Genomic DNA, 72,089 nt, shown 5'->3' with positions numbered 1-72,089 from the left:
AGGTCATTAACCTCTTTTGTTAGAGTGATTAAAAAAATTTTTTTTGAGGCTATTGTGAATGGGATAGATTTCTTAATTTCTTTTTCAGTTGGTTCATCACTGATGTAGAGGAACACAATTGATTTATGGTTTTTATTCTTATATCCTGCTACTCTCCTGAATTCATTTATGAGTTCTAGAAGTTTCAGATGAAGTTTTTTGGGTCTTCTAAATATAGAATCATGTCGTTGCCAATAAGGATAGTTTGAGTTCTTCTTTTCCTATTCATATACCTTAAATTTCTTTCTTCTGTCTAATTGCTCTGGCTAGAGTTTCTAGGACTATATTGACTAAAAGTGGTGAAAGAGGGCATCCCTTTCTTGTTCCAGTTTTTAGAGGGAAAGTGGCATATTTTTAGAGGGTTACTGATTTTGCAATTTGTAATTGCTATGGACTGAATCTTTATTTTCTTCTTAAATTCATATGTTGAAACACTAATTCCCAGTGTTTTGGTATTTGGAGATCGGGCCTTGGGAGATGATTAGGGTTATATGAGGTCATGAGGGTGGGGCCTCTGTCATGAAATTAGTGCCCTTCTAAAAGAAGGAAGACAGTGAAATTGTCCACCAGGTGATACTATTAGGTGATGTGGTCTACAAGTCAGAAAATGGTCCCTTGTCAGACACCAAATCTGCCAGCCCCTTAGTTTTGGACTTTCTAGCCTCCAGCACCGGAAGAAAATCATTTTTGTTGTTTACAAGCTCCCCAACTCCCAGTCATTGGTATTTTGTTATAGCAGCCTGAACTAGGGCAATAGTGCAGCATCACAGGTGTTGTGACCTACTCAAATTGTAGGGTTAATTGTAGGACTAGACTGTAGGAGGCAGGGGTGTATATTCTGAAGAACTTTGTTCTCTCTCAGCTCTCCCAGGACTCAATGTGTCCTTGTGCCAGCCACTTTTCAGCCTTGAGCCTTTGAGTCATCATCTGAAATGCGGAGGAAGTAGATGAAACATACTTTGAGTTCCTTAGTCAATGCTAACATTTTATTATGAATTCAGTGTGCAAGATGATATTGATTTGCCTAGTTCTTTTTCAACTAACATTATCTTTTTGTTTATTTACCAAATGTCCTAGCTCTTGGTGTAGAATAAATTCTACCATCTGGAGCCAGTGCTGAAGATTGCTATCTTAGTGGAAAATAATTTGTTTCCATCTTTAGTCCTCCTATTTTCCTTTTTAACTCCTAACCTTTCCTATAATATAAGAGTTGTATGAAAATAAATATTAGATCAATATTTGACTTGGCTATTTGGACATCATGGTCCAGCCTATTTGACACATAAAATTGACCATCACATAGTAACTAATATTTATGCTTTACTTTTCTACCATTGGTAGAACTGAAATATGTGGCTGGAAATAGTTGCCCAGAAAAGGAAAGAACAAAGTGAGGCTGGGAAATGGTTGGGAGAAGGATTCTGATTCCTGATGGTAACATTAGGGGCTCGTCTGGGATCCCCAACCCCCATAGAGGTAAGTTATTTGCCCCTAACACTCTTTGCCTTCACTATCTTTTTGAGGAAAACTGGGCACCCACCAGCCACTTCAAAGCGATTAGTGTGGCTGCCTGTCTCAAGTCTCAGGTGACAGGTTCCTCAGTTTCTGTAGTTCCCAATCACTTGCCCTGTGGGTCAGGCACACTGGACTCTATGGAGCTGTTTCTTACTTTTCTTTGTTGACTCAGGGTGTGCCTGGAGCAAGTAGACAGTGGTCCCCACTCCTGGCCTGCCTTTGGATGCAAGGATTTGGGTGAAGTTGGGAGGTAACTGTGAGATCCTGACCGAGGCTGCTCTTTGGTGACTCTCAAAGGCTCCTCTTCTGGCCCCATTTCCCGATAGCTCCTTGGGGTATCCCGTGGTAGTTGGTTGATCATGGTGCTGAGCCAATGTTCTGCTAGGCTGGCACCTGCATATGAGCCACCCATCCCTCCTCCCTCAAACTAGATCCTCCTGAGTGCTTTCCTCCTCACAGAAGAGGCGTATACTATGCAGAGTGGTTTTTAGGAATGGATTTGGGCTGCCTCCTCCACATATTGAAAGGCCGCAGACTTGCCAAGGACACCCTGTTGTTGTTTCTGTGCCCCCAGAGGACTCCCCAATTTCTTTACCTGAAGGGAAGGGGAGGCTCCTAAGGGAACTAGGGAGACACATTCTCACCCCCAACCCCTTGGAGGAAGCTGCACTTTGTCCCGCTGGGTATCTCCAAGCCCACTGGGCTCATAGCCTGTTAACTTCTTCCTCAAATTTCTCCATGAGGAAGGCAGCAAATCCTTTGAGACAACCTGTCCTTTTTGTTCTACTGGGACTCTTGGGATTCAGATTATAGATGAAAAACCCCTTTAGAATGATCCTTTGTCCTTGATGACTCTGACCTTATACAGTCTCCTCAGACCTAGCTTGAAAGAAGGCGAGTTTATACTCACTAGGCTCACCAATTTTGTTGCTGTAGGATATAGGAATACATCCCACTGTGAGCAGACATTTAATTATCAGCCATTATATCTGGAAAGTCAATCAATAGTAGCCAGGGGAGACCAGTAAGTTCCACTAAGTCTGGTCCCCTAGGGTCTTTGTCATGTGAAACCAAAGACCTGTGCAACTTAGTTGGTAAGGAGGCAATAAATCCAGCAAATCATGTAGAGTTAGAGTTGCCAACCATGGAGAAGCTTGTTCAAGGAGTCAGCCCTATGACAGGGGGCAGTTCTTCTGGCATAGGCACCTGAGTTGTTTCTCTCATCCAGGTGGGAGCTTCAGCCTCAAAGGAAGTGCCACACTCACCACTAGGCTTCCTGCTGAAAAACTGAGACAAGTTTGATCCACAGACACATGGGAAAAGTACCTGATTTTCTCCTGCTGTCAGGCATGGCTGCAATACAAACTGTCCAATGGAGAATCATGGCCGCCAGAGGGAAGTATAAACTTTAATACTCTCTTGCAGCTTAGTTTGTTTATAAGAAGGAGGAAAATGGTCTGAGGTCCCCTATGTTCAGGCCTTTTTTGCTCTTGGAGAGAACCCCAAATTATGACAGCAGCATAAACCAGACCCAGCTATGATTGCTGCCATGATGGAAAAGAAATCTAAAGAGACACCTTCCAGGGTAGAAAACCCAGAGAAATCCCAAGAATTCCCAACCCCTACTTATAACCTCCCTCATGTCCTCCCTACCCAGGACCCCCATCATCCACCCCAAGAGGAGGACAAAACATACTACCCCTTCAGGAAATATCAGGAGGGGAATTTGGGCCAACCAAGGTCCATGTTACTTTTTTCCCTTCAAGACCTGAAGCAAATAAAGGTGGACTTAGGGAAGTTCTCAGAGTATCTAGATAAATACATTGAGGTGTTTCAAAACTTATGTCAGGTGTTCAGTCTTACCTGAAAACATACTATGTTACTGCTTAACCAAACTTTGACCTCTAATGAAAAAGAGTGTCTTAAAGGCAGCTGAGCATTTTGGAGATGATGTGCATCTCAGTCATGCCCCTGCAGCACAGACTAGGAGTAAATCTAATTATCTGTGTAAAGCACTGGCGGTTCCTAGGAATGATCCCAGGGTTGAACAGGATGAGTGGAAATCAGGCTCTGGTCCTTGTAGGTCTCAGAAGGTCAAGGTAGAAGCCTATCAATTACTCTAAGATATCTAAAGGTCAAGGTAGAAGCCTATCAATTACTCTAAGATATCTGAAATACATCAGGAGAATCCTGCAACCTTTCTGGAGAAACTCAAGGAGGCATTGATAAAGCACACCACAATGAATCCTGAATCCACAGAGGGTCACATTGTTTTAAAGGATAAATTTTATTAAGTTGACCCCAGACATTTGGAAGAAGTTACAAAAATTGGCATATGACCCTGATCAGTCCTTAGGTGATATCCTTGGGCTTGCAACATCTGCCTTTAAAGGATCAGGAGGGGAGGAAGGAAAGGGAATGTAGATCGAGAAGGAAGGCTGAAGTACTAGTCATGGCCCTAAAGGGAGCAAGCTTTCAGGGTGTTAAGGAGGTAATTGGGATGGGATGAATCATAAAAGGAAACTGTTTCTGCTGTGGAAAGGAGGGACATTACCAAAGGGAATATGTAAGAATGGCCTTAACCTAAGAAGGACCTTAGCCTAAGTAACTCCATTTTAAAATAAACCTGCAGTCTCACCAGGCAAGCCACAGAGCCCTTCAATATGTCAATCAGGAGTAGTCTGATAAAAGCAAGTCACTTTCCACAACCTGGGTAAGAGTCAGGATGAAGTCCCATGTCTGATAAGAGTTAGAAGTGTGATATCAGGGAGGAAATCATCAAACCACATTTCCTGATTCTAAGAATGAAAGATGTCACTAAGAAACCTGGTAATAGCTGATAGGGACCCAAAGGGTGGGCAGAAACTCCAAAAATTTAATGTAAATATTGGAGCAAATGAATAGACATTCAACCAGCCGACACTGATGCACACAAGCCTGAGAGCCTGGTGAGGACCTGGACTGACATCCCAACTCTTCTCATTTGCCTGGTTCTCTGTGTCGTCCTCACTTCTCTCAAACTCTACAGCAGCCTCTTGACTCTGGTGAGAAAAGGATTTCTCCTTATGACCGTCTCCTCAGCCAGCCGTCAACTTCACCCTGGGAGAAGCCTCTATTGGTTCCAGACTTGGTCACTGTGGTCTGAGTGAATGAGCATCTGCTGGACTTAAGATCTAAGACTTAAGACTTTAAAATCTAGCACTTAAGCTTAGCATGCAGAGGGAATGTCTGTAATAGGTCTGACATGTTAAGTGTGTTTGCAGTGCTTAGAACTAACTTAGAATTGTTTGCTTTGAATTGATTCTGATTATTGCAATGCCCAGCATTAAGGATTGTCATCCCTTGATTAAGAACCTATAGTGTGAAATTGTCTTAAGTGATTTGAGTAAATAAAACATTGAAAAGGGAAGAAGCGCATGGACATTCTTTATCTCTACCTTGACTGCGGATGTCCATTTTTTGTCCACTGCGATAGAATGTCAACAGGTTGAGTGACCCCCATCAAGGCCCTGTCCTATCTGTCAAGGCAATGGGGGAATGAATGTCCTTGAGGGTGAAGGCTCATAGGGCCAGATTCCCCCAAGTCCTGAAGGGGTCCAGGGTCAACCTTAATGCCTCCCATCACTACCATTATTATGCATGAACCCTGGGTATGCTTCTCAGTAGGGAACCAAAAGGTCAGTTTCCTTCTGGACACTGGAGCCACCTTCTCCATGTTTCTCTCTTACCCTGGACTCCTTTCCTCTGATACTATGGCTGTGCGAGGGTCTGGATGGCCTACCGCTAGACATTTTGCTCCCCTGTTGTGAATGGTATGGGGTGATGTTTTCTCATGCATTCCTGATAGTCCCAGAGTGCACTACTCCTTTTTTGGGAACAGATATACTCTCAAAACTTCAGGCCTCCATCACCATGAATTTGGGACCCAAGGGTCCACTATGTCTACCTTTATTAGAATGTGATATAAACCCTGAAGTGTGGGCCACTGAGGGAAAAATCGGGTGAGCATAGAGTGCAGTTCCAGTTAAAGTAACTTTGAAGGACCCCAATGTCTTCCCACACCAGGGACAGAACCCCTGCACCCAAAGGCAGAGAGGTTACTGGAGATCATTCAAAACCTTAAACAATGGGGACTCTTGGTAGTTTGGAATAGCCCCTGCAATGCACCCATTTTTGGAGTCCAGAAACCAAGTGGGGGATGGTGCCTAGTCAAGATCTCAGGATAATTAATGAAACAGTCATCCCTCTTCATCTTGTGATGCCCAATCCTTATACTTTTTTATCTGAGATCCCAGCTGCCACTGCTTGCTTTATTGTATTAGATTTAAAGGATGCCTTTTTCTGTGTACCCCTGGACAATCAGTCACAATATCTGTTTTTTTAAAAAATATTTATATTTTAGTTGTAGTTGGACGAATACCTTTATTTCACCTATTTATTTTTATGTGGTGCTGAGGATTGAACCCAGGGTCTCACACATGGGAGGCAAGCAATCTACCTCTGAGCCACAATCCCAGCCCCTGTTTGCTTTTGAGGAGCCAGGCAGTGGATCTCAACTGACATGGACAGTGTTACACCAAGGGTAGACATAGTCCCCATTTATATGAGCAGGTCTTCACCAGGCACCTAGCAGAACTCAAGGACAGGTCATCTGTAACCTTCCTGCAATATGTAGATGACATCCTCCTATGCGCTATCACCCAGAAGGAATGCCAAATGGTTACTACAAAGCTCCTGAATTACTTAGCTGACAGAGGATATAAGGCCTCAAAAAAGAAAGCCCAAGTATGCCAACCACAGGTTCAATGTCTAGGATTACAATTGTCTCAGGGAATCTGCAGAATAGGAGAAGAAAGGATTGTACCTATAGGACGATACCCTCTACCCAGAACATAGGGCAACTTGGAGGATTTCTGGGGATAACTGGATAGTGCAGGCATTGGATCCCTGGGTATGGAGAGATATCCAGGCCCCTTTATCGACTCCTCAAAGAAACCCAGTGTTGATGGACAGCTGCCCAGAGTATGTTAAAGATTTCAAAGCCCTAAAAGAGGCCTTACTTCAAGCTCCTGCTCTCAGCTTGTTACAGAACAAAAATTTAATCTGTGACTAAAAGGGGAGGAATGGACTTAGGGGTGATAACACAAAGGAGTGGGCGAGCTCAACAGCCAGGAGCATATTTTGGCAAAGAGCTTGATATGGTATCTCAAGGATGGCGCTGCTGCCCGAAGTGGTGACTGAAGCAGTCTTGCTGGTCGCTGAGGCAATTAAGATAACCCTAGGAAGGCATCTTATTGTGTGCACTTCTCACTTTTCAGGAATTCTGAATGCTAAAGGGGGATCATAGCTCTCAGAGAGTTGCCTTCTCAAATACCGGGCCTTGCTCCTAGGAGGGCCAGTGGCTCAAGTAAAAACTTGCTCAAATTAAAACCCAGCCACCTTTCTTCCAGAATCACCAGAAGGAAACCTTGAACATGATTGTCAACAAACCTTAGCCATAGATTACTCAGCTGGGGGAGGCCTCTCAAGTTTTCCCATATCCAATCCAGATCTCATTATGTACTTGGATGGAAGTTCTTTTATGGAAGAACCCAAAGCTGGATATGCCATGGTGATTTTTTTTTTTTTTTGTAGTTGTAGACGGACAGAATGCCTTTGTTTGTTTATTTTTCTGTGGTGCTTAGGATTGAACCCAGTGCCTCCCACATGCTAGGCAAGAGCTCTGCCACTGAGCTACAGCCTCAGCCCCACCATGGTGACTTTTTAATCATAGCGCATGGGGTATTAACCATGGTAGGGTGCTGCATTCAGAGATTAATCAAAACTGCACTCACTAAACAAACGCCTGTCTCTTATCAACAACAAAATCTCTTCCTCTTAGACCAAAGGAACCTCACATCTATTAGGGACCCCTGGCCACAGAAAACCCTTGTTGCTGCTTCTCAATGCTCCTTAAAGCAGGAAGCAGTTACTGAATGGTTGTTCCAAGATGGCTTCTACAATGAACCCGATCAACCTGATCATCCCTGAAAGGGAAACCTGGATATTTTACTCCTCCATACCTCCTCTCAGCTTGAAGCAGCTAGGGCAGTCATTGCCCAATTCCCCTTATCAGGGGGGAATGAGACAGAAAATGATAGGCAATGGAGGGTAGAAAGGGACAGCAAACACCAATAAGAGGGCAGGTATGGGGACAGCCATTCTTTTTTTAGGGGGGTACTAGAGTTTGAACTTGGTGGCACTCAACCATTGAGCCACATCCCCAGCCCTATTTTGTATTTTATTTATTATAATTGAGACAGGGTTTCAATTAGTTGCTTAGCACCTCACGGTTGCTGAGGCTGGCTTTGAACTCATGATCCTCCTGTTTCAGCCTCCTGTACCACTGGTATTACAGACGTCCCCCACTGTGCCTGGCTGGGACAGCCATTTTAACATGTCTGGCATGTCCTAAAACAGTTTTTGTTTCTCAAAGTGCACAAATCTCCATCTCACAGTGAGCAATGGCATAATCTGGCCCGTGCCCACCAGGGGACAATTGAAACCAATCAAGAGGAACTATCAACTTTCCCTTATGTCCCTTTTAAAGTTGTAAGACTTAGATGGCACACTTGCCCCTTCCAGGCCTATTGTGCTGGGAGTTCTGTCTTTTTCTCACCTTAAATAAAATTCCTGTTCTTGCTTACCTTGGTGGAGTTCATGGCGTTCATTCTTTGACTCTGTGGAATATGAACCTGATCCCAACTCTGCTGGTAACAAAAGCATTCACTCTAACAGCCTGGAGCCTCAGCAACTCTGAGGTCTGTTCCTTGATGTCCTGCAAATGAAGATCTCTCCATCCCATCATTTCCCATTGATTTGAAATGAGAGGACCAGCTGGAGCTGATGGGCCCAAGATGAGCATGAAGTATTAAGCTCCCTGTCTCTGCATAGGCTGCTGCTGTGTTATACTTTTATTGGCAGCCTCACTTTCTCTGTTCCCTTCCTGGTCCATCTCAGAAAAGTCTGAGATGTTCTGAGTTAAGTTACAGGTCAGAGACTGTGGAGAGGAAAGAGATAAGAGAAGTTCATTTTCATTCAACAAAGAAAATGCAAACAAAACAAAACAAAAACCCCAACATCAAAACAAAAAACTCTGAACATTGCCCTTCTTGCATGCTGACGATCACACTTCAGTACCACACTGCATTCTGTTTTTGGAACCAACAGCCAAGAAGTAGCAAAAACCTCTCTTTATGGACAAGTTTCCTATCCCAGGTCTGTTCCCGCTTCCCACTGTCCCATTTCTCTTATGCATAGCTAATGTAAACCGTTTCTTCAGTGTAAACAATTTGTTTCTTTTCCCCCAAATTCCATTACTAAAATCCTGACCCTTTAGGTTCAGTGGACACTTTTCCAGTTTCTATCTGGCCATGCTGGTGGCTTAGAGAATTTGTCCCAGGACTGCGTCCATCCATCATCTTTCTTTTTTTTTTTTTTTAATATTTATGTTTTACTTGGGCTGGCACTGTGGCTCAGTGGTAGCGCGCTTGCCTAGCGGGCATGAGGCCCTGGGTTTGATCCTCAGCACCACATACAAACAAATAAAGGTATTGTGTCCAACTTCAACTAAAAAATAAATATTTAAAAAATATATTTTTTAGTTGCAGTTGGACACAATATCTTTATTTTATTTATTTTTATGTGGTGCTGAGGATCAAACCCAGGGCCTTGAACGTGCTAGGCAAGTGCTCTACCACTGAGCCACAATCCCAGCTCCCCATCCAACATCTTTCAGCCAGCATCTGTAACAGCTCAATCAACTCTTTATTTCAGAGATTTCTTGGTCTCAAAATTTTGACTTAGTATTTGTCGACCTGACCATGTCCCCAGATGCACCTGGGAGAGAACTGTTGTGTCAACACCCTGATCTCAGATGACTTGCTCATCTTTGTCACATCATTTTCCCTTCCTCATGAGACCCTCAGCTGCCCATTTCTTGGATTCTGACTTTGGTGAGCCATCCATTTGGAAGGGCTTTTAAACATTAGCAGTTGTTTTAAGAAATAATGTATGTGTGCTGGGATTGTTCTTAATCCTGATCTGGTAACACCTGCCCTTGGATTAGTGGGGGTGGTTTGGCTTGCTGTTCAGAATTTAAGGAGAGCATTGGGGTTGCTGAGTGGGCCTAGGGGAGGTCATGTGGGACCCACCTCCCCATTTTGCCTATCCCTTTTTTCCCACTCCACCAGGTGCTTCCTGCTTCTACTTTCCCCTCTATCACCTTATACCCAGGATACAAGATCCCTGCCCCTAAATAATTGGTTCCCACCCCAGGCCCCTCTGTGATTTTGGAGCTTTTTCCCTCTAAGTTTCTAATGTTCAAGTCCCTCCCTGTGTCTGGGACTGGGGTAGGGGTGCAGCACAGTCCGGTCAAGGTGCCCTGAGACTTCTGGCATTGTTCTGCATGCCATGGCCAGGTTCTGGTTCCAAGAAGTTCCTGCCTGGAGTAGAGACTGTGTGGTTTTTCTGAGCGGACATGCTGATTTGGGCTGACTCAAATTGTTTACAGAGAGAGGCCCTTTCCCCAAAAGCCTAGGGGTGGCTCTGACTACTCCCAGTCCTACGTCCCAAATTTTCCCCAGAGGCAACGTCAAATGCATCTGGAAACTTTGGTCACCCTCAGGGATGAACTTGATTTCATGATTCTACCCTTGTTTTCAGATGGATTTAACTGGAAGGTTGCTCTGGGGATTAAAAAACTTAGCATGCTAAAGTGCTGCCCCCTGCAGGCAGGCTGGGTCTGGCCTCCTGAGAAACCTCTGCCTTGCGGAGTTTGCCAAATTGGTCCAAGGTAAGAAATTTACGAAATTATGCATATAATTTGATTCAGCAAAATAGTAATTTTCATGCCTTTAGGGAAGAACTATTAATTCTCAAATCTTATTTTTGCTCTAAAGTCAGGCCCATTTTGTTAACCAATACAACAAATAGTTAACAATTAGTAAGCCATAACTTTGCATGAGACTCTGTGTTATTTCTTTTATATGCATAATTTTATTTAATATCTTAAAAACCCAGGGAGGTAGGTCCTGGCCAATTTAATGCCAAATTGTAGTTGATGAAATTGTGGCTAAGGGACATCAGGTTACTTGTCACTGTTTCACACTGAGTGTGAATAGAACACAGAGCCTTGGCTCTTAATCACTATACTACTTTATAATATGATGATATAAAGTTAGTAGCAAATATTAATAAGTGTTTGCTATATGATAGGCAATGTGCTTTGAGTTTTGTGTGTATTAACTAATTTCTTTTCTTTTTGAACACAGGGATGCTTTATCACTGAGCTACATTCCCAGTCCTTTTTTAAATTTATTTTTAGACAGGAGCTTGCTAAGTTGCTCAAGTTGCTCAGGTTGGCCTTGAACTAGAAATCCTCCTAACTCAACCTCCTGAGTTGCTGGGATTACAGGTGTGTGCCACCATACCTGGTTCTCTATATGAACTCATTTAATACCCACAATAACAGATATGACTCCATTCCCATTTTATCTGTAAGGAAACCAAGTCATAGAGAGGTTAAATTACTTGTACTAAGGAAAGGGTGCTCCAGGATGTGACCCATTCAATCTGAGTCCAAAGCTCACATTGTTTTTAGTTGTCAATGGATGTTATTATTTATTTATATGTTGTGCTGAGAATCAAACCCAGTGCCTCACACATTCTAGGCAAGCGCTCTACCACTGGGCAATGATCCCAGCTCCCCAAAGCTCACATTTCTTATCATGTGTGTTCAAAGCCTTTTCCTCCTGACAAAGATGGACTAGGCTGCCTTTGAAGTCTGGTTTTAAGCATGGAAAGTAAAATGAAATCAAGAGCTTTCTGCTTTCTCTGCTCCTGGTATATTCGGAATGGCAGGAAACTGTTATGGTTGTTGATCATCTTCAACCTTTGGGTACCAGCCACAGCATGTCAGGGTGGCAGAGATGCCCATGCAACCCCTTGTGAGCTCTGTGGTTTGTAGGAGGCCCTGAGGGATGGAATCATGTGCACGAGCAGTTTTAAGTTCTAGGTGTCCCCAACTCTAGAGAGCTCTGAATCCTAGGAGCCATGTTTGTATTTGAATTTTACTATGTGTTTAATTGGGGTCACACTGAATAGGATATGCAGATGCTGTGTTCAGGGGTGGCATCAACCCTGAGCCTTGGGTAGTGGAGGCTGGCAGCTGCAGAGAATTGCCCAGAAGGCTGGGGCCAGGCCATTTGGATGTTGCTGAGAGAGTTGAAGGAGAGGGTCATTTCCAGATTGCTGGGCTTTCTGCTCTTGCTCTCAAACACCTCAGGGTGCATCCCAGAGGTCCCTGAGTATCCCCAGGAGTATATTCTGAGGAAAGTGACTCTGGCCTTTGTGTTGGCCACTTCCTGTCAGGGAGAGAGCTCAGGAACAGTCCTGCCTCTTATACTCGGGGGTTCTCGACAGTCTTATCAACTTCTGACCCCTCACAACTTTTAGAAGCTTTGTTTCCCAGCAGTGAGTGGGTTTGATCTCTTTTCAGCCATCTCTTCTTCACACCAACAGAGTTCACTAACTCTGGTTTGCTGCTTCTATTTCCTTCACCTATGGGCTTGCCCTTTTCCTCAGGAGAGTAAAGCTGGTTTTAGAAATTCCACGACGTTTCATCTCCCGACTGTGCAGTTGCCCCTATCGTTCAGCGCTCTGTGCCAGTTACCTAAGGGTTGACCTCAGAGTGACTGATGGGTCCTGAGGCTGATGGATGGAAATAGCAGGATGGCTTCCGGCTGCCCCTCCCCATGGCAAGTGTCAACCAGCCTGCTGGGTACCATGAACAGCAGCTGTGGGCATGCTAACCTGAGCAAAGAGGCTCAGGTTTCTCCAGTGAAAATAACACAGCAATGACATGCAATTCCTGGGTCATGTGGGATGTGCCAAGGGCTGGTCAAGCAAGGCTGGTGAGTGCTGGGAGTCCCTGGGTCTTGGATGATTCTCACTGTTATGGAGCCAGAGAGAATACTAAGACTGTACATTCCACCAGAGGCAGGTCAGAAAGAAAAAGGCATACAGATTTAATGTCTGAGAGATAGGAAGGGGCTGCTGAGAGTTTATAGTAATAGTTTAATAAGTAAAAAGGTGATCTGAGACTTTAATTCTCTACATTTACATTTCCTTTTCCCACATTTATGGATCTCACTGTGGAGCCAGTGATGCTTCAGTAAAAGAATTGCAAACTCAAGATACCTAGTAGGGCCAGGGCAGTGGTTCATGCCTGTATTCCCAGGAGCTCAGGAGGCTGGGGCAGGAGGATTGTGAATTCAAAGCCGGCCTCACCAACTCAGTGAGACCCTGTTTCTAAGTAAAATATTAAAAAGGACTGGGGATATAGCTCAGTGGTTAAGTGCCCCTGAGCTCAATCCATGGTACCAAAAACAAAACAAAACAAAACAAAAACACTAAACCTACTAGGGCTACCCAGGCAACAAGTGAATGCAGCAGGCCTAGTATGAGGCAATAGGGAGTGGGAGAGATGGTGGTAAATTGGAGAGTCCTGGTCCAAAAGAGCTATCTGAAAATCAGATTTACACCAGATACCAGTTTTCCACAAAGTTGAACATCTATCTCAGATTTCTAAGTAAAAAAAACCCAAACTTATTAGTAAACATTATTTTGTTGAAAGCAAGAAAAGAAAGAAAGAAAGAAAGAAAGAAAAAGAAAGAAAGAAAGAAAACCACATTCAGTACAATTGCATTAAGTACTTCCACTGTCACACTTCTCTTCATGGAAACTCATCCTTTGGGATCCCCCAGTATAAACCCTTGGCTGATGGATGTTGACCTTATGCAGGCATCAATCCCTAAAGTTAGCTCATATGAGAACCCTCATAGATTGCAAATGACCATTAAAACTTTCTTAGGAAGGTACCCTGCTGATGGCTAATAAAGTGCCTTTTTCTGATGTCCACATGCTTGGATGATAAAGAATGGTAGATGTTTTTCAGTTGAGCGGCAGATGAAATGATTGGCTTGGGTTTAGGAGTTGAGTTGTTTGGAACATTCTAGTGTGCCTTTAAAATCAGAATCATTCTTAGCACGCTGGAATTGGGGCTGACTGAGTCAGATTTATACCTATGGTCTCCTACTCACTCTGAGGCACATGTTCCCTAGGGAGAAGGGTGGACATGAGATGGTCTCTTCTTTAGGCATGTGAACAAGGGTTTCTCTTTCCTTTGTCAAGCTCACACAGTCGAATTCACATAGGTACCACACATTTAATGTGGTTTCTGTATTCTGAGAGTAGTCCACAGAACTAAAAACTTCACATGTGCACAGAAGAAGGAACAGTGATCTTGCACTGGATCCAAAGGCTTGCTTCAAGCAGCCAAAGAAGCTTTGATTAGTGACAAGGTACAGTTGTATGTTATACACAGAAGTTTAGGTTGTTGCCAGTGAAGGAAGGGGTCACAAGGAGAACAGGTGTAACTGTGTGGAATACTTCTATAAGGAGAGATATACTTGGGGCTGGTGTTGTGGCTCAGTGGTAGAGTACTTGCCTATCATGTGTGAGGTATTGGGTTGGATTCTCAGCACAGCATATAAATAAATAAAGTAAAGGTTCATTGAAAACTAAAAAAAATATTTGAAAAAAGAGATCTATACTCTAGGGTTGGGCTATCCTTCAAGGAAATGATATATATGCCTGATAGTTTATGTGAAGACCTGAATTTTTGAATTTCAGCTCTGCTAATTATCAGTTCTGTGACATAGGTACACTATTTCACTTTACTAAACGCCAGTTTCTTTATCTGTATGGTTCTAATTTTAGTAGTAGGTGTGCTGTCAAAGCAAAAGTTAACCATTCATTTTAGAAATATGGAGTCCAGAGTCCAGTTTTGATTGAGACCACACAGTGAAGTCTGTGGTCACATTAGGTTGAGATCTTCAGGTCTCTTGACTTTGGATCTGGGGCTAACTTGGTTTTATTTATTTATTTAGTTATTTTAATCGTAGATGGACACAATATCTTTATTTTATTTGGTGCTGAGGATCAAATCCAGTGCCCTCCACATGTGCCACGAGCACTCTACCACTGACTACAATCCCAGCCTAGGTTTTATTTATTTATCCTTTCTTTCCTTCAAGCATTCATTCATATAATTTTTTTTTTTTTGGTTGGAAGAGCTAGAGAATGGAGCTCACATTCCAGTGGAAGGGATATGGCTGCCTCCTGAGATAGGAGAGCATTCCACTCTACCCTCGATAATGGCATTATCCCACCTGGCCTCTCGCCAGCTAAACTTCCTTCCCTGCAGAGTACCAGGAGGCACATAGTCTCTGAATTGAGACCAGGAGGAGCAAAACTACATTGAATAGGTGAATGAGTGCACCACTGAGAAATCTGCCACTTTGTTAAGTTTCAAAAGTAATTGAAACCCATTTTTTTTTTTTTTTGTACCAGGGATTGAACTCAGGGGCAATCCACCACTGAGACACACCCCCAGCCCTATTTTGTATTTTATTTAGAGACAGGGTCTCACTGAGATGACTATTTCCTCGCCTTTGCTGAGGCTGGTTTTAAACTTGTGAACCTCCTGTCTCAGCCACCCAAGCAACTGGGATTACAGGAATGCACCCAATTGGGAAAAAAATGACTGATTTTTTTGTTTGAAAATGTTTTCTAGTCTTTGAGAGTGCTTTCCCTTTGGAATTTTTAGGGTCCGATGACCCTAAAAGGAATAATGAACCTATCAGTGGTAGCCAGGAGAGAGCCTCTTCCAGAAACTCTTGTTCTTTGGCAATGAAGAATACTGAGAATGAGGGCAAGATGAGATTAGTTTGCTTCTGAAACCATCTGTGACCATTCCACATGGCAGCTGATTTGTAAGAACAGGCAATAAACACCTAATATTCACTCATCTCTGAGCACAGCCTGTTTTAAGAGTAAGTACTGGGGCTGTGGGAAAGCCCTGCTCTATGGGCAGATGGGAGCCAACAGACCCAGTGGTGCTGGCCTGGAGTAGTGCCTCAATTTTTGCTGATCTGGGGTCTAAATGCAGTTGAATTGTGGACTCCATGTCTCTGGATCTGATCCTGCTTTCTTCTGAGTGGGGAAGGATTCTGAACTCTCTGTGTAACACTATCTCTGTTTCTTGTTCAGCAACAGCTCCTTATGCATCAAGCTTTCCTGTTGTAGCTTAGTGTCTCTCTGATAAAAGAGATGGCCTATTTTTAGTGGGCTATTGTGCAGATAAGTGTTAAAAGACTTTAAACACCCTGGGCACTGAAGGGGGAAAAGTTGCCAGTCAACAGACAGAAGGTTTGTACTTGGTAGGCAGGAGCCAGAGCTTGCAGAGTTTAGGGCTCATCTTTTTTTCTGTTTGTACCACCCTGTCATCTCTCTCAGAGGCTATTTGTTTCATACCAGGGTTTCTGATTGGCATGAAATGCATGGAACTTATAAACTGGTAATTTAGTAGGAGGGACTGCAGAGAAACTGGCTAATTCTGTGGAAAAAATAAAACTGCCCCCTACCTAATGTTGTAAAGGTAACTGAACAAGATTGTAGGCAAATACCATGACAATAGGGATGGGAAGGATTTCTTATTTAAAACTTCAAAAGCATGAAACAATAACTTGACAAAATTAAATCAATTGAAGGATTCTATTCAACAAATGATACCATGGATGCTTATAACAGACCTGCAAAGGATTGGACAAGACCATTGCAATGTATCAACCCAACAAAGGTCTGCTATCATTCTAGAAAATCAAAGGAATTCTTAAAAATCAACAAGAAAAAATATAGAATTCCTTTTAAGAGCAAAGAATTTGAAAAGGTATTTTCAGAAGAGGATCTCGAAAGAATGAACTAGCATAGGAAGAAATCCTCACATGCATTTGTGACCACATAAGTAAATGCCTATTAGACAACAGGTGGGTGTCACTTTACACTTGTTAGACTGGAAAAATCAGAAATGGAGGTGATGTCAGCTTGAGGTGGGGAGTAAAGATGCAGGATGCTTTTGCGCTTCTGCGGGAAGCCAATCTACTTTCAGGTCTACACACTCTGAAGAAATGCTTCTGTGAATTTAAGAAGAGGCTCATGTAATAATGTCTGATTCATTCTACTATCCTTCCTATCTCCACATCCCCTCGCCTCCCTTTACCCCCACCTGTCTAATCCAAAGTACCTCTATTCTTCCCTAGGCCTCCCCATCCTTTATTGTGAATTAGCATCTGCAAAGAAGAGAACTTGCGGCCTTTGGTTCTTTGGGATTGGCTTATTTTGCTTAGCATGATATTCTCTAGCTCCATCCATTTACCAGCAAATCCCATAATTTCATTCTTTTTTAATGGTAATATTCCATATGTATATACACCACGTTTTCTTTATCTATTCATCTGGACATTATTACTCTATGTGCATATATGATTACATGACTGGTGTAATTCTACATCATGTACAACCAGAATAATGAGAAATTATGTTCCATTTATGAATAATGTGTCAAAAGGAATTCTGTCACATATAATTAATTAGAATAAATAAAAACAGAATTAATAAACAATGTTATTGATGAAAAAAAAGAGAGAGACTCCTGTAGAAGGGCGTGAGGCAATTGGGGAAGTGGGTAAGATATAAGACTTCCTGGAGTATGCAGCAGTCAGAAGCAATGGATTAGACGTACACAATTGGGGGATCTTAAGACCCTAGTACTGAATGAAAAACAGAGACAGATGAGACCTGTAATATGAAAACATTTAGTAAGTTAAAAACACTTTACCAGGTGTGGTGGCACACACCTGTAATCCTAATGACTCAGGAGGCTGAGGCAGGAGGATGTCAAGTTCAAGGCTGGGCTCAGCAACTTAGGGAGGCCTTGTTACAAAATGAAAAATAAAAAGGGTTGGGGGTGTACATTAATGGTAGAGTACATCTGGGTTCAATCTCCAGCACTGCAAAAACGAAACAAATAAATAAAATAAAAGCAATAGTTAAAAAAAAAAAACAATACTTACACACAAAACCATGACACACATACCCTTTGTCAGAGTTTATACAGAGGATTTCACATTAAGCAAACTAAAATAGGAAGGAGGGGGAATAGGATTGGGGATGAAAGAAACAGAGAGCAGCAAACATTATTGAACTCTGGAAGGCATTTTATTACTAGACCTGCAAATCAGTGAGGGAGACTGGGTGCAGTGGAACTTCCTGGGGAACCACCTTTAGCTGAATGCCTGACACTAAGTATTGGCTTAATGAAAGACTATGAATAAAGATCTAACTGGTGACATCATCCAGGACTTCATGGATTCCTTGATGTTACTCTCTTGGATGTGCCGGGGAATCTATGAGTTTGGCCCATGAGAAGGAAGTAAACTCATCCTATCCATTGTAACTATTTTCTACTAAAAATCCCTCTTATAAAAAAAATAAATAAATAAAGTGCCAAATTGTCTGTCAAGAAGATACAGTTCATTTGTTTGGTCCTAAGCAAGACATTCTAAAAAGCTGAAGATGGATCAGTTGTATATCTATCTATAGCCTAGAAGTTCATTGGTACAGGTTCTTAAATAATGTTTGGCAGAATATATTATTGTCACCCTTTAAACAAACTACAATCTCCAAAAATTCCTATTATGCCAGCAATGGCACTTATTCTTACTGGTAACAGCATCCAAGGAATTCTCTAAGAGTGAACCTCAGGTTTCAAATCCAGTTTCTCTGGATTTGAGATATCAGATCCTCCAGCATCAAAAGAGAAATGGTGATTACTACACAGCTTGTGTGTGGAATAGGGATTTAGCAGCTGCTGGGTTCATCTGTTCTATTTCTTTCCGTAGTTCATCTCCCATCATTAATCTCCTGGATAGTTGTCTCATTTCTACTTTCCCTTAGCCTAAATCAGATTTCCTAAGCTTGCTGTTTGGGGCCAGACAGCTGTGGTGTCTATCCTGCTCACAGCAGGATATTGAGCAGCCCTCTTGGCCTCTACCTACCAGATGCCAGGAACACCCCCAGTATGACAACCAAAACCTCTCCAGACTTTGCCAAGGGTCTCCTGAGTGCAAAGCCACATCTAGTTGAGAACCACTCGCCCACACAGAACCAGGGACACACCAACATTTCTGCATAACATCTGTTTTAGAAATGTTCTTGTTTTCAGGATACAAGATGCAGAATTCTCTTTTCTTCTTCTGTTAGGCAAATCTAAAACTAGAAGCTCAGAGAAGATGGTTCCAGGGAACTATCTGGCTAAATCCAAGTGTGGCAAAAGGAAGATTTAGGACAATTTCTGAACTGATTCAGAAATAAAACAAACAAAACTTCCTGTCTAATTGAATATTTGGGCAAATGTGGTATTCAAGACTGTATTTTACAGGGAAAAGTTCTTCATGTTCAACTTTCCATGGCCAGAGACTAGCTGACTGCACATGTGGAGGTGCTGATGGGAATTGAGAGATGTGAACTTTGGGGTCAAGCTGCTCAAGCTTTGTCAATGGGTTGGAATCCTTCTGGGTTTTGTAAGATTTGTAATCAGAGAACAGTCCTGGTGTTCTTGAATTAGTTCTTACAACTCAGTGGCCATATCAGTGGAAAAGACTTCTAAAAATTAGGGTTCATAGAACTAAGAAAAACAAAAAGTGTGTAACAGAATTGAGAACCTACCTGAGACAGTTTAGAAGAAATGAGTAAGTCCTTGGCTTTCTCTATCTGTAGCACAGAACATCAGGAAATGTTTGTTGTTGATCATGTAGATGGTGGTGATGGGGGAGGGCAGGTGGAATTAGGTTATAATTTGCTTAGGAGTTTTTTTTTTTAAACAGTTGTAGATATTTTTCCTAATTAGCTGACTGAAGACCAGGTTTAGGGAGAATAGAATCCCTAAGAGGGTCTTCTAATCTTGAACCAGGGGTTCTAAATCCTCTAGATTTATAGTGAAAAGACCAAGTGCAATTAATTTTTTCTACTTCCACGTTTTCATTGAGGGATGTGCATAATTGGTTAGGGAGGAACTCATCGACCTGTGATGAGGCCTGGGATACTGTGGCGAGTGAAGGAATGATAAAATATGCCAGAGAGAAGGAAGATATGGAAGTTGGGAAGCATCTGGAAGAAAAAAGAAGCCCAAAGGGAATGATACGATTGATAAATTGGAAGCTTAATGCTGTGAACGTTAAAAGAAAAGCTTCATGAAGAAAGAGATTAGAATCTCAGAGAATAAATTGCCAAATGAATTCAGGGTGAATCCCAGGGGATCAATGCCAATCTTGCCTATCATCCACACAGCCCAGCCTGGGGTCCTTATCTTCTCCCACCCGTTCTCACAATGCCTCACAATGGCCTGGGGATACAATCCAGACAACAGCACATTTTACAGACAAAAATACGAAATCCAGGAGGATGGGTGCTTGTTCAAGTCGGAATTCCCATGCAGGTTGTATAGTACTTACTCCGTTATACCACACAGCTGCCCAGGCAGCACAGATTCTCAGTGAGCAAAATTTTATGGCTATAAAGTCTCCAGACTGAACCAATTTCTCTGGAGAAGAAAGAAATTAGAGGGGTAAACATTGAAAAAGAAGAGGTACATGTTTAAGTGAGCCTTTTCTTTACATTTATGGTAAATTTTCCATTTTCCATTCTCCATTCTGTTTAAAATGTTTTCTATAGCTTAGCTGAACAGGGCTGGAAATGGATGTGCAGGGTAGTGGAGGTGATGAGTCGGGAAGCTGACAGATAATAAAAGAAGGAAAGGGAACGGCTGTGTCTTTGTTTTGCCAGGGACTAGTCTTCTCTAAATTCTTGGAAAACAGAAAATATTAGTGGGCCTTTACCTTCATGAACTTGGACCCCAGTTCAGGGCAGCATTGTCTCTGGAGAGCAGGGAGAGAAGGAAATAAATAGGGCTGGACCCCACTGCATTTTCTGGCTTGTAGACTACAGTTAAGCTGAGCCTGTTTTGGAATGGTCAAGTCCAAAAGACTAAGGCTCCAGGCCATGGGACCATGCATCCAGGTGCATTTCAGTGCTCAGGAGAAAATGAGCTAGATAGGCAATGAAATCAGGCATATGAGAAGAAATCCTTGTTTTTGCAACCTTGGTCTGTGCTGGGTAAAACTTATTTTAGAATGAATAGAGAATCTCTTCATCTGCTCAGGGAAATTGCTGGCTTGAATTTATAGTTGATTTCTTCCAGATGGGCTCATTGAACAAGTCATAATTCAGCTTTCTGTGCAAGGAGAAAATGGGAGGTCATCTCAAATTGTGAAGAAATATTGAGGAAATTAAATAATTTTTCTGGATGAACATGTATAAGGCAAGGATGGAAGTAGAGGTAAATGAATGCTCTCCTATTCTTCCACAACAGATATTATTTGATTTGTGTATAATTTATCACCTTGGATTTAGGAATGAAATTGATTATATTTCAAAAGCAGCTAAGTGGAAATTTATTTGAATTTGAATACATGGAGCCAAAGAGAAGGAAAGGACATAAGTTAAAACACTCAAGAAAATTGCATGAAGAGGCTAATGACTGGAAGGAGCATAGGGTTCTGGCCTTTTAGAAGTCTCACATTGGGGCTTGATCCCATAGTTTGTAAGTAATGTTTTGGGAATATCAGTGCTCTCTCAATGCTCTATCAACTGATATAGAGAACCATCAATGTGTAGCATTTCTTCTAATATTATTTCCATTAAGTGCTTTGAGAAAAGCTAGTTAAAGTAAAATCATTGCTCTCATGTAGCTTAAAAGGCCCACTGAGATTGGATGTCTTATGAAAACATGCTAATTATAACACTGCACATTAGGAGGAGTGGGGCAAGGGAAAGAAGGATCCTGCCAACTTTCTTCTGTCATGAAAAATGAAGAGGCCTGTGGCTAGGGTTCAAAATTGGAGTGTTGCTCTCCTCTTAGAATGCATGAAAGATGCAGGTAGACTTAGGCAGGCAGGACCCACGGAGTCCTCCAAGGCTGGAGAGATTCAGCATGAACTGAATTTGGGCAAAGTTCCTGTTTTAGTCAGCTTTTCATTGCTGGGAACAAAAGACCTGACAAGAACAATTTTAGAGGTGGAAAAGTTTATTTAGCGCTCATGATTCCAGAGATCTCAGTCCATAGAGGACTGACTCCATTTCTCTGTGTACAGGATGAGGCAGAACATCATGGTGAAGGGTGTGGTGGAGGAAAGCAAATCAAGAGGAAAGCAATCAGGAAGCAGAGAGTTCTCCACTCACCAGACAAATTATAAACCCCAAAGCCATGCCTCTAGTGACTACTTCCTCCAGCCACACCCTACCTACTTACAATTACCTCCCAATTAAGGGTTAATGTGTTGATAAGGTTAAGAGTCTCATAGCCCAATCATTTCACCTCTAAACTTTCTTACATTGTCTCACACATGAGCTCTTGGGGGATACCTCATATCTAAACCATAATAGCTCCCTTGGAGTAGAACGCCAGGCAAACTGCAGGCAGATTCAGGGCTTTACAGACAGCACAGGGTAGTGAGGAAGCACAATGGTTAAGAGTGTGTGCTTTTGAGCCAGATCCTCCTGGTTGTGAGATTTAGACACATTACTTCACTTCTTCAACACCTCTTCTTCATCTTCAAAATGAATATAATAGTATATTGATCCCACAGGATTCCTATGGGGATTAGAGACATTATCTGTGAACTTTACATGCCACTGCCTGGAACACTGTGAGCACCCAGTAAGTTTTAGCTTAGGATGATTTTATTTCTTAAACCATAGATAGCCAGGCTTTATCAGACAACAAATACTGAGAGTTGTAAGCCTCAGGAAGTCCTTGCAGATATGGGAGGTTCAACAAATGGTCACCTAAAAGAGGGACTCAGTCAATATCCAATCCCCATCATGCAGTCCTGGACCCCATTATCTACCCAGCTCCAATATCCTCTTTCATTTCAAATGACCTATTAGACACAGTAACTGGTCCCACATTGTGACACAATTGGGATTTTTGTTTCAGAGTTCAAGTTAAACAGATTTGAGCCATGTTATACTTTGGTTCCACAGCAATTGATTATGCAAGTTTCATATCCTCTTGGCTTTAGTTTCTCCAGTGTCCAAGATCAAAGAGTAGAAAAAGAAAGAAACAGCAATGGCTTTGAGAGAATGGTCACCATCAACTCCAACACCCCTTCTACAATGAGACTGGAAGAGTGGGAGATCTGTTAACATCATTGATTAATTGGTAGGATGTTTTGCCAGTTCCTCATATTTTGAATACCATGGCAAGAAGCAAGCAAGCAACAGAGCTGGAAAGAGAAAATACTATAAAATACTCTCACCTGTAAAACAGGTGAGTCACTGGAGAAGGAGCAAGACAAGGAAAAGGGAAAGGAAAAAACAGAATAACAGAATAAAAGGGAAAGAAAAAAAGGAAGATTGAAGAGAAATGAAGCTTTCTAACATGGATGGAGCTTAAGAATTGGAAAACGTTAATAATAACAGTTATAGAAAAGTGGGAGTGAGGTCAATGGAAAGCCCCAAAATATTGTAAATACAAAAGAGCCTTTGGCATTCTGATACATCTCCCATCTTTAAAGAAAAGAAGGGAAAAAAGGAAGAAAGAAAAAAGAAAGAGAAAAGAAAGAGAGAATCCTGTCTTGGATTTTGTATCTAGGGGATTGGACTATGATCTATAAGGCCCTTCCAAAGATAATAATCTGTGAATTTCTAAGTCATATATATTTATACAAGACTCCTTATTGGTTAGGATAATTCAATATGGTGTGCATAACTTCCATGATAGCAATTTGGGGATGATGTGAATTTGTTTGATTTTCATGGTTTTCAAAAAGGATCCTAATGCCCTTCAATGTTCTAAGTAGCTTATTGTGTGATTAAAAAAAAAAAAAAAAAAAGACCAGCCCCTTGGGTATTCTGGGACTAATGCTGAGCTTTTGGTAAAGTACGAATCTAGGCTAGAACTAGGTCCTAGAACTTTGTGGCATTCCCTCTGTTTGCTCGTTGTTAAATTCTAGGATATCAGTTTCCTGGGTGTCCAGGTTTTCCATTAAGTACAGCATATCAGGAGAGACTCCAGAGCCGACCCCATAGTTGGTTCCACTGGTCTCTGAGGATGTTTCCGTGTCGATCAACAGGGCGGGCACGGGGCTCAGGGGATCTGGACCTAGGTTTGCCAGGGAGGTGTGGTTAGACTCGCGGAACTCTGGGAGACTCCACCTTTTGGGGAACCTATCCTCAATTGGGTCTTCCTCGAACAGAAAAAGGTGTCTCTCGTCGCTGTCTGGACCAGTCTGAGGACTAGGCCCCAGAGGAGGTGTCCCCTTTTCGGAGGGGGCCAGGAGTCCCGCTGGGTCCTCCTGCTGCCCAGTCCTGCTGGGTTGAACCCCAGTGAACTCTAAGCTCAAGATGGAGGTAGCGGAGTCGTGGTGGTGGCCCTCGTAAGAGGGCTCTGGAGCTTCAGCATCGGTGACCAGTACCTCGGGGACCTGTGGCATTTTGGTGGGGGAGGCCCGCACACTGGACTGCGGGGTCAGGCTCTGCAGAGTGCTGGTCCGGCTGGTCTCCCTGATTGTGGACAGCTCTCCCATGCTGGAGTGCACCTTGGGACTGCTCTTGAGGGAGTGGGACTGTTTCCGAGTCGGCGAAGCTCTATGGGGGTTTCTTGAGGGCACGCCCAGCAGGTCGCGAGCTGGGCTGAGCGGGAATAACATGGAGCTGTCGCTGGCCTGCCTCCCAAAGCTCCTCCTCTTGGGGCTGGCGGGGTGCTCGTGGGTACTCAGGAACCGCTTGACTCTCCTAATCACCGAATGCCGTTGGCCGTGCTTCTCATAGTCCCACAGCCACTCCTCGCCAGGGAAGTCGGACTCAGAGTGCCTGAAACAATGACAGAAGGCATTGGGGGCAGAATCTGACGTTAGGAGATGGGTTTGACATTTTTGCATTACAGATTTTGGAGATAGGGAAGGGAGACTTTAAATTGAGATAGTCTAGCCAAGGTTCTCCAACTGTTTAGTCTGAGGCCCTTTCATTATTTTATCTATCTATCTATCTATCTATCTATCTATCTATCTATCTATCTATTATTTATTTGTTGTTGGGTACTGGGGATTGGACTCAGGGACACTCGACCACTGAGCCACATCCCCAGCCCTATTTTGTATTTTATTTAGGGGGAGGGTCTCACTGAGTTGTCTAGCACCTCACTTTTGCTGAGGCTACCTTTGAACTCAAGATCCTCTTGCCTTAGCCTCCCAAGCTGCTGGGATTACAGGCCTGTGCCACTGCACCAGGCTCTGAGGACCCTTTAAACTTTCAAATATTATTGAGTACCCCAAAGAGACCTGTTTATTTAGGTTATGTCTATTGTTCTTTACTATATCTGAAATTATAACTGAGGAATGTTAAAAACACAAGGAAGTAGAACACATGTTCTATTTAGTGATTAAGTGATGACATCATCACCTATCTTATAGTTTCTGGAAAAATTCCACTTTATAGTAGCCCCACTCCCTTATCTGTGGAGACATATTCCAAGACCACCAGTGGATGCTGAAACTGCAGATACTGACCCATACACATACATTGTAATGCTTTTTCCATCTTACCTAAGCACTTGCACACTACGTCAGTAACTTTTGCAATGTGAAGTGTAAGAGCAAATCTAGCATGAAATTTCTTTTTCCTTCTTCACAATTTCATAAGTTCAAGATTCATTCTTATTGTAGATCTTAGAAACCTTATCGTAAATCAAAAACTTTCACCTTTCACTTAAAGGATGTACTTGGCAGTTTCTCTTTGGCATATCCAAATTGCCAACATCTCTATTCTTGTGTTCTGTGATCATTATTAAGTAAAATAAGAGTTACTTGAACACAATTACTGTAGTAGATACTGTACTATCTGATAACTGAGTTGGCTAATCTGTGACTAAAGGCAGGGACCACATACTGCTTGGATGGACAGGCTGGACAAAGGGATGATTCATGTCCCAGGAAAATTGGTGTGTGGTGCTCAAAATGGCATGCAATTTAAATTCTATAAATTGTCTATTTCTGGAATTTTCCATTTAATATTTTTGGACTACAGTTGACTGTGGGAAATTGAAACCTCAGAAAGTGAAATGGTGGATAAGTAGGGATTTCTATACACTTATGAAAGACTGAGAATGAGAAAAGGCAAATAACTTTTTTTTTTTTTTTGAGTGGGGGGAGAACGGTTACCAGGGATTAACTCAGTGGCATTCAACCACCGAGCCACATCCCCAGCCTTACTTTGTATTTTATTTAGAGACAGGGTTTCACTGAGTTGCTTAGTGCCTCGCTTTTTGCTAAGGCTGGCTTTGAACTTTCGAACCTCCTGCTTCAGCCTCCCAAGCTGCTGGGATTACAGGTGTGTGCCACCGTGCCTGGCTGGCAAATAACATTTTAGTGTTATTATGAAAATAGTTTTGATCTTAAGGACACCTTAAAAAAGTCTTGGTGAGGCTGGGGTTGTGGCTCAGTGGTAGAGCGCTCGCCTAGCATGTGTGAAGTGCTGGGTTCAATCCTCAGTACCACATAAAAATAAATAAATAAAATAAAGGTATTGTGTCCATCTTAAAAAATAAATAAATAAATAAATAAATAAATAAATAAATAAATATATTTACAAACCTTCAAAAGTAGAGTAGAAAAAGATATATATGTATGTCTTGGTGATCCCTAGGTGTCCCCAGAATATACTTTGAGAATCACTGATTTAGAGACTTGAATATATATTGCATAGATATATTTTAAATAAGGTCATGTTTCCCCAGGACTCATAAAACATACCAAAATAATGAATCATAGCCAAATTCAAGAGAGTAAAATTAAGAGCTGACATTCATTTAATTATCACAATAATCATGTGAGTTGTTATTGTTATTCACATTTTACAGAGGAGGAAACTGAGGCCCAGAGAGATTCATTAATGGTAACAGCCAGTAAGAGCCAAACAAGAAGTCTGACTCCAAAGCATTTGTTCCTATTTGATGAAAAGCCTGCCACACAGATGTCAAGGCATGAGCCGGAGCCCAGGGCAGTCCTTTCCCAAAAGTAATCCATAAACATTTCTGGTGAAGGCTTTGCATTTCTGTCTGTTCAACAAGGAAAAGTGTGGAAAGAAGCTCTTTATCAAGGTGATTGTGATTAGGTCCTTCTTTGGAGTGGATGGTTTTTCTATGGTCAAGAATTTCTTGTTGAATTTTTAACATTTTAAAAAATAAAACAATCCTACCATTCTTAGTCATGTTCAAGGCTGAAATAAAATAAGTAATTGAGATAATGATAAGCCTGTTTGGTACTAAGGTCTACTCCTGTCTTGGATTACATGGTTGTCTCACATCTCTGTGTGCATTTTTAGTCTTAGTGGGGCTCAAGGAACTACTTAAATCCTTGCCCTTAAAAGACAAACACTCATGCTGTCTTTGGGATCAACAGTAATCATGCTGTCCCAGTCCAGTGTTGGTATAGACAAGATGCTTTATGCCAGCTACATTTTATGTGACGTAACAGAAAAATATACCATGGTATAATGTAGGTATAACCTGAAAGGGCAAAAGGAGCAACCAAAGAAAATGTATTCCCTGTGTTTATGAATAAAAGATGGATGATTGAGATGATTAGCAGGGTAAGTGTCCTGGGATGGTGTTCGATTACAGCCTCGTGCTGTTACTCTAAAGCCCCAGCAGCGCTCTTGGCTACCAGATAGCCTCCTGACCCACCCTCTGCTGTGCAGATGCAGATTCTGTTACAGCGACTTGGGAAACGCAGACTCATGCTTCAGTGGCCCCGGTGACCCTATTCGTTGGATTTCATTAGGTCACATCTCCAGTCACACTTCACAGGAATCCATTTAGCTTTAGAGGACATCAGAGGAGGGACAGCACAGTTGGTTATGAAGATTGCCACATTGGATGTGCTCTGGGATTTGAGGTCAAGCTGGCAATCTCTCTTTATAGGACACACATCTGTCTTCCATTTGGGATCTTGACTACTTATTTGGGATTTATTTTCCTTAACTACTTCTTGTTTTTAAATTTAGGACAATCATATTTATTTTTTTTTCAAATATTTATTTTTTGGTTAGACACAATGCCTTTGTTTATTTATTTTATGTGGTGTTGAGGATTGAACCCAGGGCCTTGTGCACGCTAGGCGAGCGCTGTACAGCTGAGCCAAAACCCAAGCCCAAGCATAATGTTTATACATAATGTGATGAGTTGGAGATTAAGTAATTGGAATATAAGACAGATAAATATACTAATTACACCAGTCCATCTGAGCCAAAACCCCAGCAAAGTGGTCTCTCAAGCACGGCAGACAGTGTTCTATGTTAAATTGGTGGGGAAACAGAGCAGTACTACTTTTATTCTTGACTGTGATCCTTAAACATTTTCTATGCCCTATGATATATATTGGCACCAGTCTCTCTAGTCACACTTGCCAAGAATCCAGAGTCTGTTGAAGATCTAAAATGGGTGGCAAGCAGAGCAGTGAGAACAATGTTTATACTGGGCCTAGACTAGAAGATTCTAATGTCTGCAGGTGATGGGAGTTCTGTTGCTTTTGAGATAACATTCATGAGTTCCTCCAATCTGTGTATACCCTTGCCAGGGTGTAGGCACATGATCCAGACTGGGTTTAGATCAAGTGCACCCATCATACATCCAGTTACTCAGGAGGCTGAGGCAGGAGAATCACTTGAGCTCAGGAGTTTGAGGTCAGCCTCAACACATATGGCAATTCCACAGCTAACATCATACCGAGGTAAAGGGGAATATTTTTTCCTATAAGATCAGGAACAAGACAAGGTTGCCCACTCTTACTGGAGCAGTGGTCCACTTTGTGCTTTGAACATAGCCCTTCCATATTTATTTTTTAATTATAGGTGGACACAATATTTTATTTTATGTGGTGCTGAGGATTGAACCCAGTGCTTCATGCATGCTAGGCAAGTGATCTACCTCTGAGCCACAACTTCAGTCCTTCCTTAACTACTTAGACACAATCTTCTAGGAAAAATAATTTATATTATTACTACTTCAAAACTTTGTGACTCAAAAGGAAAAAAAAAACTTTCAAATTGGTATAGTGGATATGTACATTCAACTACAGTGAGAGAAATACTTTCCTAATTCATAGACTGAAGAAAAATTAAGTGCAATGGACAAATGGCAAAGAGGCTAGTGTTCTCGCTAACGATCTACTGATTGACATGGGGTAGACCTTCTAGGGAAACCCTCTTGCACCTTCCTGCCTCAGGAGAGTGTGCTGTGGATGCATGATATTTATCTGCTTATTTCACATCCCCCCTAATTTACTGATCATCTACCATCAACAATTTGTTGCACTAGATGCCTAGTGTGCTAGATACTAGATAATTATAATTTAAAAGGAGGCAGAAGGCATGCATATGAATTACATTTGGGGCAAAGTAAGTTTTTGAGCTGGACTTTGCCACTAAATCAGAATAGGATAAATGGAGAAGGAAGGACAGGGGACCAGGTGGAAGTGATGATGAGCAAATAAGGCAGGAATTAGCGTATTAGTAAGGAAGAAGAAGAAAAAAAAAAGAAGTTTTTTGAGACACAGAGGACAGTATCAAGCATAGGCTGGAAAGATTGTCCTGGAGTGTGTTGTGAAGAGCCATCTGCCAGGCCGATGGATTTGGACTTTCTTCCAGAGGCAGTGGGTGGCCATGGATTGTCTTGGAGAATGGAGGGCACAGAGTTGCATGGTATTAGTGTCCAAACTGGAAAGGCTACATGAAAAGCATGTAGCCTGATTAATGCTTAGGATAAGAAATACGACTTGAAAACTTTCTATACTTTTAGTCTGGATCTTTGGAAGAACACTTGGTGTCCAATGTATCTCAAGAAGTGACAAGTGGTGTCCTTCAGGTATTTATGCCATGTGGGAGCAATAGTCAAACTCTCCAGCATGATGACCAAAGGACCTTTCTTTTTAATACTTCCGTGTAAGATCTCTAACACATCATGCCCACCTCCTAATTTTTCTAAAAGTTATGATTTTCACTATAACTGTGGTTGATAACAAAATGGTTTAAAGCTTAGAGCACATAATAGAATACTTTAAAAGAATCTTTATTTAGAGAGCAACTAAGAACAGAACAGGGAGGAAGAGCATGAGGAAAAGATTAACATTAAACAAAGACGAGTGGGGGGGAGAGAAAGGGAGAGAGAAGGGAAAGCATATGGAAATGGTATGAGACCCTCAATGTTACACAAAATTACATATAAGAGGTTGTGAGGGGAAAGGGGGGGGAAACAAGGGAGAGAATTGAACAACAGCAGATGAGGTAGAGAGCGAAGATGGGAGGGGAGGGGGGGGATAGTAGGGGATAGGAAAAGTAGCAGAATACAACAGTCACTAATATGCCATTATGTAAAAATGTGAGTGTGTAACCGATGTGATTCTGCAATTTGTATTTGGGGTAAAAATGGGAGTTCATAACCCAATTGAGTCAAATGTATGAAAGATGATATATCATGAGCTTTGTAATGTTTTGAACAACCAATAATAAAAAAATAAAATAAAATAAAATAAGAATCTTTATTTCATTAGGCATGGTGGCACATGCCTGTAATCCCATCTATTTGGGAGCCTGAGGTTGGAGGATAGCAAGTATGAGAAAACTCAGTGAGACCCTGTCTCAAAAATAAAAAGGGTTTGGGATGTAGCTCAGTGGCAAAGTGCCCCTGGGTTAAATCCTCAGTACTTGGCTGGGGGTCAGGGGCAGTCTTCATTTCCCATTTGAGGGGCTTGGGTGTGTCTTTTAGGTTTTTTTTATATTTTCTGCTTATTCTTATTTGATTTAAAAATGTACCCTTAGTTTATATAAAGGTTAGTTCAATTCTGAGATCCAAATATAATTCCATTTAAACAACTATAGCAGAAACATTATATGATGGAATGTAAGCACCCTCATTATATTACTATATACTATAGATGGTCAGCTAAAAAGGCGAGGTTTTATGTTTTGGAACTCATTTGGATTGAGATAGGTAGGTAATTAGAGATAGAACGACAAATGGAAAATGCCTCGTAGCCATTGTGTTTTAGAGATGGAATAGGAAAATTGTCTCTGGTGAGACAGAAAGATTCATTTTGAGAGCTTAGGGAGCCAGGATCGCTGTTACCCTGGCTGACACTTACTGTGTAACCTTTGGAGACTCATGTAACCTCTCTGTGACTTAGTATTATAGTTTATAAACTGGTGATCATCGTACTTTATTTGCCTTTCAGGTTGTTTGGGAGTTTAAAGAGGGTAACCTCTGCCAAAAAGCTTTGGACAGTAGAAGATATAAAGAGGACTCTTGTCAATGACTGGCAAACTTTCAGAAGTGGTTTTTAAATCATTATTGACTTCTTGCAGGGTTGAAGGAAATGACAGTGTCTGCCTGAAGGTCACTCCATTTTCTCCGGTTAGAGTGTCCTTTAGCCAGGTGTGGTGGTGCGTGTCTGTAACTCCATGACTCAGGAGGCTTAGGCCAGAGAATCACAAGTTTGAGACCAGCCTGAGCAATTAATGAGGCTCTGTCTCAAAGTAAAAAATAAGAAAGGGCTGGAGATGTAGCTCAGTGACACAGCACCCCTGTGTTCAATCCTCAGTGCCAAAAAAAAAAAAAATCACTGTACATTTAAAATCTTACAAGGGATGACTTAACAGCAATTTCACAGTAAGTTGGGGGCCCTGGGTAAATGGAGAGGAATATAAGGACTGGCAGAAGCTGAGATATTTGAGGAAAGGAAGATAGGGTTGACTAAATAGTGGACCTTCACCACTTGCCAGACATTGCCAACCCTGTTATGTACATTTATTGTACACTGTAAATCATCACTTCAGACATACAGGACACATGAGAATAAGAAAGGCTGTGTAATATATTGGGCTGTTTTTGAAAAGGAGGAGAAGAGTCAGAGAAGGAGAGAAAGAAAAGGTAATGTTAAGCCAGTCAGACTTGTTGCTTTGGGTTGGGTTTAGGAGGGATAGTGTGCATTATTTCTACAGGACAGATAGATGTCTAGATTGTATTTTTTTTTCCCCTGATGTTTAAGGAAAAACTCAAACCCAGCATTTCAAAATACACACTGAGCTCCCAATAAAACCATCATCCCCACAGACCCCCATGCCAGTGACAAACAGCTGAAGGCATAAGCAGCAGTGGTTTAGTGAAGGGCTCTTTAAGAAGTTTGGGCTGGTCAGGGTGCAGGAAATTTCCCACCGCAGAGATTGGCTCCTGAGGATATTCAGCACATTTCCACACTTCTTGGTGTGTGTCAGATACAGAAAGACCAAAATAGTACTGATGACTTAGAGAGTTAATGCATTTGTTTAGAGATTTTTTTTTTAGTTGTAGATGGTCATAATACCTTTATTTTACTTGTTTATTTTTATGCGGTTCCGGGAATCAAACCCAGTGCCTCACACATGCTAGGCAAGCTCTCTACTGCTAAATCACAACCCCAGCCCTCAAAGTGAGCCTTTTGCAAAGCAACTTCCTTTTCTCTAGTGTGATTAGGTAAATATAGAGCTTCAAAAAGATTGAAGGTTTGATGAAACCTTATGATGCTTGCCTTTCTTTTTCTACTCTACTTTTGAAGGTTTGTTTTGACAATTTAAATTCAAACAATAATATTGAGGTCATTTTAAAAAAAGTGAAATGAGGAATTTAGGAAAAAGATATTTAATATGGTGAGTTCTCATATCAGGTTTATTATTTTAAAATTGCTAGTGTACTTAAAATTGTGCAACTACATTAGAGAGAGAGCTGATAATTTTTGCCTGAGAATCTATCTGGGCAGAGACACAGGCAGAGGAGCATTTAAACATGGGCAAAGCAAAATGTACTCTTCAAACACATTAGAGGTGAACACTGTTATTTTTGACCTTCTGTAGTGCAGAATCACCATCAAAGCTGTTGTCTAGTATTTATCAAATGGTCAAGGCGAGGTGCTGAGGATCAACCCAGTGCCTCACGCATGCAAGGCAAGAGCTTTACCCCTAAGCTATAACCCCAGCCCCCAATTGTGCTTTTGAAAAGGCATATCTAGCTTCATGCTACCACCTTGGTTATACTGTTCTGGCCCTTGCTGGCTGACAAACAAAGAAAAGTGGAGGTTTACTTACCCTCACCCTAATACTATTATATTCTATGGTAGTTTCATTAGAAAATGAAATAAAGCTATGTTCACCTCTGATTCCATTTAAAAAGTAAAAACTGAGCACCAGTGGTGACCCCAGATCAGCCTGGGAAAGACTCGGAGGAGTTCTACAATTGTGAGCCGAGTGCACATTCCTCTCTTTGGAAGGTGTCTCCTTCCTTTTTGGTGTGTTAAGGGGAAAAAAAAACCAAATCAATTTTCTAAGAATACATTTTTGTTGAAGCTGGTGATTCAGAGTTTGAGATATTTTTAGTAGTTTATAACACAATCTTTCACTAATATATATCAGACTGTATTTTCTTATAAAGCTAAAATGTTTTAATATAGTTGGCTAAGAAAGGATTACTGAAGAAAAAAATCAACCTAAAAGTATATTAAACCAAATTTTAATATGATCTTTGCTTGCTGCAACATATATATTCATATATTTAAACCAATATCACCTACAGTACAATTCTAAAAACTCTGTGTACCCTAGGTACATCTATGTATAATTACAAGAAAGTAATTATACTACTGCTACATATGCTTAGAAGTTTTGGAATAAGCAGATAAGTAAATGACATTATTTCCAATAGAGTTGTTATAGTTTTACAATAACAAGTAAGCTTTAAATAAATTCTTCAACTCCTAACTAGAAGGAACTCTTAAAATTTTGAATATTTCTTCTTTTTACTAACTAAGTGGATCCTTAATTGACCTCAAGGAGCCCTTCCATAAGATTACTGTAAATGTGAGGAGGTTTTGATATATATTTGAGTAGTGATTGAAAAGTTCAATAAAGCAATGTTCTTTAAATGGGATTGTAGTAAACAGACAGTTTACAGGCTTGAGCATGCTTTTAGATTAACAGGCAGTTAGTTACAGCAAGCACCTCAAGACACACTTAAGTGATCCATTTCATAAGCACCTCCCGCTGTCTTTTCTAGGATTTGGAATCCTCTGTTGTTATGGATGGAGAGTTTGTTGGTGTTCTTCTAATGCTTTTTAGGGATTATTGCTCCTTTACTGTTGGCTGTTTTGAATTCCAAGACAGGATTAAAGGGAGTTATGAGAATTCAGGTCTTTAATTTCCATGTACTCTATTTCTCAGTGTTGTATTAATGAGTAATTGCTAGTAAATAAAAAACTGTATGAATTTTGAAGTGACTTATGATGATCTGGATTAGATCCTGACTGTATTTTTTTAGCAATGATGGCTGAGGCTGGCCTGGGACTTGTGATCCTCCTGCCTCAGCCTCCGAAGTTGCTGGGATTATAGGCCTGTACCACCATGCCCAGCAAGAGGTGCTTTTTTCTGTTCTTTCATTTTTTTAAGCCTATCTGTAGCATCTGGCATAAAACTTACCACAGAGTAGAACTCTGAAAAACAATTGAAGGTATGAGCAAAAACATATTTTAAATTTGTAATTAAGATTAGAAAAAGGGGGGCATAACTTTATTTCAGTTACATATATCTATTAAATATATAGAAAATAGTGCCATGCTTTGAACATGTTCTTAATATTGAGAACAAAGGAATTTCCTTTTTAAGTAGAAATGGATAGTGTGCTGAATGTGAAAGTCACTTCTGAGTGTGCTGAATATGAGGCAGAATAACTTCTCAGGTTGCCCTTGGATAGTACTTTTGCTAGATTTTTGAAGGGCATTGCCTTGATTTTAGAATTTTTGGGTCATGGGAATTGTGACTACAAATCTGAAGTGTTGATATAAAAAGATAAAGGGACTTTGATTTCTGAATTAAGTATGTTGGGAAAATATACTCTAAACAGAATAATAAAATAAAAATTTACTCATCCAAAAATAAAAAAGAAGCAGGGGTGTTTTATATGCTTATCAAGTATGAACATATAACCAGCCTTGGCTAATCAGTTGTGCCTCCCTATCAGTAGTGGTTAGTTTGGGAATAGATATGTCAGCCAAACTCAGCAATCACAGCAAATTCAGTACTGCAGCTTTAAGAGTTGGAAGGAGTTGTGCCCTTTGCACAGGGTCTGCTGAACCACAAGCTTGGAGCTGCTGGCTACCATTTTGCTGTTTTGCCCCCTGAAGGGAAGAACCTGCCTGAGAACTGAGCCAGAGGAGAGAAATGCACAACTGAAAGACAGGAGTGGTCAGCTGGGTTACATTAGGGAGCCTCTGGATCCAGCTTTTTTTTTTTTTTTTTTTTAACTGTATTTTTTTAGCAAAGCCCAAAGCAAGCCTGTCCTCTGAGTATGACCCCAAAAAAACCCTTTTTGCTTTTAAGTTAGTTTAAGGTTGGTTTTACTGTCACAGGTGATGAGAAAGTTTTCTTGAGTACCTGAATCATGGATCCAAAAGGCCTTTCTGGGAAGGCTTGGCTTTTCCTACTTGTGCTCCTGCAGGGCTTTCTCTGGAGTGTGAGCCTCCCTCCCATTTTATGTTCCTCATTCATAGAAAAATCAAGACCAACTGAGCTTTTGCCTAACTGATTCTTTGGTCAGTTGGTTCTAGCAGAGTCCTGCTAGGCATCTCATACAAAATCTCTTCACAGACCCTGGCCTTCACCTGGGCTCTTCCCTGTCATCCTGGTAAATAGGCCTATCTCATAGCTAATGTATTTTTGCTGCAGTCTTAATGTATCTCCTGGTTCTGTCTCAACTGTTTTATTTTCTGTCCCAGATTTCCAGGTTACTTTAACATGAAAAAGCTTAGGTTTATTCAATCTTTCTATGCCTCAGTTTGAAATCAACAAATAAAAGACCTGAATAGCTGATAATAATAATGCTCTATGGTTATATTAGATTGTTTTATGTTTATAATATCGTTTAATCATCCCTGTAATTATTAAGAAATTGTAAATCTGTAATGTTGTGTTTCTGTGTTTACAAACAGGAGAAACATATATTTAAATATTTTATTTGCTATTATTTGGGGAAGTGGTTATTTGGGATTGAATCCAAGGGCACTTTGTCACTGAGCTACATCCCGGCTTTTTTTTTTTTTTTTTTCAGTTTTGAGACAGGATCTCACTTAATTGCTTAGGGCCTCACCAGGTCGCTGAGGTTGGCCTTGAACTTGTGATTCTCCTGTCTCAGCCTCCTGAGTTTCTGGGATTACAGGCATGTCCCCAATGCCCCCTATTTTAATATTTTCTAAAGAACATGGATATTTAGTTAGGCATTGGAAATTATAATGATTAGTATAAATACGTAGACCAAAATAAAAATCTTGAGATCCCTCAAAGTCATTTTAAACATTATATAAAATCAACTTAATGGACATTAGAAATGGAACATAGGGTGTCTAAATAGAATCATCACAATGACTCCCTGATTTTATCAATGGTGTTGGTCTCCCTTCTTTTACAAGTTAGATCTTTAAATATTTTTGCATTCAGCAGTTGTGGGAGTAGGGGGAAGGATAAAGCATACTTAATTATTTAAAAACAAACTCAGAGAAAAAACATCTCTTATTAATTTTCAAAATTGAGAAGGTTGCCAGATGTCCATGAAGCTCTGCCACTGCAGAAGGAATTACACAGGTTGCCAAGTGTCAGCAACAGGAAATTGCTACTCACAGACTGGGCAATAAGCTGGGCTAAGGATAAGCAACCTGGCCTGGAAGGACCCTGGATGAAAAAGTTCAGTCTTAAAAGGCCATCTAGAAGCAGAATCAAGTCTAGCCTGGCATGGGCAACCTTCTCTGAGGTGTACTTGGAAGACACCTGGTTCTTAAATCATTTTCCTCATTTGCTATCACTCCTGAAATTCCACTCTGTCACCCTTTGCTTTGGATTCTCAAGCAGACCCCTTTGGAACAGCATCATTATTTTTGAAGATTAGACATTTGGCTAAGAATGACACTTTATAGGGGTAGGACAGAAGCTAGATATCCTGTAAGTAGGGAAACAAGAAGCAGAACCCTGAGCGAGGAAAGGTGGTTACTTTGGCAACTAGACATGAATCTGCCCCACAATCTGCTTAGATTGACTTCAGGGAATAGCCAAAGTTTTGCCATTAACATTTTCCCTTTTTACAGTTTTTTTTTTTTGAGTGAAGGGTCAGGGGGTTATTACTTTCTAAATTTTCTATGCTTACTTTAAGCTACTTAGAAACTGGCATCTGCTGTTAGCAAATATATATAAACTCCCCTCCCCCATTCACACATTTTTCCAAAATCAGATTTAATAAACTTATTCTAGAGCTGTGCATGAATTACTTCAGGCCTCAACCTGTTTATTTAAGGCTCATGGTACATAAGGATAGAGACTGACTTGTCTATTGAGCATGGTTAGAAAAGAATCCCTCCCTCGCCCCCCCACCAATGTCAAAAGATCAGTGATCACATTATTTTTTAAATACTGAAGATTTAAAAAAAACCACACACACACTTACCCCATTTGGATTGTTGACCCTAGAAATGAGGGTATGCAGTAATCAGCTGCTGCCAGTGTGTATGGTGGTCGAGCAGCAGAATCGTTCCAGTAAATGTCCTTCTTCATCTTGGGTAAGCTCATATGCATTTCATCCACAGCTAAAAGAGAGACCTAAAATCATTGTCATATTGTTAGGCCAAATCAGATGTGAATTATATAAAAAAAGAGAAGAATTTTCAGTAGGGGGACTGGAGTTTGAGAGCAACAGGACATAGTCCAAATGAATGGATGCACAGATGCCTACAGCATATATTTGCTGCAACCTGGGCTGCTGCAGAGTTGCACCTGTTGTTCACTACTGGAGAACACTGGTCAGTGGTATAAGTGAGACTGTCAAGCTGCCCACCCTCTGCCCTTATGTCCCAGGATGGAGCTGCATCTCATCTGGAGGGAGGCAAAGCACCTTTTCCTTTTTTGTTCACAGTTCTGGTGTTATCTTAGTGCCTGCCCTGCCAGCAACCACCTAACTCCAGGTAGTGCAGCAAGGTGGAGAGCCTCAGTATTCATTCTGCTAACCCCATAAACACCTTTTTACTTGACATCACTTCTTACAATCCCTGGTTTCTTGTTTATTTAGAAAAGCACATCAGCAAGCCTATGCTGTTTGAAGCTATAATCATCTTTCCCCTTGGCTTTGACTGAGTGATACATAAATAAATTACTCTCTCAGAACCAATTTTTGACAGAGTGATTCAGGCATTGCACTTGTTACCCTAATAGACTGACAATGTAATCTCTGTGAAACGTTTGAACCTGTTTAAAAGCCAAGTTAGGCTTGAAATAAATGGACAAAGTGAAGGAGAGTTTTAGTCTGAGGAGAGTTTTGCCTAACATTCTCCTCATGCTGGTTCTTCATGGAAAACTCACTGAGAAGAGGGTCCATTTTATGCATGTCAGGCAGATTTGAGACACAGGCCTGTGTGGCCCAGGCTCCCAGTGTCCAGCTGCTGGACAACTGACTGTTGAGGTCTGTGAGCTGTGAGTTTGGAAAGTCACATCAGATTGTATCTGGATGCTATTTTATGTCACTGTTAATCTCTTTGGGTGCCAATTGAAACAGATAAAAAAATGAATTAAAATACTGCTTTGTTCTAGATGGAAGAGGCTGGTTAAAACTGATAGAGAAACTTATAGAGAAAATTGATTTGAAATTCTACCTAAATTTCACTGGAACTGAGATCCAGGACCTGTGAGGCTCCAAAAGGATAATATACTGCATAGTCAAACTTTTTAATTTGTGACTAATGCTCTGAAGTCCAGGGGCCTGCATCCAGAACCTGTTTAAATGAGAAACATCACAGGTGATTTATTGTTAAGGTTTATAAAGGAAAGAAAAATTCTTCTAACCTGCAAATTTCTATCAATGCACCAGTTAGTTTCAAAATCATCATCATCTTCTCCAAAAGGGTTGATAAGCTGCTCAGCCACCTGCAGTTGGAAACACAGAACAAATCTATCATGATACTTGTGAAGACTAAGAACAGAGATTGAAGTTGATTCCTATTTTATTCTCTCCTTCTTTTGTCACTTTCATAATATGAAGCCTAGAGGGGAGTGGATTGTTCTCCAGACAAATACTTATTAGAATATGAGACTTGATTCTCTAGTCATAAATGATGCTCCTTTGTGGGCATGATCTCCAAGTGGATCTGTCTATTCAACTGGTGACAGTGTAGGCCCTATCACAGAGAAGCTTTGTGCTGTTTAGGCGCTCACTCAAACCAGTGCACATTGAAGAGTCATCAACATGTGAGTGGCATATAGCTTGTGCTTTCAAGGAATTTATAAGGGCTAGGATGATAAGACAAAGTTAAACAGCAGAGGAAGACTTAAGTCATAGTTAAAGAAAGTGCAAGGTGGTTTCACAGTTATTAGACATAACCACTAAGTGAAAGAGCAGGCTAGTCAGTCATCAAGTTGGAATTTGAGGCTTACTTAGCTTTACCCTAGATTGGCTCTTGTCTATCTAGTAAGCTAGATTTCCTGTTGAAAAAACTTTAGGTGGTTTCTTATCACATTTAAAAATATTTGACAGATATTAAATATTCTTATCATATTCCTGAACGGAATAGCTTTTTTTTTTTTAAGATGGGGTCTTGCTATGTTGCCTAGGCTAGTCTGAAAACTCCTGTGCTCAAGGGATCCTCCCATCTCAGCTTCCTGAGTGCTGGGACTACAGATGTGTGTTACCTTGCCTAGCTTCTATAGCCTCTTGATGAGAGGTTTTAAATGTCTAAAATGACTTGCTTGTCATTCACTTTTTTGAATAATTTACTTTGATTTGTGTGTGTGTGTGTATATATATATATGTGTGTGTGTGTGTGAGAGAGAGAGAGAGAGAAAGAGAGAGAGAGAGAGAGAGAGAGAGAGAGAGAGGTGGGGAGAGAGAGAGAGTGTGTGTGTTTTTACATTGAATCCTCTACATAGGAAAAACTTACAAGTATATAAAATATATTGTTTGACTAGTTATATACTTGTAATATCACCATATACTTAGAAGTATATAAAATTTTATTTACCTATTCCTTATTATATACTGAAAATATTACATACTTACACTTATTATGTACTTATAAACATATAAAATATATCATTTGATTAGTATCTAGATTTTTAGATTCTGAGACCATTGGTAGGAGCTTTACTTACTTAAGTTTTTAGTATTTAAGTCAAATCATTTACAGCAGTTATTTTCAACCTTAGCTATGCACTAAAATCACCTGGGGAGCTCTTAAAAAATAAACAATAATGCCTGAGTCCCTCCTCTCAATATTCTGACTTAACCAGTGTGATGCTGGGCCCAGGAATTGGTACTATGTAAAGCTCCTAGGAGATTTTAAAGCATAGGCAGGTTGAGATCCACTTATATAAAGAAGTGTATCTCCCTTGTTCTAAGGGACAGTCCTGGGCAGGGCAGTGTCCTGTGTCAGTAAGTCTCTCAATGACAGCTGTGGTCAGAGTCCTTCATTGTGAGTTGTGAGGGTTGCCTGGGTTTTTTCTCAAATTAAATGAGTCACTGCTTATTCTTGAAAATATTTTTGTTATATATAAAATTTCAGTTTTATGGTGTTAGTCCTGTGTATATTATTATAATCTACAGTTATTAAAATGACACCTATGTTTGTGAATTTACAATCTCACAAAAATATTAGAGGCTCCATTTTCAGCAAGTAACTGAGTAATATACTGTCCAGAAGGTCCAGATGGTTTTCTACATTTTGGAAAGATTTATAAATATCTGAATTGTCAGGCTAGAACAGCTCTTTAGAAACTGAAATGTAACTCACTGGATTGGGAAAACTCACTCTGTTAAGTTTGCCTGTCTCTTAGCAGAGCTATGAATATACCTTTTCATATTTTAAAAAAATATTTTTAGGCAAAGAATGTTAATATTTTAGAAAGTGCATCAGAAGAAAGGAACCATTAATTGCTTTATGGGCCAGCTGAACACCTTACATGGACATAAAGCAAATGTCTTCTTTGATATAAGGAGAACAACTAAGAACAAAGTAGGGAGGAAGAGCATGAGAAGAAGATTATCATTAAACAGGGACGAGAGGTGGGAGGGAAAGGGAGAGAGAAGGGAAATTGCATGGAAATAGAAGGAGACCCTCATCGTTAGACAAAATTACATATAAGAGGAAATGAGGGAAAAGGGGAAAAAAGGGAGAGAAATGAATTACAGTAGATGGGGTAGAGAGAGAAGATGGGAGGAGAGGGAAGGGGAGTGGGGATAGTAGAGGATAGGAAAGGCAGCAGAATACAACATACACTAGTATGGCAGTATGTAAAAACGTGGATGTATAACCGATGTGATTCTGCAATCTGTACACGGGGTAAAAATGGGAGTTCATAACCCACTTGAATCAAATGTATGAAATATGATATGTCAAGAGCTATGTAATGTTTTGAACAACTAATAAAAAAATAAAAAAAAAAAAAGAAGCTCAGCAAAACTCAGGGAAAGAACAACAACAACAACAAACAAAAAACACAAGAATGATTTACCTTTGGGCCACCTGTGTGAATTTTATGTTGATAAAGACAAAGTCTACTTTTTTCTTTAATGGGAAATGAGAGCCATTAACTCTCCTTCTCTTTCTTACTCGTGAGTAAAAATAATTAACAATCACTGTCATTTGGTTAAAAATATTTTTGCCATTTGTAAAGGACAGCCTTTAGTCCTTGGAGTATAATTTGAAATGCCAACATATTTATTTTTCCTGGGTAAAAGTCAAACTGATGAAAGAAAAGACTTCTGCAGGGAAAAATCTGCTACAATCTGAAGGCATGACAATGTGGCTATTTGGAAGGCCAGACATTTGAAAATTCTATTTCATGAGTCATCTTTAAACTGTTGTTAGATTTCAGTTGACTTAATGATGCCATTATCTTTGACTTTCTTCCTATCACATACTTCCCATTTGGACATTCACCAAAGTGATGGAAGAATCAGGCCTCTGGTACTTACACACATGTACCTGGGGAGGGTTGAGAGGAGCAGGGATAGTGGTGGAGGTGGTGAAACCAATAAAATTCTTCACTGATAATCAGACAAGCTGTTTTTACTGCTCTAACCTGTTTTTAAACTCCTGCAAACTCAATGTCATCATTAATCCTGGTGTTTCTGATTTTGATTCTGATGAGTTCTGAGTCTAAGTTCTGGTTTTGAAAATTGGATGCACTTAATGGTGTGGAACAGCTAGTAGGATTTCAAGCAATAATTTACAGAGTTGAGCCGAACTAAAATACTACTACACAATTAATGCTTAAATCTGATTGATATCCAAAGCTGCTTCTTTGCCCTTGCTTACTCTTCCTAGTTGCTTATTGTGGTATAAAAATGCAGGCACAGTTATTACTTTAATTACATTATTGTAATCCTAATGGGAACAAATAGACACTTAAAAAATCAATAGCTATGAAAAAAGTGTTCTTCTAATCTCTTTACATAACAAACTGTTTCAGACTGCTGCAACACAGTTGAACTACATCTCTGTCATTTTAATCCTTGATGGAAAAGTGATCACATATCTGTGCTGTTACATGTTAAATCTGCCTTTGATTCACTGATTAATAATTTTCTAAAGACTCATTATAGGAGCAGTGTGGAGTTTGGAACGTGATAGTTTAAGAGTGGATCTTAGGGCACCAAAACTGATGGCTACCTTGAGCCATCCTGCATAGAAGAAGAATTGTAGGAGAGTAAAGATTGGAATGTAAAGATCTAAGTCATGCCCCGCGTAGCCTTTGGTGGGATCCAAAAACTGGCGTCCAATCAGACATGCAAAGAAGAAGGTGTAGACAGCAAGAGTGACAACCTGGAATAGAGAGAAACTGGAGTGAGAGGACAGTGCTAGCTGCCCACAGGGAGCTAGAGTGCCAAGGTGGGCAAATAGAAAATATCACATGCAAAGTGTTTGATACCTGGGTGTAAACCAGTGGAATCCCAACCCAGTCATAACCGAATAAGAGGCTGCACCAAGAGCGGTATCGATTCATTTCCTAAGCCAGAAACAAAACATGATTTAATATGATGATGAGTATGGTAATAAACATCAACTGGGATTCATAACATGGGCACGTCTTTTCCAAATGGGTTTGTAAAGTGATGGGATTGCCTTTGTGGCTCATAAGTTGGCTACCAAGACTACTACAAAAAGAAAGTTCTGAAAATGACAAGCAACGAGAATCACTGAACAATGTGCAAAAAGGGTGAGAACATCTGGACATACATATTCTTTAAAATATTAAAATAAGACAGGACTTTATAGAAATATCCCTTATTCTATAGGATCCATAATTTCCAACCCATATATTAGGTGAAAGTGGTGATAAGAAAGCCATGGTTGATATTTAAATTGTAATTTCTAGTTAGCAAATTTCGAGGGTATTTTTCCCCCTTCTTATTTAAAAACATGCTTAATATAGATCTTAGAAAAGAGATGCAAATATATCCTAAATCTTCCCCTTGCTACAAATGGAGACTTTTGAATGCTCATATAAAAATCCATCTTTGTGTGGCATAGGAATTGGCATAGAAAGGACTGTGTTTCATTGATTCCTTTCCTCTATTGAACATACATTATTATCTAAGACTGGGATGAAGAGTTCACCTTAATTTGAGAGCTGTTTTTAAGCTATGGACTCCTTTCAGCCTAATCCAAGCAGGAGACAGTTGTGGCACAAATGTATCCAGTTCTTATGTAAATTTGTTCTCAGATGAACTCAGGGCTCTTTTGTGTAGTGAAAATACTGCTTTTTCATGTGAATAATTGGAACACCTGAAAAGCTAACTTAAGCTTGGGATAGTCCAGTTTTGGGGAAATGGCTTAGGAGGTTTACTTTTCCTCCAGATTTTATCCTAGGGGTGGCAAATATGCTGTGTGGGCACCAAATCCTTCAGGTCTCTTGGCAGCCCTTGGTTAACGAATCAAGGAACACTTTTGGGATGGGAGTGTGGTTCAGTGATAAAGCATTTGCCTACATGTATGAGACCCTGGGTTTGATTCCCAACACTTGGGGGTGGGTGGGGGAGCACTTTTTACAGAACCTATTACAAAGGATTCTGTTGAAACACAGCTTCCAAACAGCCACTAAAAGAATCTGAATTCAACCTGTATACTATCTCTGTCCTGTACACTGTAGCTTCTGATACTACCCCAGTGTTTCTAATTTCATGGAACCAGGATTAAACAAAGCAGATTCTTTCTGGTCTGACTTGTTATATCTAGGTTCTTTAGGGGATCTAAATGGCATTTTTTTTTAACTTATGGGTTTATGATGTACTTACAGTCATCAATGATTGAAGATCAACACTGTCTCTGATTCTACCTTCATCTCGGGCTTTAGTTGCAAGATTACCAAACCAGATGAATGGAACCCAGTATTTCAGATGAGGAGATTTGAGGTGGTCAAATATTTTCCTTTCATCTGCTGTCATAAAACCTTTATGCAAAATAACAATAGTGAGATTATACAAACTTAGCACTTATGCATCAACATATTCTGATATTCAGCAATGTTTGAAAATCACTGTCCTAACAAATGAAGTTTCTGTTTATTCAGTATTTGGAATAAACAGAGTTATAATTACAAAGACAATATTTACCAACAGAAGACAAGTTTAATATTACACTCAAGTTATTCAGATTACCTTAGGAACATTCTGCCAATGCCTGGAAATTAGTACTCTCTCTGGAGGTAAAAATGAAAATAAGCCTGGAAATTCTTTTCTTTCTTAGTGCAGCTCAAAGTTGTTACATGATCCAGATAATCTACTTTTTTTTTTTTTTAAGACTTGCAGAGCATGATTAAATGTTATTACAAGAGGTTAACAGCTAAATTTGACTGTCTTGGCTTAATGCTTTCTTTTTTTTTTTTTTTTTCTTTTTGTGGTGCTGGGTTTTGAACCCAGGGCCTCATAAATACTAGGAAGTCACTCTACCAATAAGCTACACCCCAATTTTTAAAAAAAATTTCATTTTGAGAGGCAGGATCTTGCTAAGTTGTTCAGGCAGGTCTTGAACTTGTGATCCCCCTGCCTGAGCCTCCTGAGTAGCTGGGGTTAATAGGCATGCATACCACACCTGGCCTGGCTTTATGTTGAAAGACTTGCTGCAGCGATTCTTCCTTTAACTGGAAGCCTATTCTCAGATATTCTATATCAATTTTCTAACAGATATATTCTTAGGATTTATAGTTTAATTTTCAAAAATGACCCTGCTTGTATGTTGGTTGCAATCTCTGTAATTTGACCAAAGAATTACTTTGTCTCTGGCTATTTTTTATTCAGGAGTATGGATCAAATTGTGCAAGCAAGCCCTTTCTTGGCTTCTAAGCATTAGGCAAATAAGCAGAGTGAGGGTTTATTTAGTGCAAACAATAAGGCAAGAGTTAGGCCCTTCTCTCAATGTAGGACATCGGTTGATTGGAAGGGGTCATGTAGAGAGAAGAAAGCTAATGGTTTTGTTTTTGGCCTAAATTCTTGATTACTAAGAAAAATAGATCGTGAATCAGATGTTAATGTATCGCTCAAGAGTATGCAGGAAGAATTTGGTCGTTCCCTGAAGGGTCAAACATCTTATCTAAAGTAATTCCATCTTTGGAAATCAAATTGTTGGTCAATTGAAAAAAGTCTCTAGATTGTCAAATCAATTCAAAGAACATTTGTTATGAAATGTAATGATATTTTCATCAGCACTTGAAGTCAATTAAACCAGAGACCAATGCTTTTTTTCCCCCCAGAACAGGGCCATTATCCAAGGCTGTTTAATTGCAGTTATCGATGTGCTACAGTTTGGCAGCATGATCAGTTGGCTGGTCTCCCACCACCCTGTCTCCTTCACATGTCTGTCTCCATGCCATGCTTCCTCAGGCCCTATCCACAGCCCTGGCTGGCATCGCTATTTTATCCTGCTACTGCACATGCCTAGATTTCTCTTGGTAGCTCTTTTCTTTCTGACTAGCTCAGCTCTGCTCAGTGATTTTCATGTTGCCTATCCCCCCAAAATATTTCTAACCAGAGTAAAATATTTATATCTGTCAATGTAGGTGTATGTTTGCATTGACTTGCAACTTGTAGTTTTATGGAGCAGGATCTGCTTGCTACTTTAAGGCAAATTTTATTGCCCTCAAGGCAGAAGACTAATTAAATACATTGACAAACAACATTCCAGTCATCATAGATTTTGTCTGCTGTACACTTGGCCTATTTTTCCTTGGTTGAAGCTGAGACAGATATCTTTTGCTTTTATAGCAGAGGCTCTGTTAGCAGAAGAACTAAAAGCTCTGCACCTCAAGACTTGAAGGCAGAATGGGTTCTTTCTGAAAAATAAAGCTGTGCATTCAGCATCTGAGCCCTGCTCAGAGGGATGACTTGTTCAGGAAGATTTCAACGTGCCTGGCTCGTTTTCATCTCTGTTTTCCGAATGTATGCAACAAAGCCACCACTTCAATTATAGATCTCCTTTAAATATAATGGGAGAACTTTTGAAATACCTGTTGACTGGGAAAATCAAAGAGAGGCAAAATAAGATTGAGATGGATGGAATCACATTACGACAGCATCCTGCAGGGCAGTGTATCAAAAGTTTTCCACCATAACCCACAATTATGTGTTCTTCGATTCCAATCCATTCCATTCCATTCCATTCATTTTAGTGTTCCCATTCAATCCCAATAAAAATGTTGGTTACAGGGCAGAAACATTATGCAAAAGTCAATTGATTTTACTTAGGGAGAGAAGAGAAGATCACAGATTAAATGACACAGTTATGCCAGAAACTCAAATGGGGCTAGGCTTCCAGCCAATGAATCTGACTGAAGTCAGGACTTTAACTCAACAACCACTTAATAACTGGGTGGCTTGCTTAGTTGTATGTCTGTTAATCATGAGAGTCATTAAAAATTCCAGTGGAGTCTCATCATGTTCCCCCGAGTTATAAAATAGCTCAAAGAACTTCATGTTAAGATTTTAGGACTTTAAGAAAAGGAAAGATATCTTTTTTTTTTCTCAAAGTTTACTGTCTTCTAAATACTCTTATAAGCTACAAAGCATAGGTGGAAATCATCCATTTTAGAGGCAATAAAGCAATGTAGAGATGTAAAGAGTAGAGTCAGGTGTGGTGGCACAGGCCTGTAATCCCAGCAACTCAGGAGGCTGAAGCAGGAGGATGGTAAATTTGAGAGCAGTCCCAGAAACTTAGGAAATCTTGTCTAAAAAAAATTATAAAATAAAAAGGGCTGGGATATAAATCAGTGGTAAAGTGCCTCTGGGTTTAATTGCCATAAATAAATATATAAAAGAGGAGAAATACAGTGTACCTGTAAATATATTTGTAAAATGATTAATATTATTAGACAAGATTTATGGTGTTTTTATTGAACTTGTAGACAGGGACCACACCTGTTTAAGCCTGTATTCCCAGTGCTCAGTATGGTGCCTGACATACAGTATACATTCAGTAAAGTTTTGTTGAATGAGCAAATGCATGATAGATTTAACATCAGTTTTGCTAATGTTTCTTTTAGGGAAATGTATACGATTTCCTATTACCCATCTTTGTGCTTGTGGTGAGTAATTCTGAAGATAATTATTTTCTTTTCCTTATGCCTGTGCAATACTAGATAAAATGTTTTGGTCTGATACATGCACTCAACTAAGGTCATCACTTGAATTAGCAGAAGTCTGGAATTGTGCACTTGACTTGGAATGAGTGACATTTTCCAAGGCAGGTGATCGAAATAGTTAGAATTTTCCAGAACAGGTTTGTAAACAATAGACAAAATAACAGAGACTATCTTGTAGTCCCTCTGATAAATAATTGGTAACATATTAGTTCAGGGACTTTTCAGCATAATAGACATTATTTTGAATTCAGTTGTTACATTTCTTTTGTATAAGCAAAAATTTTAAAGTTTCATTTTTTCATCTGAGAAATTTAACCTGTAAAATTTCACCTATAGGTAAATCGTATTTTCCTGGCAGCATGTGTTGTGGCCTTTTTACTTGCCAGAATAAATATAATTTGACTGTCCAACTTAAAAGCAAGGAAAGTTTGGGGACTAACAGGTAAGTGGCTGGGTTCTCTAGCTCCAATCAAGGAACTGCCAGATGATCCAAAAGAAGCTGCTAATACTCATTCTCCTGGCCCTCTTATTTACTTCCTCCTGGCTAGCAGTGAGTCTATATAGGCAAGAACCTTTCCTGAAGTAAGAAGGAGAAGAGGTTGAAGGGAAACTTGGATTGCTTTAGGGTCCATTGTTTCTCAGAGTGTGATCAAGGGACCACCTATCTCAGCCCCAAGGAGTTTGTTAGAAATACCAATTCCTGGATTCCACTTGAGAATCTTTGGGGGTGGCACCTTAGGATGTACATGTTTAAAAATATTGATTTTAACAATATTGATTTTAACAATATGTAATGCACACCAAAGTTTGAGAATACATATTTTTCCTGATATGTGAGTTTATATAAGGGAGTCAACTGATGAGGATTTTTGTGCTCCCAGCATTGACTCCTCTTTTGCCACACCCTACTGGGCCCCTGGTGGTGTATTTGCCAATCCTCTCTGCCCTCAGGCAGGAGCAGGTGCCCTGGCTCTGGAGTCAGGCCATCTGCCAAACATTTTCCGCCATCCCTGAACTTCCTATTCTTCCCAGAAACCTTGGCACAGGCAAAGGGCAGTCAGGGAGTGGCAGAGGCATGTGCCCAGTTGGGAGAACTTGGAATAGACTCCATGTGCAGCCTCTGAGTCAGCCTCTCTGCAGGGGAAGGAGCAGCAAGTTTGGTGAGTCAGCGTTGTCATGGGCAGAGGGTGCAGGCCCTGGAGCAGCTTGGAGGAACCTGGCTTCTGAAGTGTCTCTCCTAGCTTAGAGAGTAGTGGCTTGGAACATTTGCCCTACTCCCTAACACAAAAGCCTTGTATTCCTGTGGGCACAAGCTATGCCCTGTACCCCTTTTCAGGCTTTTGAGAAAACACTTAGGAGTTATAGCAGTAGAAGCTTTTTATAGAGGTCATTAGTGATGATCTCAAAGGGCACCTGGAAAAGCTTTGGCATCATATCATCTCCCTCAATTCTCTTCTTCCTTCAGTCAGTCCATCTCTAATTCAAATCCTCTGACCAGGTTGCTGCCCCCAAATCCCCTTTTTATAACTCTGGAGACACTAGCCAGGTTAAAATCTTAAATCTTTCTTAATTGTCGCTACTTTGCCATTAGAAATGAGTTTTTTTTTTTTCTATGAAAAGCTGAAGTCTTGCACAAGGAGTGAGAAAGAGTTTTAAACATAAGCATCCCAGGGGCTGGGGTTGTGGCTCAGTAGTAGAGTGCTTGCCTAACATGTGTGAGGCACTGGGTTTGATCCTCAGCACCACATAAAATATAAACAAATAAAATAAAATTATAAATAATTAAAATTTATAATTTTTATTTATAATTTATAAATTAAAATTTATAATTATTATTTATAATAATTTTTATTTATTTAAAAATTTATAATTTTTAATTATAAATAATTAAAATTTATAATTTTTATTTATAATTTTTAAATATTTAAAAAATAAGCATCCCAGAAAAGATTCAGTACTTCTCTAACCTAAGTGGAAGTACATTTAAATGTAGGTATTTAGGTTCTACATCCAATAGTTCTGATCCAGCAGATCTGAAGTGGGGTCCAGGAAAATGTATTTTAAATAAATAACTCTGGTTAGTCAAGATGCAGGGGTCTATGGGTCAGAGGATTAAATCTTGAGACACATGAATTTAAATATACATCAAGGAAAAAATGTGTATCAAGGAGTGAATGACTCACTTCCAGATTCCTTGGAATAGTCTGGGTTTCTGTAGTTGGGGAAAAAGAAGTATTCCAATATTCCAGGCACCCTCAAAAGAGAAAAAGCCTGGATACAAGTCTGTGCAGACATCTATCCACGTTTGAAAAGGAGTAGACCTTGTTATTATAAAAATAATACACCAAAAGGAAGTGAAATTATGTCATTATCTAATTGCTGCCCTTTATCTACTTGCCCCTCAGACCAGGGCACAGCTCAGCTTTCTGAGTTCATGTCTGACTAGACCCCAGAGCTTTTCCATTGCCAGCCATCTTGGTTTCTTGAGGTGCTTTGTATATGAAGGTGACACTAAAAGGTTAAGATTTTCTTTGAGAAATGGGCCCAGTATCTGATTCCTGGCAGAATATACTCTCTTCGTTCCAAAGATGTGTCCAAACTAGAGAAATATCACCTTTATTCATCCAAGTACACTTATCAATTTGGATGGGTTAGACTTTTCTTATTTGTCTTTAGGTCTTTCTTTAAAGGTGATGTTGTTGTTTGTTTTTTTTTTTTTTTTAATCCAGTATTGGGGGAGTTGAACCTGAGACCTTGCACAGGCTGGGTAAGTGCTCTACTACTAAGATACTACAGTTCTTTAATTTTTTTTTTTTTTTAATTTGAACATAGTTTCACTAAGTTGCCAAGGCTGGCCTCAAACTTGTGATCCTCTTATCTCAGCCTCCCAAATTGCTGGGATTACAGGTGTGCATCACCTGACCAAGCCCATATGTAATTTTTTAAAAAATATTTTTTTAGTTATAGATGGACACATATATTTTATTTTATTTTTTATGTGATGCTGAGGATCAAACTCAGTGCCTCATGCATGTGAGGCAAGCACTCAACCACTGACCCCAACCCCATATGTAATTCTTAACATATTTGATTCTTTAGATATTAAGATAAAAAATTAAGTTGTCAAATAGCATTTTTAACTTGATCATTCTGAAGCAGATTTCTACTTTAAATGTGGAGGACAGGGGGAACTAACTTTTTAAAAGTTCCTCTAGTCATACATTATGATATACCTATGCATTTGCCAGGCCATTCATCCCTACACTTAAATCCTTCATTAACTCCTTGCACCTTGTGACTTTCTTGCATCTCACTCTATATTCCAAAAAACATCATTTACACCCCTCCTTCTTTACTTCCATCTTGACTTTCACAACCTTCTGGTCAAAGTGGATCAAGAAGACTCAGGATGTCATATCCACAAATGACCAAGGTTCTATTGTTTTAGATGATTTCAGTGAAGTAACAAGAAATGCAGCACTTATAAAATGACAGACTTTGTTCTGAACACTCTGCAAATATTAAGTTATTTAATTTTCATAATTAGCCTATACGGTACTTAAGGTAGGTGCTATTATAAGTTACTATAAGCCCATTTTATAGATGAGGAAACTGAGGCACAGGTAAGTTATATAACTCACATAAGGTCATATAGCTAGCAAGATTCCAACACTGACACTATGATCTTGGTCACTACTTATGTTGCCCATCAAAAAAGACAAAATGAGCTGGGGCTGTGGCCTCAATGGTAGAGCGCTTGCCTGGCACACGTTGAGGGCACTCAGCACCACACAAAAAATAAAATAAAGGTATTGTGTCCACCTACAACAAAAAAATACATATTAAAAAATAAAGTATTTTGCCCATTTTAATTGTTTTTTAAAAAAGAAGACAAAACAATACAAGCCAATGCAAATATTATTCTTCATCCAAAAAACTATTTTCAAGGACATTTCAGAAAAGAAAACTGGAGATTGCAATCTAATTTGAGACCATACTCAATGTATCAATCCTCTCATGGTTCTTATATTGTCTGTATATGCCAAGAATTATCTAATTTAATCCTCACCCTATTGAAGGCTGATTTAACAGAGCCTTTGCTAAATATTTACATGCCAAAGAGAATCATCCCTCAAACATAATTTGTTCTCAGCATACTGTATCCAGTATCCCAGATAGAATAAGTGTATCTACTTTGAAGCATAGGAGAAAACAGATCTACACTGAAACAGCCTTTCACTGCCATTTCTTAGGATCTGCTTAGATGAAAACCCACATTGCTGATTCTTGCCAGGATCTACTTATGCTTTGGGAAAAGTATTAACTAGAATTCCGGCCTGAATTTTAATTCTGGCTCTTCCACTAATCAGCTGTGCAATTCAGGACAGTTGATAATCTCTCCAAATCTGTTTTCTAGAGGTCCAAATGAATAGCTATAAAAGGAAATAAGCTATAAAGTACTGGAAAATTGTATGGTAGCATTACAGGTTTTTTTTAAAATAAATTGATGATTGTTACATTTATTTTAAATTTATTTTAAAGCAGCCTCCTCCCCTCCCCCTCCCAAGTAAAGTTCTCGAGGGCAGGGCCCATGTCTCATTCATCTTTGCTTCTTAAGATTGCTATGAATGGATAATTATGATTGCAATGAATTCCACTATTGTCATGTATGTAAGAAATAAAAATAAATAAATTAAAAAAAATTGCTTCTGGTATATAATAGATAAACAATGAACGTTTCCTGAGTGAAAGAAAAAGAGATTTTCCCAGAGTTTTGGAGGACCCTATCTCAGTTGAGAAGTGCTGAGGAAGGTTAAGCCATTCACAATACCTGCTTCAACTACGTGGTCCATTGTTGGAAACCTTTTGTATACAGCCGTGCTCACAGAGCGGAAGATGAGCAGGGATGTGAGATTTACATAACGCATCAGTGTCCTTCTGAGAAGGCGTCCATGCTGGTCACTTCCGTGGACACTGCTGGAGATGAGGAACATCAGCCTGTCAGGCCAGGGCAGATTCACAAACTGGTTCCACCATCGGTTCACTACTAGAGTAACATAAAACCCTGTAGAACAAGAGGAAATAATAAAGCAATTTCTTAGCAGCAGACATATTGGTGACACTGATGCTTTTACAGAATTTTAGCCTTTTTAGGGGTTGGGAATACAAAAATATGTAGTTATCTATACCTTAAGATTTTGACCTCCAGAAAAAGATGTCACTTGTGCCTGGTAATGTCAGGCACCCAGTAAGTGGGTATTAGAACTATAATACTGATCACAAAAATGGAGAGTTAGTGAAGAGAAGGCTTACAATAGCAAATTATTACCTCAAACTTGCTTGGTGTTAATTTAGCGAAAGCAGCCCTGAAGGCAAACTTTATGGATGATTCTGGTTCTAGTGCAAGCATTGGCTTTTCAGGCATGCCTCTCAGCTTGGAAACACTCTCATGCAGAGTCATCCGTGTCATCCTAATGGAGACAGTTGTGTGGCTGCATTCTGCGTGTGACCTATACTTACCAAGCACAAAGGTTACTGGAATTTGTTCAGCATATCTGTCACAGTAAATTGATAATTTTTCAAAGTAACGTTTTTGGGCTCCTGTAAGTAACAATCTGGAGCAAAAATAAAATGCACAGCCCTTTATGATATTATACTTCTGCACCTGCTTTGCAAGTGACATTAAGTGCAAACAATTAAGCACAAATATTCTCAGTTTTTTAAGGAGCAGTAACTTTTTCCTTTTCCTTAAGCTGATATGCTCAAAAGCTTTTTAATTGCTTAATGTTTCAAGTACTAAAGTTTTTAGTACATAAACATTTTTGGCCATTAAATTGTGGTATTTATTAACCATTTTATTTTTAAAATTTTATATTTTTAAAGTTTTATATAATTGGCTCACTCGATTTGGAGCAAGGTACATTATAAAATAGCCCATCTTTCAATTATTCATCAGGAATACTTAAAAAAGAGAATATTGATTAAATGGATTAGTTATTAAATCATTATTAAGTAATAACATTTGATATCTTGACCTTACTTTCTCCTGAATATGCTACTTAGCACATTTTGGATTATATATATTGTAATTCAAGGGATCTGAAATTTGTTTATTTTAAAGCCTACAATTATTTGAAATATAAACAAAACAGATTTAGCAATCAGAGGTGAAAACTTTTATTATTACATTTAGTCAATGTCTTAACCTTGCTATTAAGGATCTGACCCAACCTGGCCAAACTCATTTTCTGGTATTGTTAACATAATTGCATCTAATAAAACCATTATTAATATTTATGCTGCAGGGAGGGGATTCAGAGTCAGAAGAAATGTCCAAAGGTAGGTTAATAATAATAATCAAAATATAGAAAGAGAAGCCACACACATGGTGAATTTGCATAAATCAGTGAATGCAGCTGTTCCAAAGGACAAAGGACCCCCAGGAAAAATATATTATAACAACCGTCAAAGTCTCCTTTGGGCGAGTAGAACAGAAAGCAGAGGGGTTTTGAAGTAACAGTGAGGAACCAATCAGATTGCAGGTGGAACACTGATAGAAGCTGTTATTGATGAAGAAATGTTTGAGATGGGCTTGGAGTTCCTGTCCTGGCTTTAGAGGAGGTGACAGAATTACTAAAGTAAGGTGAAGCTGACAAGAGAGGCATTTACTGATTGGACAGGCCTATCAGGGTCTTACTGATGACAAGTCACAATCAGATGATTTTCCAATATGTAAGTAGAAGTGGTCAAAGAGTATTTAAATATGGAAAGTATGGATCTTAGAGTCAGACAAAACCCAGTTTTAATCCCAGATCTGCCATTTATAGATTTGGACTTTGAACATGTTTTTAAGTTTTTGCAAGCCTCAGTTTTCTCATTTGTAAGTGGGGATAATAATACTACATATCAGGGATGCCATAAGAATTAAAAAATATTATATAAATAAATAACTTTTTAACATATGGCCTCATACTTAAAATAATTTGTATTATAGATAACTGGCCAAAGAAAAATATTTATTATAATGGTCATATAGAAAATTTAAATAGCTAGAAAATACTATAGAGATTATTTTGCCAATTTCCTCAGACAATAGGAAGTGGTAAAATCAAATCAATGAATCCTGGTTCTTCCTTATAATTTTTGTCAAGTGTAACTATTTGCTTATAACAGGATTCATAAAAAACTGAAGTCATTAGTAGACATGAGAATGAAACTATGTTTACATTTTTCTACAGATATGTTTGATTTTCTTGACAAACTCATCCTATAGTTCTTGGTAAACTTTTGATTAAGATAAAACAATCTACTTTAACAAACTTTTACAGTTGAACTTTAAAAATGAAGGGTAATCATTGAACTAATGGTTAATAAGTGTAAATGCTCTTTGGCCTTTGGAAAAATATATGCATACAATTTTGAGGGGAATAGGTATGCTATGGAGGAGAAGCTGAGGGCCCAAGGAACATTTCTGGTGACATTGCAACTGTTCTAAGGACTTTTCTATTCTAAGCAGCAGCAGCAGCAATAAACTCATATTAGTAAAAATAAACTAATGAGATAATTATCTTGGAACATCATTGTGTCTTCCACCATTTCATATTCTGAAGGCTTAAATGTCATAAATAAATTGTCAAAATAGTATCATGTAAAACATATCTGAAAAAATTATTAGGGGTTTTTAGTAAGACTTTCCCTCTAAAGATATTCTGCCAACATGTACATAAATATGTACACCTGCTTGGAATGGTAGTTTTGATACACAGCAAAATAGCTCTTCACATTTTACTTTTTATAATAGTCAACCAGATAAATTAATGTCCTCTTCTCCAAACGGAGTCTTATTGCTGTAACAAAGAATGTAGATAAGAGCAATGATACACAAATTTGTCTATCTGTATGCAGAGGAAAAATAGACTGATGTATATGGAAAAGGTGGAAATACAGCCTCAAAAATCTTTAGCTTTCTCATTTCAAGTTTTAGCTTCCTCCAGAGAAGAAAGGTATACATTCAATTTTTAATTAAAAAAAGACTCATAAAGCTTCCCCTTATCATTCTGATAAAATTTTATTAATGCTATAATTTTTAGTCATAAAAGTATTTCTTAGACATGACATTGTTCAAATTTTCTGTCAATATGACAGACATAGGTTGTGATGTTACAAAGAATAAATACCTCCTTTTGTGAACATAACATGCCCTGAAATCAGAAGGTATAAAGAAGATAAATTAGGGGAGGGGCTGTAGCTCACTGGCAGAGCACTTGCCTAGCATAGTGTGAGGCACTGAGTTCAATCCTTATCACCACATAAAAAAATAAATAAAATAAAGGCATGATGTCCATCTACAACTACAATTTTTTTTTAAAAGAAGATAAATTAGTGTTTAGGCCTTAATTCTTTAGTTGGGGCAGTGGTAAGATTGAAGGGCACGATCCTGGTTAAGATTTCATCTTTCCAGGCAAAAGGAAGAAAAGTTGCCTGATATGCACAATCACAGACATGTTAATTACATATGGAACTGCAGCAAGCTGTCAAATCACACCGTCAAACTATGAATGACATCATTGAGAGAAGTATACATAATTACCTCTGTGGACTTTGCCTATTCAAAATCATCACATAGTAAGGATCTAAGTATAAATCTTCCAGTTTATGTCTATAATAATATTCTTGAAGTGCAACTAATACCACATCACATCATGACCAATTAATGTCGGGCTGGAATGGGAGCCCCTTGACCCTGACAGCTACAGTTTGTTTAACATCCTAAAAAATGGTTAGGTATTGGATTAAAATACCCTTTCCTGCGGAGAAGACAACAAAGACGTTCATGCAAAGGAAGAGGTTACATAATGCAAAAGTCAGCAGCAATTAAAGGGTTTGGATTTTTGAGACTGTATTCTTACATAATATTTGATGGCCATAAGAAGACATGCAAGGCAAAGTACCTGTACACCAAACTTATTGCTGTGTAAAGAACAGCAAAAACAATAAATTCCCTGTATAGGAGTTTGTAGATGCTGCCTCTCCACTTGAGAAGTAACCTATGAAATCCAAAAAAGGTCGCATTTGCTACTTTACTGGAGTAAGTGACAGTCATCTTGGATAGTTTTTTTCTAGAAGAGCAAGAAGACAAAAGACAAGTGAAAAGTTAAGTTTAAGAGTAGGCATAAATCTGTGTATCAAAGGAAACTCAAGCCAGTAGCCAGCCAGTTATATCCTTTTTTTTTTCCCCTCCACCTTTCTCAGTTTGTACAATTCGAAACTTGGGGATAAACAACAGCTCAGAGATAGGTCTTTTAGAGGAGAAGGGGAGGAAAGGAGTCTCTGGGAAGAGTAGTGTTAAAAAATTTTTAAATTGCCTTTCTAAATATTATTTTCAGACTATATAGCTATTGCTCAATAAATATGGCATATGAGATATGTTGTAAAATTACCAACATAGTTTCCTAATCCATAGGAGGATTTAGGGTATTGATATGCTAAATTAACTGACATCTTCAAAACTAGTGGCAAAACTTATTGTTTGGGCTTTATCTGGTAAAGTATGTAAAGAGCTACTTATTTCACCTTAAACTTTGTACAGGGTTGTTATGGCTCTCTTAGAAATCAGGATATATTTTTGAAAAGAAGCAAGGCCCTCATGGGAACTTAATTGATGGGTCACTTTTGGTGGCTTTATTGGCAAGTCAGTATCTCTCTGGTGGTGTTTTCAGTGCATAGCACTCTGCTTACTTCAAAGGTAGCCCAAAGAATGCATTTTTGGGCTGAGGTTGTGGCTCAGCGGTAGAGCGCTCACCTTGCACACGTGAGGCACTCGATCCTCAGTACCACATAAAGATAAAGTAAAGGTTATTGTGTCCACCTACAATTAAAAAACAAATTAAAAAAAAAAGAGAATGCATTTTCCCCATGAAAATTCTCACAAAATGCTTAGGGATGGTTGAATTTCTGTTTGGAGCTGAAAAAAATTAGGCTATTATAGAATTCTTTCTACCTGGATCTGTTGCATGGATGTGGACTGGATGAAAATGGGGCTCCAAAGCCTAGTTTTCAGCGAGTTCTTTGGCATTCAATCACTTATCACTGAGCTGTTAAATATTTAGGGTTTGAGATAGATGGTCAAAAGCTAATCTTTGAAAATCCTGCTCAACTACTGGCTAAATGGATCCCCTGCAGATAAAATAAAATTTCTCTAAAATCTTGGCTTTCTTAGGAGAATCTATGAAGAGAGTGTTACAGAGCTTCTTACACTGACATCATAGAGCAATCAGGTAGAAGTATAGTAGACGCACACACACACACATACACACACAAATTCTGTAATAGTTTATCATATAAATCAACTTGCATTGTATATTTCAACATAAACAAGGAAATTTTGTCTTTATCTTGACTTGGGAAAACAACTCTAATTCACCCATTTTCTCTATAAATGACACAGCACTTTAAAAAAATTACAAATATTTCCAACATTACTGATTTCAATAAAGAAACCAGGGTCTAAATATGCGGCATTATGAAAGGATAGGACTCATGCCACAAAACTGGTTTCATTTTTCCATCTCTGCCTTGTCTATTTGTATAAAGTGAACACAGCCAACATTGAGAAAGGAGCATAAAAAACATTAAGCTCATTTCATAATTTGTTCTCATAGCTATGGTAGTTTTAAATGTTTCTTTCATTTAATAGTTCAGCTTTCTATTTAGGCTCTAAGATCACACAGAGTAGAGATTAGAGTTAAAATGCATAGGTTGATCTGTGCACTAACCTATTTATTTGGAGTCTCCAACAGGAAAGAAAATCTTCAAATTTCAGGCTCCGCCTGAAGAGATGCCTTCAGGTTGGTGCTGCACTCTTGGTTTTACCCTTCGCTCATGGACAGTAAGATTTTCTTTCTGTTTTCTGGCTACTGAGAGGATCCAGAGTGTAACAAGCAGAAGGGTTAAATGTCTTTCCACTTGTGGAGGCCTGTTTATGCCAATTTGCCCACTGATGACAGTGATAGCTGGAACAAACAGAAGTGACAGCTGCTGATGGTGCTTTTTTTCTATCTATAATTATAACTCCACCTGCCGCCCAAAATACTCCTTTGAATGAGAAGTCTGGGGTGATGTGAAGGATGTTGGGTTGTTTAAGTCTGTTAGATTCACTTCAACTCCATCCTGGGATCAAGGAAGAAAGGTCCATTTTCCCCCAAAGTGTTCTGAAGAGATTCTACCAACCAAAAGGGGAATTAGAACGGTCTTTTTGTACTTGAAATGAAGAATACATTCTTATGTAGCCATTAACTGGGGAAAACAAGAATATAAACAGGATTTTCACTAATTTGAGAGGTATTGAGAATGTTCCTCCATAAAAAGCAATAAGTATATGAGAGAAAGAGAAGAGAGAGAGAGAGAGAGAGAGAATAAGAGAATGTGTCTGTGTCTTGAAAGACCATAGAGAATTATGACATGTGATGGCTTAGTGTAATGGAAACGAGTAACACACTGATTCATTATGCTTATTATCTTTCCATGGTTAGCCAGGAAAATTTTCAATTATTCAAAATGTTTTCTACTAGATTGATTATACATGCCTATCTTCCTTCTTTTCTTTTCTTTTTTTGGTATCAGAGATTGAACTCAGGGATGTTTAATCACTGAGCCATATCCCCAGCCCCTTTTTGTATTTTATTTAGAGTCAGAGTCTCACTGAGTTGCTTATTGCCTCGCTAAGTTGCTGAGGCTGGCTTTGAACTCTCAATCTTCCTGCCTCAGCCTCCCAAGCTACTGGGATTACAGGCCCAGCCTCTATTTTCCTTCTTAAAAGAGACAGTTCAGCAGCATTCTTTAAATAATAGAGTAATTAATTTTAGGGCCAATTCCTGAGACCTTTTCAACTTTCTAAAGTAGTGTGTACCAATCATTGTACATAAGTGAAAAGAAAATGACTTTAAAATAACATCTATTGTCATGGAGAAAGATTTGGAATAAAATGTTGGTTTTAAAGTCAAGAATACATATAATTATTTTTCTATTACTAAGTTTTATATGCATTTGGCTGGTTTCTTTGTTAAACTGAAGTACATTAGATCAATGACAGAGTAGTAGGGGTCTGATTTCTTGCCCCATCTCTGTTTATGGTTTCAGTATGAGGCCTATAAATAATGGATATTCAATATGTATTTGCTATTTATCATCACATCCTCACTATATTCCTTCTGTTAGTACATTTGGGAGAATTTTTGAAAGTATATACACAGTGCTGCACATCCTCTATTTGGGTTGCCATGAAAAGTATGGATCTGGATGGATCTGATGTTACATTTACAAAGGCTTTTAAGACTGATCAATATTTGGGACTTTGAGCAAATGTAAGCTTCAGTGATTACAAAATAGCTGGAAGTATTTTGTAAAATTCCAATTCCAATGTTGGAAGTATTCTGTAAGATATTTCCTTCTCCTGCATCCCCTATTGGATGTGTGGTAGCCCCGAAACGCCTCCTCTGTGGGGCGCCATAAGCCACTGTAGTCAATCTCATTTTTAAACGAACATAATTAGGTTCATTTCTACTATCAGGTTGTTTTTCTGGAATGACTAATTAATGGTTGAAAAGAGCATTCTGAATGCAAATTAGTCAATAATAATTAAACTGAATGGACAAACTCCCATTGTTTAGCTTTTACTCTTGTGGCTATTTCTAACAGATATGGAATTATGCCATTTAAAAATTAACTCCTTAGAGGAGGCAAGCCACTATAGATCTTTTCAAAATATCTAACAACACATCAAATTGTAGTTTATCTTATGTAACTTTTGAAGAAAACTTTAAACTTTTTTATTTAAAATGAACTTTTCTTCAAGATTCTAAATGTAACCTCATTATAAAAAGTAAAAAGTAAAGAAACATATAAAAAACAGAATGATACTCTCTCATGCCACTATAGAGGGGTGTTATCATTTTGCCTAAGGTTCATCCTTCTAGATTTTTGTGGAAAATATTTTATCTCTATAGTTAACAGCAAATGACATGATAAACCCTGAGGCAATCTCAAAGCTCTGTGGAATAACGATACCAATTTTCTCTTGACAGCAAGCATCAGGTTATGTGATCTCTTGGGTTTTTCTGTTTACTGACTGCCATGATGCATATTTTTTTTAACAACCACATCACAAGCAGCTAGTTGGGATAAGTCATGTGGGACCCCAGGTGTATGGAGGTTTCTGATACATGTTGTTGGATATAGAATTCTGCCCCATATCAAACCAAACAGGGTAGAACACCTCTGCAATTAATATTCTCTCTTTGATTTCAGGGGAGAAATAGCAAACCCCTAGGACTAGAGGAATTATTGAGTTTTATAGCTTCAGCTCTAAACCCATAAGAGACTGCATATTTGAGGAGTCATCATTGCTTTTCTTGCATAGAGTAACTGCCAACTCAACAAAACAGCAATGCATTAGTTCAAATTCTGAAGGTTATGTTTTTCTAATGGAAGCTATGGAAACTTTGTTCTATTTTAGTGATAAAAGCTTAGAGCCTAGAGAGTTATTACTAGCTGAAAGTGTATCCTGCACTCTATAATCAATGACATTTCTTAAATGGATGGTACTGCTTGGCTCAAATACATTCCAAATTGCTAAAGAAAAAATATTACAACATAGAACAGATTACATATAAATTCAAGTTCACAGAAGAAGCTTGTAAACTAAATACATTGTGTAAAATAGCTGTGACATTCTACTTTGCCACCAACAAAGTAGATGGTGATAGAAATTATATCATTGTGTGGGTAAAGGGAAGACATAGGTACATAAAATTTTTATGCATAAACATGGATGTCTTTACATGTTTTCTTATGCAGTGAAATGCATGTGAAAATGAAGAAAACACTTATTGACTCTAGTTCTCTAATATGATAGATTGAACATTCTTCAGACAACTTTTTAGGTTCATAACACATAATAGCTCCTTAAGAGTCATACTGATGGACAGAGCAGTGGGTTTGGAGTAAGGGAATGAAAGAGAAACTTCAGTTTTTGCTTCACATAATTTTATATTATTAAAATAATATATTTGCATATTTAATAATATGAAATAATTTTTTTATTTTATTGATTTTTTAAAAATAAATGACAGTGAAATGCATTACAATTCATATTACACATATAGAGCCCAATTTTTCATATCTCTGGTTGTATACAAAGTATATTCACACCAATTTATGTTTTCATACATGAACTTTGGATAATGATGTCCATCACATTCCACATCATAGCTAACCCCCTGCTCCCTCCCTTCCCTTTCCACTTCTCTGGCCTATCTACAGTTTGTCTATTCTTCCCAGGCTCCCTCTCCCTATCCCACTATGAATCAGTCTCCTTATATCAGAGAAAACATTTGGCATTTGGCTTTTTGGGATTGGCTAACTTCACTTAGCATTATCTTCTCCAACTCCATCCATTTACCTGCAAATGCCATGATTTTATTCTCTTTTATTGCTGAGTAATATTCCATTGTGTATATATGCCACTTTTTAAAATCCATTCATCTACTGAAGGGCATCTAGATTGGTTCCATAGTTTAGCTATTGTGAATTGTGCTGCTATAAAGATTGATTTGGCTATCTCCCTGTAGTATGCTGTTTTTAAGTCCTTTGGGTATAGACTGAGGAGAGGGATAGCTGGGTCAATGGTGGTTCTATTCCCAGTTTTCCAAGGAATCTCCATACTAATTTCCATATTGGCTGCACCAGCAATAAAAATTTTGATTTGACATAACTTCCAAATTTATACCTCCAGCCTGGATCTTTCACTTAACTCCATGAATACCTCAAACCCAGCAGGTCCCAAATTGAACTGATCCTTTTCCTCAAACATGCCTGCAACTATTCCCATCTGAGTTGATGAAAACTTTTTCCTTCCAAAAGGCTGAAAACCTCATGGTCATCCTCACTTCCTCTCTTCCTTTCATACCACAACCCAATCTTTCAGCAACTCTGTTGGCTCCACTTTCAAAACGCACTGTCTCCTCACCAACCCTTCTCCCTAGCTCCCTTACCCTTCCCTCTTCAGAGCCACCATTATTGTTCTCCTGGGTTACTCTAGTAGCTTCCTGACAGGTCTTCCTTCTCCTCCACCTGCCCTTTTCAATTTGTTCTAACATGAAAGCAGAGGGATCTTATCAAAAGGTAAGCCAGGAAAGCCATTTCATTCCTCTGATAGAAACCCCTCAATGGCTTCCTGTTTTTCTCAGAGTACTAGTCCAAGTCCTTCAATGGCCTGCAAGTCTCATGTGACTTGCTCCCATTTCCTCCCTGGTCTCATTTTCTATTTTTCTTACCTGCAGATTAATCTCTTCTACACTTGTGTCCTTTTCTTTTTTTCCACAAACACATCAGACATAGTCACAGCTTAAAGGCTTGGTGATGGTGGGTGTTCCTGCTTGAAATGTTCTTCCTCTAGATATCCGAGGGTCTCCTTTACTTCTTCCAAGCTTGTTCACCTGTCTTCTCAATAGCTGATCACCCTACTTAAAACTGCATACTGCCCCTGCCCGCCACCCTCCCAACAGCACTCCAGATCCACTTACCCTGCTTGGCTTTTGCATTTTCTCTACACCACTGATGGGGTTTGAATATACCCCGTGATTAGCACATTTATCGTGTTTACTGTCTGCCTATTCTATTCTACTAGGATAGAAGTTCCATGAGGGTAGAGAGCTGTCAGTTTTGTTTGCTGATGAAAATAAAGTACTTCAAATAGTGCCTCATTGAGTGAATAAATTTTAAAAGAGTCCAGAGAGGCTCCCACTGTTTCTCATAAATGTGAATTTCATGAGGACATATGCCATGGTTATTATGGTTTATATCCAGTGTCCAGCAAAGTGCTTAGCATCTAGAGACACTCGAAATATCTGGGGAATCAGTAAGTGAACATATATTTTTATTCAGACATTAAACCTATCTTTTTCATATAAATTGTTTTCATATAATAGTTTTTAAAAGGCAATGTTTTCCCTATGAGGTATGGGTTTTTTAGCACTCTGGAAAAACTAAAAGACAGACAGACCCTTGAGTACTGACTTCACATTCTTTCCATACTGTGGAATGCTTTATCTGCATTCTGTGATACATTTCTTCTGAGTTTCTGCATCCTTTGCTAATTCAAATAGGGAATACAGGGTAGGGGTATGAGTGCCCTCTCCTGCCAATCCACCTGAAATGCTGCCTCTCACCTTCTTTCTTTTCTTTTTTTTTCCTTTCCTTTTCTCCATCTTCTTCTTTTACTGTCCTTAGGAGACTAAGACTAGGAGATTACTGCATTAGAAACAGCAATATAATATCTGAAAATGGATAGAAACAGAAATAAATTGATTCCTTCCACTTCCTCTTCACTACTCCATTGCATCACTATATTACAGATGTAAGACTGAGCACTCCATATGATGCTTCACAAAAGCACCCAACACCCCTTTTAAGATAACATTAAATAATGTCAACGGAAGAATGACACAGTAAATGATGATGGTTTACAGGTAGTGGTGACTTTCTTATGGCTCATAAGGTACCTCAGAGTTCTTGACCTTGAATGCTTTTCTAGCAGAGGGGATAAGAGAGTTGGTAAAGATTAAATTATAAAGGTCCTTTAGTGGAATTTTAATGACCAACTTCCAGCAGCAAAGTAATAGTATAGATGTGCAGATATTCATATTTACTGCTTGATGGTATCTCAGAACACATTCTGATATATTTTAATATATCTGTGAGAGAAAAATGGAAGTAAATGAAGAATTATGTATACTTCCTTTTGTTACTTTTTACTACCCTCTATGTACTCTGATAGTTTGGGGATGACTTGTGTTCTCCTTCATCCTGTTTTCCTCATAGATGATTAGATTAACTTAAAACAACAACAACAACAACAACAGAAATGAGTTGCATGAAGCACACTCAGAGGATTCAGCTTGAAGTTCACCTTACACCGTCCTATAAAAACATAAAATCCTGCTTTTAGAAACATAAGATGCTGTTGAGTGATGACAAGGCTACTTTATCATTTAAAACATTCCCTTGTCTTAAAAAGGTAAAAAAAAAAAAAAAGTAAGTTTTACACAAGTTTCTTTTCCTCATAGTAAAAATCCAGGTGGTTGTTTCTTTCTCTTAGGCTTCTCTTTGAAAACCCTTTTAAGAATTTTTTCCATATTTTTACTTATCATTATATTATTTAAGAGAATCAGAATTCTTCCTTGCTAACTTCATTAATATGCAGCAAAATTACATATAAACTGATCTTTTAACCCAGTAGTTTCATTTCTAGGAATACAACTCATGTACACCTCCAAAAACAACAACAGAAAACCAACCCACATATGTGCCAATACATTAATTGCAACCATGCTTGTCATCTCAAAATGTTGGAAACAACACAAATGTCTATACTTAGGAGAGTGGCTAAATCAACTATGGTACATCCACAAAATGGAGTACTATGCAGCTACAAAAAGAAACAAGAAAAACCCTTATGAATTGATAGGGAGTAACTTCTAGGATATATTAATGGTGAAAAAAGTGCAAAAAACTACTCATAGTAAATAAACACATGAAAATATGCTCAACAATATTAGTTACTAAGTTAATACAAATCAGAGTGACAATAATATGTGACATCACACTCAGAATAGCTATAAAAACAAGCAAAACAGAAAATTACAATTGTTGGTAAGGATATGAAGAACTGAAACCCTTTCACACTGCTAGTAAGAATTTAAAATGGTGCAGCCACCGTGGAAAATGGTTTAGTGTTTATTCAGAAAATGAAGTATAAAATTGCCATATAATCCATCAAATCTACTCCTAAGTATATATCCAAACATACTGAAAAATATTCAAACCAACACTTGTACATGAGTGTTCATAGCAGTACTACTCACAATAGCCAAAAGCTGGAAACAATCCAGATGTCCATTAACTGATGGATGGAAACAAATTGTGATATGTCCATATGATAAAAGTTATTCAACTACAGAAAAGAAATGAGGTATTTATACATGCTATAGTGTAGATGAACCTTAAAAACATTATGATAAGTGAAAGAAACCAGATATAAAAAGTCACATATATCATGATTCCACTGATATTAAATGCCACAGTCTGGCTGGGCACAAATGCCGCAGTCTGGCTGGGCACACAATCATGAGCCACCACACAGCTTGTAGATTCAAACAGCAACTCTTTATTCCCGAACTCACACCAGCCGTCTACAATCACGTTCTGGGAAAATCCACGTTCTCTGCCCAAATCCACGTTCTCTGCCCAAATTCACATCCACTGGGCTTCTGTGTCCCAAAAAATACTGTCTGAATCCCGTGAGAACTCAAGGGGAACTCAGGCAGCAGGATACGCCCTATTCCCAGCAGGAATAATCTTAAACCTTAAACCTGGAACCTAAACCGGGAACGCCCTAATCCGCCTTGGTCCTTGAGCAAGGTCACCTACATTCAATGTCACTGCAACGTGGGGTACGCTGGCAAGGAAATTGTCATACCTACTTGGCTAATGGCTCCCAGCAATTAAATATCTAGAATAGGTACATCCATAGAGACAGGAAACAGATTAGTCACTACTGGAGGCTCTGGGTAGGGGGAAATGAGGAGTAACTGCTTGATGGGCTTTAAAGTTCCTCTTGGGATGATGAAAATGTTGTGGAACTAGACTGATGTTGTGCCACATTGTGAATATGATAAATGCTATTTTGGAGACATTTAAAGTGCTGGATTGTACACTTTTAAATGGTTAAGTTAATGTAAATTGAACGTTAATTTAAAAAAGAGTGAGGGCCTATAGTGTGCTACTTTTCAGGAAAGAAAAGGGACACAAAATATACTTATATCTGATTACTTGTGCAAAAGAAATTTGGTTATTTGGGAAACAGGTGGAAAGAACGAGGAAGTGGGAATGGGGTAGGGTGTGACATTGACTTAATATACTTTTTGTACAGCTCTGACTCTTAGAATGACAGAAACACTTTACATACTCAGTCCCCTAAAATAGTTAAAAACAATCAGGATGCAGAAGGAGCCTAATTAGAACACAAACAGTAACAAATTGATTTAACTCTATTACAAATGAATATCATAACCATACTTAAGGAGTTGGAGAAGAACCAACTAACTTTGGAAAGCAGTATTTTGACTATATAAACACAAAGCTAAAGACATAAAGAACTGGACCCAAATAGTATACTCTAGTTAGTGAATTTGCTTTCCCCAGAGGTATGGGTTAGCAATTCTGAAACTACTTTATATGCATAATAGTATTGAGCAAATAAGGGTTTTTCAGAGAATTGATGATTCTAGAAAAAATAAGAAGAGCCTGAACATTTTGTCGTGCCAGAAAGTAGGTGTATTAGTCATTTTTCTGTTGTTATTATAGAGATCACAGATTGAGTAATTTATAAAGACAGATTTACTTGGCTCATAATCCTGGAGGGTGGGAAATTCAAGAGGATGGCACTGGCATCTGACAAGGGTCTTCGTACTGTGTCAACACCAAGTGAGCGGCCCGAGAGAGCCAGCATGAGGAGCCAGGCTTGCTTTTGCAGCAACTCGCATTCATGATAACTAATCTACTCCCACTAGGACAGCTCCATTCACAAGGCTCTGCCACCCACCTACTCTTACTAGGCCCTACCTCCTGATGCTCTTACAGAGGGGATTAAGTTTCCAATTTGTGAATTTGGGGGGACACATTCAAACCATAATTGTAAGAAAATACTAAAAAATGATGGGGTATGTCCAACTGACACAGAAGTCAAACAGAAGGAGCTCCCAAGGAAATTTGGGGCAAGTTGAGCTCAATAATAAGTAATGATAGTAATGGCTTATAGCCAGATAATAAAGTAAATATTTTTGAGTCTATGCTGATGTGAACAAATAAACGGAGAGAAGGACCAGCTTTTATTTAATAAATACAGAGAGACTTATGGATATTTAAAAAAATCACCATTTGGAATCATAATAAATATTAAAAAGTAGTGAGAGAAAGTTCTGCTGAGAAATGGGACAGTCACATAGTCTCAAAGTTATCTCCCCACAAGATACATGTAGTTACAAAGAGAAAAGTAGAAACATTACAGAGATGAAACTTGGCCAGTCCCACATAATCAAGCAACCGAAGCTAACTTTTCCAGTTGTAAGTCATATTGATGTTATGGACCCTTAACCTGACACATTAAGCAGGCACATCACTACTGTGATATTGTTGCCCAAAATGCATAGTCTCAATCAAGTCATGAGCAAACACCAGACAAACATGAACTGAGAGGCTACAAAATGACGAATCAATACTTTTTAAAAGGGTCAAGGCAATGAAAGGCAAAGGGAGAGGACTGTCACAGATTGGAGGAGACTAAAGGGACATGACAACTGTATGTTGGATCAGTTAGGACATTCATAGGACAACTGGTAAAATTTGGATAATTAGTAATACTGTATCAGTGTTGGGGTTATAGCTCTGTGGTAGATCACTTGCCTAGCATGGGTGAGGCCCTAGGTTTGCCAAACAAACAAAAAAGTGGTAGTGTGTCAATGCTAACTTCCTGGCTTTGATGGTGGTACTAAGGTTAGGTGAGATTAGAAGAAACTAGGTGAGGGTATATGGAAACTCTACTATTATTAACATTAGAAGAAGCTAGGTGAGGGTATATGGAAACTCTACTATTTTTCCAACATTTTTGTCTAAAATTTTTCAAAATAAAAGTAAAAGTGTAACAAGGGATTCCACTAAAATTTTTTGTTTATTTTATTTGCATTGATACTTGACTGGGCCAAGATTCTGAAAATATATTTACAGTGACATTACTAACTGTTTCTTTCAAAAAATTTTAAGGGCTTAAGGAAGGACTTTGAGAATGTGGAGCTGCCTGTGGTCCTCCCCCATTCGTAGAGAAAAGATAAACAGGGAAATGGCAGGACTGGAAGTGCATGGGAGGATCCAGTATGGATTCACTGGGGTGGAATTATCTGAAAAAATGTTACCACCCCATGTCTGAATGGGAGAGGGGAGTGAGAAATTACCGAAACCCAGAAAGGGCAGTTGAGTGAAAAGAATGCCAGACAGGCTCTCTGACTTCAGTGACAGGACATTACTAATCCACAGTATCCAAGCAAGGGAGCTAGTTAATAAATAGTTCAATTTTATTCCCCTTCTGCCTTCTAAGCTCTTGCCGGGGACTCCGTGATTGAGTATACCTAATCAGAAGCCAGAGATCAAGGGAGCCTGTTATTGTAGTTTAAACATATTCACTTGTATGGGTCTAGTGTAGGGTGGGGAATTTTAGTAGATCTGGAGGAGTGAAGGAAAAGTATTCAGCATGGAGATCACCTACTCCACCCCTCTTATTTTGTAAATGAGAAAAATAAGGCTCTAAGAAGTAAAATTATTTAACACAAGGTCACAATAGAAGTATGGTAGAGTTGAAAACTCATTGGGGTTTGCAAGTTGGAAGACCTAGGCTCTAGTCTTGCCTGGGTCACTACACTAGGCTTCAGTTTCCATATCTGTGAGGAATGGGGGTGACTAAAACAATGCTCTTCAAATTTGTGTACACATATCTCTGGGTAAGCATAGAAGGTATATGAGTATGGATAATTTTAAGAGAATAAGTTTCCAGACCCATAACTTCCTTTTACATGCTCTCTCCTAGAATTAATCTGCTTTTGCCATTCATAATTGTCCTTCTCCTACTTGACAAAAGAAAGGTACGCCTTGCATTCAACTTACCTAACTCAGGGCATCAAACTTTTGGGGCACCAAACAAAGGGGCCTTTTGAAAATGCAGAGTTTTTTTTTTTTTTTTAAGTTGTAGATGGACACAATGTCTTTATTTTTATTTTCTTATTTTATGTGGTGCTTAGGATCGAACCCAGGGCCTCATGTGTTCAAGGCAAGTACTCTACCACTGAGCTACAACCCCAGCCCCAAAATGCAGTTTTTGAGGCAGATTCCTTTGATAGCACACCAGAGAGCTTCCATTAAGAGATATAGAAAGAGTAGCACTTCTCCTGGCAAATGTACGTGTACATAATCTTTCTCAGAAGGGTATGGATTCCTTGAATGAACATTTCACATTTTAAACATAAGGTGGAAAGTGGGGTTTTGTCCACTTAAGGAGAAAGAAGATTTTAATCTGATTTAGATGATGAGCCTTAAGCTTTTCCAGGAACTGGTTGTGCTGCATACCAGGCTGACTGGCACAACCACGAGTGATAATATGCAATTATCTCTATCTACCTCTTAGACATGTGGTTTTATTCTTGTATAGACCTCTGCATCTTCACAGACAAACTAATTCACAATGAGCTAGATGGAGCCAGAAGCTTCCAAGACCAGTTATCACTTTCCTTTGAACATGTTTAAACTAGGACACAGGAATTACTACTCTGGGTCAGCCTTATTTAGGATTCCTCCCACTCTGTTGTCTAGTTGGAGAGCTGCAGCGCCTTCATGATGCCAACCTCAAGGTTAATAACTTTCAAGTTACTATTCATTGCCAATTATGGTTCTGCCTTCCATAAAGTTCTCTAAATACTATTATTTAGATTATTGAAAACACTATCTCATTGAAACTAGATGTCCATCTCTCACCCTGTGTGAAACTCAACTCAACATGGATCAAAGACATAGGAATTAGGCAAGAAACTTTGAAACTGCTACATGAAAACATAAAGTCAATACTCTATCATATTAGTGCTGGCACCAACTTCCTCAATAAGACCCCTAAAGCTCAAAAAATAAAACCAAAAATCAATAAGTGTGATACCATCAAATTAAAAAGCTTCTGCACAGCAAAGGAAATAATTAAGGGTATGAAGAAAGAGTCTACAGAACGGAAGAAAATCTTTGCCAGCTGCTTCTCTAACAGGGGATTACTATCCAGAATAAACAACAACAACAACAAAAAACACCTGAAAAACCTTAACACCAAAAAACTAAATAACCCAATCAATAAATGGACAAAAGAATTAAACAGATGTTTCTCAAAAGAAGAAACACAAATGGCCAACAAAAATATGAAAAAATGTTCATCATCTCTAGTAATCAGGGAAATGCAAATCAAAACTATACTAAGATTCATCTCATTCCAGTTAGAATGATAATTACCAAGAACACAAACAATAAATGCTGGCAAGGATGTGAGGAAAAGAGAACACTTCTACATTGCTGGTGGGACTGAAGACTTGTACAACTACTTGGGAAAGCAGTAAAGAGATTCCTCAAAAAACTAAGAATGGAACCACCATTCTGACCCAGTTTTCTAACTCCTTGGTATTTATCCATATTTATAGTATGCTGACCTAAAATCAACATACTATAGCCATGATACCGTCAGTTACCAGTAACAAGTCCTGCTTCCCCACATGTTGAAGCGTAACATTAGAGAAGCACACTGAGGCAAGCATATAAAGCAGGGTTTATTTAAAAAGGGGTAACATAGACTTCTCCTGGGAGGGAGAAGGGGGCCATAGCTGGTATCCTGGTGTCCCATAAAGTGAGCACGTTCTGTCTTTTTATATGTCCTAGGCATCCTTTGGTCTCCTGCTCTGTTTACCCTCTCTCTCTCCTTCCTGCTGGTGGGATGGGCAAAAGGTGAGAAGCTGATGGGCCAGAGGGGCCAACGTGGAGTGATCCAGGCAAGAAGGGGAACCCGGTGCATTAATTAACAACTTTTACCACTCCCTGTAGGGAAGGACAATTCCTGGGACAGATTACCTTAGCAACAGGTTGGAGTAGGGGCAGGTTATTTTGATAAGGGTGGAGGAAGGGCTCTGAAGGAATTAGTGTTTCAATTCCTCCATTCTCTGGATCTGACCCTTACCTATCTGCCTGTCTAATTCTGGCTTCATTTATACAGCCATCTCAATGTTTATAGTAGCACAATTCACAACAGACAAATTATGGATGGATAAATAGATAGATGGATGGATTAAGAAACTGTGGTTTATATATACAATGCAGTGTTACTCAGCCATCAAGAAAAATGAAATTATGGCATTTGTGGGTAAATGGATGAAAATGGAGAACACCATGCTAAGTGAAATAAGCTAGTCATAGAAAATCAAGGGTCAAATATTTTCTCTCATATATGAAAACTAGAGCAAAATAAAGCAAATGAGGAGGAAGGACTGGATATCATAAATAGATAGGGAAAATTGGTAGAATAGAAGGAGATCAAGAGAGAGGGAGGAGGGATAGTATAGGAAAGGAAATGAAGAATAAATTTTTAAAAATCATGCTATGTACATATATAAATATATCACAGGAAATTTTGCCTTTATATGTAAGTAGAAAGAACCAATCAGAAATGAATAAATAAATGAACAAAAAGGAAGCCTAGAATAGTGGAAGAAGGAGAACAGGGAAGGGGAAGGAGAAGGGAGGGAAAAGAGGGGGAACGTGAACAAGAACAGAATTCCATTCATGTACAAATTTGTCAAGATGAACCCAACCACTATGTATAACTATAATGTTCTAATAAAAAATTTAAAAAGAAAATATTATTTTAAAAAATGACAACATGCCCACTGTAAAAATTCAAACAAATTAAAAATTCTAAAAAGGAAAGACAAACATCCCAAATTCCTCACATGACAATAAGTTTTTTTTGTGTGTGGTACTGGGGATTAAACCCAGGTCTTTTTCTTTGCACATGCTAGGTAAGCATTCTGCCACTGAGCTATATCTCCAGTCCTTGACAATATTTGTTAACATTTGGTCTGTCTTTCTATGCCTAGAAATACATGCATATTATT

At 39.0% G+C, this 72,089-nt stretch overlaps 1 protein-coding gene across 1 annotated transcript; it reads right to left on the bottom strand.

Moving 5' to 3' along the window:
• Positions 1–21,788: 21,788 nt before the first annotated feature.
• Best3 (bestrophin 3) lies at positions 21,789–56,485 on the bottom strand. The gene is made up of 9 exons (XM_015483023.2): positions 56,241–56,485; positions 52,810–52,904; positions 52,121–52,354; positions 43,952–44,106; positions 42,586–42,663; positions 42,327–42,479; positions 38,506–38,586; positions 37,118–37,269; positions 21,789–24,426 (listed from the first exon to the last, which is right to left on the bottom strand). Exons 1-9 carry the CDS (start codon positions 56,390–56,392, stop codon positions 23,514–23,516), a joined length of 2,013 nt encoding a protein of 670 aa, XP_015338509.1. The 5' UTR covers positions 56,393–56,485; the 3' UTR covers positions 21,789–23,513.
• Positions 56,486–72,089: the final 15,604 nt, after the last annotated feature.

This window comes from Marmota marmota, unplaced genomic scaffold (genome assembly GCF_001458135.2).
Source record: "Marmota marmota marmota unplaced genomic scaffold, marMar, whole genome shotgun sequence".
Taxonomy (NCBI): domain Eukaryota; kingdom Metazoa; phylum Chordata; class Mammalia; order Rodentia; family Sciuridae; genus Marmota; species Marmota marmota.
This window is presented reverse-complemented; position numbering and strand designations above follow the sequence as displayed.

Coding starts and splice junctions, on each gene's coding strand:
- Best3 (XM_015483023.2), bottom strand. CDS start 56,392: ATGACTGTCACTTACTCCAGTAAAGTAGCAAATGCGACCTTTTTTGGA. Junction 52,905..56,240: donor GCAATAAGTTTGGTGTACAG/GTACTTTGCCTT, acceptor TTTTTGCTCCAG/ATTGTTACTTACAGGAGCCC. Junction 42,664..43,951: donor ATCTTCAATCATTGATGACT/GTAAGTACATCA, acceptor TTTCTGGCTTAG/GAAATGAATCGATACCGCTC.